This window comes from Pagrus pagrus (assembly GCF_965226575.1).
Source record: "Pagrus pagrus genome assembly, chromosome: 15".
In the NCBI taxonomy this organism is placed as follows: Eukaryota; Metazoa; Chordata; class Actinopteri; order Spariformes; family Sparidae; genus Pagrus; species Pagrus pagrus.
Window position 1 is genome coordinate 27,243,228 of NC_140199.1, and position 72,089 is coordinate 27,315,316.

A 72,089-nucleotide genomic window follows, 5' to 3' on the forward strand; every position below is an offset into this window, starting at 1 on the left:
TCATTTTTGGTGCAATTATAGGCATGCACGAGAGGTTTCACAAAGTCTTTCCAATGCAGTTTGTCGGGTTGACTTAGCATCCCAAGCATTTGGAGGAGAGTGCGATTGAACCTCTCAACCGGATTTTCTCGGGTATGGTATGGGGTAGTATGCACCTTCTTTACGCCAGCAAGCTCACAGAGTTCCCTTATGGTGTGCGATTCAAAGTCAGGGCCCTGATCGCTGAGTAGTCGCTCTGGGAAGCCATAGTGCACTATGAAACTATCCCAAAGGCATTTTACTACGGTACGGGCTCGCTGGTTTGGAGTTGGTATGGCTACCGCGTACTTCGTGAAGTGATCGGTAATGACCAACACATCCTTTGTGTTTGACCGATCTGGCTCCAAGGATAAAAAGTCTATACACACGAGCAACGGGTTACTGTCAGTAACCACAGTGAAGTCCGTGCCATATAAATAATCAGAAAATTTCTCTGTAACTGCCCATTTAAGGGCCAGAAATTCGAGTTTATGGGCAGGGCACTTCCTTTCGCTCTTTGAGAGCCCTCAGCTAGCGCACGCTATGACTCTTGGTTGGCCATCCTGAACCTGGTACAGCGCAGCCCCAACCCCAAGTGTGCTGGCATCTGTATGTAGAACATACGGAAGCTGGGGGTCTGCGAAACCCAAGACCGGGGCTGAAGTCAACTTTTGAATTATCAGGTCGAATGCCTTTGGGGTTGTGATACTCTCGGCTTGTGGCTTTATTAGATTTTTTGCTTCCCTTCCTAAGGGGTGGATACCCAGAGGTTAATTCAGTAAGGGGCTTGATGACATGAGAATACCCCTGAATGAACCTTCGGTAATATCTAGCGAAGCCTAAAAAGGACTGGAGTTCCTTTAGGTTTGTGGGGATAGGCCACGTTGTCAAGGATTTTACCTTCTCCGGGTCTGTTTCCACACCCTTTTCAGAAACCACATAACCCAGAAGATGAGAAGATGTCTGGCATGGAGTTCAACATGTTTGTCACCTGTTCTTTCCATTCAGGAAGTGAGGGTGAGTCTCCGAAATCGAAACTCAGTTTTGTCGTTTGAGAGGACTCCCTTTGCATGTCAGGGGGGTTTGTTTCCTTTATAGTTTTCTCTTTGTGTAGCACTTGCACGACAGTATTAACATCTGCCAATATTGTCTTGGACGGAATGATAATGTCATGTTCTGTTTCATTTTTCAACACAACAGGTAAATGACAAGGTTGTTTCCTTGGCAAGCTGACCAGGCTAGCTGAGACCAGGAGGCTGCTGGGTAAGAAGGAGGCTGATGGCTGTTCAATAATGACGTACTTCTCAGAATGAGCACTAGAGACATTAGCCATGCTTTCGAGGATGACTGTCTGTCCTGACGGAACAACCTCAGGTGTCTTTCCAACCATCTTTGCCCAGCCAAAGCTACGACTGGTGGAGCTTTTCTGACGCGTTTGGAGGATTTTGAGGACAGCCCTATAGCCATAAGACAATGGCTGGAAAGTGGAGTGATTCGGGTCATCTTGAAGGTCAGCATAAAGGGCATCAAGAGTATTGGTGCCAATAAGTACCTGTTCATGGACTGTGGAGCGGAGGTGGGGAATAACCAATGCCAAAGTGTGGACTAAAGCATAGGAGATAAGCTCCATGGTACAACCTCCAAACTCGAACCAAAATTCGAAAGGAAATGGCGTTCCACCAAACTGGAAGACGCCTGTTTAGTCTGGCTTAAGAAAGCCTTAAAACTTTTAAGAAAGCCCGCTGAAATGCCAGAGAAGCTTATTATACAGCATTGATTGAGCCAACCCCAAGTTTCTTTTCAGCACTGTAGCCTGGCTGAGTCATAGGTCTATTGCGCTTTGTATTCCAAGTGTATAACACTTGGCAGTAATGACTTCTTTAATGATAAAATTCTACTTATTTGAGATGAAATTCATCACCTTCTGACTTGAGATGGAACCAATTTAGCTACTAATACAGAACCCTTAGAAACAGCTGTAAAAGTAGATATACACTGTTAAAAAAAATTAAGGGAACACTTAATCTTCACAGTATAGCACCAGGTCAGATAAACTTCAGGGATATCAATCTGTCCATTTAGGAAGCACAAGTGACTGTGAATCAATTTCACCTGCTTTGGTGCAAATGAAAGTGAGAACAGGTGCAATGGAGAGGCAAAACCAAGACAACCCCCCGAAAAGAGAATGGTTTTGCCTGTGATGGCCACAGACAATTGCTTTCTCCTTATCTGACTCCTGACTGATTCTTCTCTAGTTAGTTAGAACTGAAGAAGCCTCTTGGATGAGAGGTGAAACGTCCTCAAGAAACTGAAAGTCCAGTTGCCTACGATACAGCACTCTGCTTTTGTGTTCTGCTAGTGTCCTTGTCACTTCTGGTAGCATGAGGTGGTACCTGCTGCCCCATCATATTGTATAGGAAGTCCAGCTTCTCCAGGATGGCACATCCATACATGTGGTTGCAAGGTTTCCTGTGTCTCCCAGCACAGTCTCAAGAGCATGGAAGAGATACCAGGAGACCAGCCATTACACGAGGATAGCTGGACAGGGCCGTAGAAGGGCATCAACCCAGCAGTAGGACCTGTATCTGCTCCTTTGTTAGAGAAGGAAAAGGAGGAGCACTGTCAGAGTCCTACAACATGACCTCCAGCAGGCTACTGGTGTGCATGTTTCTGACCAAACTGTCAAAAAACAGACCGCATGAGGGTGGCATGAGGGCCCAACGTCCCATAGTGGGACCTGTGCTCACAACCCATCAACATGCAGCTCGATTGGCTTTCGAGAGAACACCAGAATTGGCAGATCCGCAATTGGTGCCCTGTTCTCTTTACCATAAGAGCAGGTTCACACTGACCACACAGGTGTGAAAGAGTCTGGAGAGGCCTGTAACATTAGCCAGCATGACTGGTTTGGCAGTGGGTCAGTGATGGTCTGGGGAGGCATATCCTTGGAGGTTCGCACAGACCTCCATGTCATAGCCAACGGTACACTGACTGCTGTTAGGTACCGGGATGAAATCCTCACAGTGATTGTCAAACCTTACGCTGGTGCAGTGGGCCCTGGGCTTCTCCTGGTGCAGGTCAATGCCCGGCCTCATGTGGTAGGCGCAGTTCCTGGACGATGGAGGCACTGATGGCATTGACTGGCCCTCTTGTTCCCCTGACCTAAATCCAAGTACCGCCACAGATTGTCCAGGAGCTCACTGATGCCCTGATCGAGGTCTGAGAGGAGATCCCTCAGGACACCATCCACCGACTCATCAGGCATGCCTAGACATTGTCGGGAGTGCATACAGGCATGTGGGGGCCATACACACTACTGAGTCGCATTATGAGTTGCTGTGATAAAATTCACGCAAGCTGGATCGGCCTGTGACTTCAAATGTTTTACTTTGATTTTCGGTGTGATTTTGAATGCAGCCCTCTATGGGTTGATGATTTTGGTTTCCAATCACCATTGTTACGTCATTTTGTTCTCAACAAATTCTACAATGTACATCAGTTAAAAGTTTCAACTTGAATAATTTGTTCATCAAGATCTGATGCGTGATAAAGTGTTCCCTTCATTTTTTTGAGCAGTGTACATCTATTTTCCTTTCTACCATTGACTTTCACCAGCTTCATCAATTTCAGAAATTTCTTCATCTAAACCATCAACCCAACCCCATTCAATTGCTTGAACTTCTACCTTTACTTAGCATACCTCTACTCAACATGATCAATCTGTACCTATTAACAGGATACGTACCACAGTCTTTTAAAGTAGCTGTAATTAAACCTCTTCTTAAAAAGCCTACACTTGATCCAGAGGTTTAATTATAGACCCATATCTAACCTTTTCTCTCTAAGATCCTTGAGAAAACAGTTGCCAATCAGCTATATGACTTTCTACATAACAATAGTTTATATGAGGATTTCCAATCCGGTTTTAAAGTGCATCATTCAGTCATGGTCAAAAGTTTACACACACTTGTAAAGAACATGTATATCATGGCAGTCTTGAGTTTCAATGATTAGTACAACTCTCATTTTTCTGTGATGGAATGAGTGGAACACATACTACTTGGTCACATGAAACAAAAAAAATAGTTGTTGGACCACTGTGACAAGCAATGTTTGGAGGAGAGAAGGTGAGGAATTAACCCCAAGAACACCATGTTCTTTACAAGAGTGTGTAAACTTTTTGACCATGACTGTAGCACCGAAACAGCATTGGTTAAAGTTGCAAATGATCTCTTAATTTCATCTGACAAAAGTTTTGTCGCTGTACTAGTCTTGTTAGATCTTATTGCTGTGTTTGACACCATTAACCATCACATCCTATTACAAAGATTGGAACATTTAATTGGCATTAAAGGAACTGCATTGAGCTATTTATCAGATCAATCTCAGTTTGTACAAGTTAATAATAAATCCTCATTGTATACCAGAGTAAGTCACAGAGTTCCACAAAGGTCTGCACTCGGACCAATACTATTCACTTTATATATACCTTTTAGGGAATATCATTAGGAAACATACATTTTCATTGTTATACAGATGATATACAATTATACAATTAAGCCAGATGACACTAATCAGTTAGCTAAACTTCAGGAATGTCTTAAGGACAAAAAAAACCTGGATGACCTCCAATTTCCTGCTACTGAACTCAGACTAAACAGAAGTTATTGTGCTGGGCTCTAAACTTCTTGGAGACACATTATCTGAAAAGCTACTCTGGACAGTAGTACCCTGGCCTCCAGCACCACAGTAAGGAGTCTGGGAGTTATCTTTGATCAGGATTTCCCACATAAAACAAATTTCAAGGACTGACTTCTTCCACCTTTGGAGCATTGCAAAAATCCGAAATATCCTGTCTCATAAAGATGCAGAGAAATTATATATTTCATATTTCTCCCATATTAGCCCCTGCACTGGCTTTCTGTAAAACCCAGAATCGAATTTAAAATCCTCCTCCTCACATACAAAGCCCTTAACAACCAGGAACTGGCATATCATAAAGACCTAATAGTACCCTATTACCCCACTTGAACGCTGCACTCTCAGGATGCAGGGTTACTTGTGGTTCCTAGGGTCTCCAAAAGTAGAATGGGAGGCAGAGCCTTTAGCCATCAAGCTCCTCTCCTGTGGGACCATCTTCCAGTGTCTGTTCGGGAGGCAGACACCCTCTCTACTTTTAAAAGTAGACTTAAAAACTTTTTGATACAGCTTATAGTTTGGGCCTGCACAGGCTAGAAGCTCTGCTGCCATAGGTTTAGACTGCCGGGAGATTTCCCATAATGCACTGAGCTCCTCTCTCTTCCTCTCTATCTGTACAAATCATGTCTTATTAATACATATTACTGTCTCTGTGAGTCTCTGTGCTCTCTCGTCTTGCAGGTTCCCAAGGATGGTGGTTAATCCTGCTGCTGTGGTCCTGCTTGTCTCCTACTATCACCATCACCATCATCATCATCATCACTATTATTATTATTATTATTATTATTATTACGTTTATTGTGATTATACTTTTAGTTATATTTTATATTTATATTTCAATTATTAAGCTGTTATTGATGTGGCTTCTGTACCCCCGTCTCTCCCTCTCTGTCTTCCCCCTCCCTCTCATTTTGTGTAGTAGATTGACACAAGAACAGCGCCCAAACACCTATTCCAGACACACCTTCATAGCCTTCCACTGACTAGCTGGTGGACTGAACCACCATAATTAGCCATCAGTAGGAGAAATTACCAAATTCATATTTACACTTTCTATTCATATATAACCATTTTCTTGTTAAATAGCAGACTTATCACCCAAATCCCAAAAATAGTAAGGGAGACAATTTGGCCATAAAATCAGGGGAACAACTTAATGTGGAGGAAAATAAATCAACATAAACAACAGTAGAGGGATAACGCAACAGAAATACATTGACACTCAATTAAAAAATAAAGTAGGGATGATATGATATATAAACAAAGCTTTCTGAAGCACTAAATCTGTATGACGCAATAGTGTTAATAATGGTTCACTGTTTTGATACAGGAAAAAATGGTGACATCTGCTGTTCACATTCTTGGCATGGCATTTCTATGGATGGATCTGAGACCATGATAAAACAACTAGTTAGAGCACAAGTGGTCTTACTGTTCTTTTTGTTTTGTTTTTTAACAATTATAAAAAAATGTATTTTATTTGTCTCACGTTTACAACACTCACAGGTGGATGTGTAGATGTTAAAATGTGCTGATGTCTGCTGAGTTGCTACTCAGGTTCTGTGGGCCTCAGTTTAAGGTTCTCATCATCCCCTCGTGGCATTGGCGGCTAAATCTGGGAAAGTGAAGACATTAACAGACCATCTGGGGTAATATAAAGGCTGATGAGCTGCAACTACTACCGCTGTATGCTTGTCTACAAGGTTTTCATGATGGAGGCGCATCCATGATCCACGACCCGGGCGCGGCCAGGATCCATGAGAGCCTGTAGGACTAGAAAGCACAAGGACTCCGGGGAAGAAGTGAAGTCAGTGACATGCAGAGATGGGGCATGTATACAGGCATAATGTATACAGATGGAGAGGAGAAGAGGAGAGAGAAGCTCAGTGTGTCATTTGTCCCCCGGACTGGGCCTATAGCAGCATAACTAAGAGCTGGTCCAAGACAGTCCTGGGCCAGCCCTAACTATAAGCTATATCAAAAAGGAAGGTCTTAAGTCTACTCTTAAAGGTAGAGAGGGTGTCCGCCTCCCGGACCAAAACAGGAAGATGGTTCCACAGAAGAGGAGCTTGATAACTGAAGGCTCTGGCTCCCATTCTGCTTTTGGAGACTTTAGGAACTACAAGTAATCCTGCGTTCTGGGAGCGTAATGCTCTAGTTGGGTAATAGGGTAGTATGAGCTCCTGGAGATATGATGGTGCCTGACCATTAACAGCTTTGTAAGTGAGGAGAAGGATTTTAAACTCTATTCTTGATTTTACAGGGAGCCAGTGCAGAGAGGCCAATACAGGAGTAACATGATCTCTTTTCTTAGTTCCTGTCAGTACACGTGCTGCAGCATTCTGGACCAGCTGGAGACTCTTTAGAGACTTGTTAGGGCAGCCTGATAATAGAGAATTACAATAGTCCAGCCTGGAAGTAACAAATGCATGGACTAGCTTTTCTGCGTCTTTTTGAGACAGGATGGGCCTGATTTTTGCAATGTTACGTAGATGAAAAAATGCAGACCTTGAAATTTGTTTTATGTGGGAGTTGAAGGACATATCTTGATCAAAGATAACTCCCAGATTCCTGACGGTGGTGCTGGAGGCCAAGTTAATGCCATCCAAACTAGCTATATCATTAGATAATGCATCTCTAAGGTGTTTAGGACCAAGTACTATAACTTCGGTTTTATTTGAATTTAACAGCAGAAAATTGCAGGTCATCCAGGTCTTAATGTCCTTGAGACATGCATGGAGTTTAGTTAGCTGATTAGTTTCATCTGGCTTTATTGATAAGTATAACTGGGTATCATCTGCGTAACAATGAAAGTTTATGGAGTGTTTCCGAATTATATTTCCTAGAGGGAGCATATATAAGGTGAATAGTATGGGTCCAAGCACGGAGCCTTGAGGAACACCATGACTAACCTTGGTATACAGGGATGAGTCATCATTAACATGTACAAACTGAAATCGATCCGATAAATAGGACTTAAACCAGTGTAATGCGGGTCCTTTAAGTAAGTAAGTGTCTGGATTTGATAGAGGAAGAAAAACTTATATCTCCTTGGCAGGATGCTTTTGTACAAACTCATTCATTTAGTGAAATATTATTTGCTAATTTTTTTTCAATTTAGATGTGTTCTATCAGGGGTGACCAATGCATGAAATGATTGTTTCATCTCTGAGTAGCAACTACTTCAGTGTGTTTTAAGTTGTTTGTTCCTCTAAAATGTGTTTGAAAAAAGATGGTATTCACCCAAATAGTGAGGGAGTTAAAAAAACTCACTTCCAACCTCATCCATCATGTTGCTGCAGACTTTTTGCAGAGGTTTTGTTCCATATAGTAACCATGCCACATCTAATATCTACAACTTGTGTTCTGTTTCTCTGCGAGGCAAAAAGGAAGACGCCAGCTGGCCTCTGCTGCACCTATGATACTACCTCCGTAGGCGGATCAGAGTCAGAGCAAAACTGTCCCCCCTCTTTGTCACTTTCACACATACAGCGAAGGCGGGGTATCAGCGCATGATTCCCGCACTGAAAGGGCAGCGTTACTGGGGCTTTCAATGACATTTGTCAATTGAAAGGGTTAGAAGTTCGAAGAGTGGAGTGCAGGTGAAGAAAATCCAAACTTAGGGATCACCTCCTCTGTCTAAAAGAACTGCTTTCTCTGCTCAATCAAAACGTCAAAGTGGCGGGAATTACCTATTTCTCTAACTTAATCAATATCAATTAAAAAACCCAAGGTTTTTCCTTTTAACACCATTGAGATTTAAATTAATCCTTCCCAATCCTACTGCGTCTGCCTCCTCCTGCATAGATTGTGAAGGATTCTTGTCTTACTCTGTAAACAAAATCAACAATATTTATTACAATTTAAAAAATAATACAGTCCTCATCAGTCCATTATCATGCTCTTCTATCTGAAATTCTCCCCCATATCACTACATAACCTCAATGACATAATTTACAATACAAGTCCATCCTTCTGCCCCCTAGATGTAATCCCTCCCAAATTTTTAAAAGAAGTCCAACCCATTCTGGGATCTACTCTACTCTCCATTAGCAATCTTTCTCTCACCTCTGGCCGTGTACCTTACAGCTTTAAGATTGCTAACATCCAACTCATTCTAAAGAAACTCTACTATACTGGTTACTATAGAAACAAGTCTTGCTATTTTTTTTGTGTGAAACGGAAATTGGTGGAGTCTACATTTTTGGCTCTTATTGATTATGGAAATGTGTTGTATATGAATGCCTCTGCTCATTGTCTTCACATTGTCACGGTGCTACTGTGGCAGTCTGGTTGTTTTTCTGTGTTCTGTTCTCCCTATCTGCTTTCCCCCCCTCCTTTTCTCCCTCACCTGCTCCTTCTCCTGTGTGTGTGTCTGTGGGCGTGGCAGCAGCAGCAGCAGCAGCAGCAGCAGAGTGGCGCACCTGTATCTGATCAGCTCATCACCCTCCGGCTTTATCTACCTGGTCTCTCCACCACTTCGGTGCCAGATTATTGCATCCCATACAGTGACTTCAGAGTGTTTCGTGTTTTCGCCTTTGCGCTGATGCCCTTGTCTTTTGCTCTTGCTCTGTTTGGCTTCCTGCTTGCCTGCTCTCCTGTGTTCCTCAATGCTGGCTCCAGTCAACCCTGCCTGCCTGCCTGCCTGCAAGTCTGGTCTCCTCCTCCACATACCCTCCGGAAATCACAGTTTGTAAAATAAATCCTTTACTCACTGACTTCCTGTCTCCATTCACTGCATTTGGGTCCTAAAAATAACCACCCCCCGTAACAGAATAATCTAGCCATAAATATGGACCCAGCAGTTAACGGCCTGCAGATGATATACTGGTTTCAGGACATGTTGGCTAATCCCACTTGTGTGGATCGTCAGGTGCCTGCTGGCCAGCCCCCCTACTAGCCACCTGTCAGCTACAGGGGCCCCAGTCCGGCTCCCAGCCCAAGTCCACGCCGCGGCCCCAGCCCGGCTCCCAGCCTTAGTCCACGCCGCGGGCCCAGCCCCACTCCCAGCCCAAGTCCATGCTGCCGCCGGCCTCCAGAGGGTCTCCATATACATACTACCTCTAGGCAAGCTGACCAGTCACTTTAATTGTCTTTCCCACCACAGTTATGCAGATGACTTGCAGTTATATCTCTGTCAAACCGAACAATATAAGCAACATTGTCACCCTCCATCTTTTCACCTCCAGAGGGTCCCAGCCTTCGCCGCCAGCCTCCAGAGGGTCCCAGCCTTCGCCTTTGCCGCCAGCCTCTTGCTAGACCTCCCAGCCTTCGCCTTCACAGCGGCCTCCCGCTAGACCTCCAGAGGGCTTTCACCGTCGCCTACGGCCCCCAGAGGCTTTCCGCCTTCGCTGTAGGCCTCATGATCGGCCACTGCCCCTCACCCCAACCTCCTGGTTTTTTAACTGTCTCTCCCTGCATCAGCCTTGCCTTATGTCAAACCCTCCATAAGAAACCTTGGTATAATCTTTGAGAAAAACCTCAACCTTGATCGATGTAACACCAAACTTATACAGACCTGCTTCCTCCAACTCAGGAGCCTTGCTAAAATCAAACCCATGCTTTCCACTCAAGAACTTGAAGTCCTTATCCATCCACATTTGCAATTTTTCTTTTTTTTTTTTGTGTGCATTAGGTAAAGAATACTGCCTCAATCTGTTTCATATTAAAAGCCTTAAAGCAGTTTAGGCAGTACTCTCCTCCCTGTATGGCTTTTTAAACATTTGCAGGAAGCACTGAGTGTCATTAAGAGCAATTTAACAATGAGAGAGAACAAAGTAGAACAATCAGTCAATGATCAACAAATTAACCAGTGGAAAAATGTTTTCGTTAAAAAGATAGTCAGAGCCCTGGAGAGAAGGTGAGAAGGAATCTGTAGTGTGGAAAATGTACATAATATTGAAATAACCATGTTTTGTTTTTGAGACATTTATTGAATTGCATCTGCTAAATGAACAAAAGGTTCCAAGGTGAACAGAAATTAGCCTGCTAGTCTCTGTTAAGTGCCTTGTGGTTGAATACTGATGTTGTGTGGCTTAAATACGTTATCTTAAATGTCCCAGCAACATGGCTACTTACAGCAATGTTTGCTTTTCTCTAGTCTCGTAGTGGAAATCTGACTATGCTAAAATCAACAGTTCTCAAATAAATACAGCTTAACAAAGTCAATGTTTTTTTTCTCAAATAAATAAAAAAATAGTATAAAAAAAATGAAAACTGCATTGGCCAATGCAGAGCACACAATGTATATCTTGTAGTATTCATTACAGCTGTACACATTCTAAAAATAAATACAAATTAATTTAGGATTTTCCACCATGTAAGCACAAAATAAACTGAGATCAAGTTTCTTAATCTATATTTTGACACAAGGCCTCAGGATCAGAGTTCATGACCCTTATGATCAGTTGATAACATACCGTTTATATGTATTTCCACATCCGAAAACAGTTATGGTTGTCCAAATGACCACAAACCAATAGCCATACAATGAACCTGAGGCTTTTACAGGCCCCTTGGTTATTCAGTCTTATAAGCCTCTCTAAGCCATGTGTAGTCAGCCTATGAATGGATTTACACTTTTAACTGTATGGTAGTTGACAGTAAATGTTATTTTACAGACATGTAATTAGTTACATTTATAGCAACAAAATGTAACTTCCTAAAAAAAAAATGTGTTAAGTCTCATTCCCAGGTTGTTGCCAACTTAAAGCGAAATGGGGATGAGATTCAACAATCAAATGAAACTTAGTGCAAGTTCAATCAGGAAGGCTTTCTTTATGTTGCATTCAACTCGAAGAAGTAACACTTTTTATGAAGTGTTCATAATGCATTAAAATGCTTTATGAACATACTTATGTGTTAAAATGCACCAAATGTGCTGTATAATCATAATTATAACACTCGTGAATATTCAGAATCCTTTATAAAAAATATTCTTAACACACAGCATTTTGTAATGAGTTAGGTTAAGCATCGATACTCACTATTTTTGCAAGGACCATAGAGTATTAATATTCTCATAGTTATACAGTACAACCATTTTATAACATTATCACTATTATAATGCATTATTATGTAATTATAAGTCGCTTTAAAGTGGCCATTGGATGCTTTTAGTAAAGTCATGAAATCCCTGTGTTACAAGCAGATTTAAAACAATACAAGCTGGTTACATGTCACTATAAGTGGTCATTGTTTGCTTTAAGTAAAGCGAAAAAACATACGATTAAGACAATGCAAGAACTGCACGCCAAACTCTGACATGTATTTTTTTTAACAGGTACTACCATACAATGAATGGAAAACAGTTATCTGTTATACTAATGTTTATAATGCATTATAGACAATAGTTTATTAATGAGTTATGCTTATTGTTATAATCAGAACAGTAACAGAACAGTAATTGATTGTCATTATATTGATGGGTGCTCATAACTATGATTGTAGGGCACTATGCACATTATAACGCATTATAAGTATGTTGATACTGCGTGAAAATGCATCATAGACATAGGCTTCGTAGTTACGTGTGTTGAGTCCATTTGGGGGATCCTTAACCCCGCATGGCTTCATTTCCCCCTTAAAATAAGAGCTCCTCCTGATTGAACTTACTTTTTCCAGGAATTTGCCTAAAAGATGTTCATTTGGCAACAGTGATGACCTTAATGGTTAGAATAATGATGAATAATGGACCTTTGGTTTTGGTTCCGAAATGTACTCTTGGAATGTTAATAAGACAAATAAAATGTACAAATTCAGTATTATACATGACACATCATTTGGCAAAGGCATTTGTTTTTTCCTCATTACTGTCATTCTTTCACTGGCTCTGACCTGCTGATTGTAAGGCGTGCATTTTAGTGCAATGTCATTCAACTTTTCGCAAGACTGGGTAAGTATAGCATTATTTAACTGTGCCGTGTGCACCAAGAGGTCTTCATGGGTCCACTTCTTTACAGGTAGCGGGATCCAAATATGTTTGCCACAGGTCTTGGGTCTCAGGTGTGTCAATGTGTTTTTGTCTGTTCCAGTAGTATAGTATTTATACCGTTCTCCAACCACAGCATAGCTAACTTTGTAAGGGCAGATCAGTTCTAAATACCCTTTTGTGAATGTGGAATGAAAGAAGAAGCAGCCATTGAGCTGGTTAGATGAAGAGGTGCAAGAAACAGGCACATATTACAGTTTGGGCGAACATCAAATCTACAATAAATCATTGAAGTAAGAAACTCTAACCACTTCCTGTTTGCCCATCACTGGCTCTGATCAAAGTTCCTTGACGTATATAACAACTCAGGTGTCCCCTACTGTATGAGAATTTGGCATGAGTTCACTCTGTGTCACACCTAACTACTGCTATGCTACTTACAATGATGTGGAAAAAGAAACGAATGATCTTAAGAGCTCAGTGTAGAAGGCACTACACAGAAGCAGTGGCCAGCAGGCTTCAATCTTACACACTTCCTTTCACAAGTCCTGATGCCACTTAATAACATTGGTTATCTAGAGTTATTAAGTCTTATTCTCCATCGTTAGTTCTTGTAGGGTTTGTTGATGACCTTGTCAATCCATCGCAGGAACCTGCTAACACGCGTGTACACTCCAGGGAAAGAGGGGTTACCACAACCATGACCCCAGGAGATGACTCCTGTCAGCACCCAGCGGCCCCCCTCCCCCTGGCAAACCAGTGGCCCCCCACTGTCGCCCTGGCAACTGTCCACACGGTGGTGCTCTGACAGGCTCCCAGCACACAGCATGCGGCTGGTAAAACGATCACCGTATCTTTTCTTACACTTCCAGGCTGGAAGCAGGGGGACCCAGGCCTGGAGTAGAGTCCGGGAGTACTCTGAATCTGACAGCAGAAAGGAGACAGGACAAAGAAACAGTGAGTACAGTAATGTGAAAGCATTAAGTAGAAGATGTCCAATAGCAATACAAACAATGAAATGTTTAAAAAAAAAAGTTGCAGCCTCCACGCACCAACAAAACCTGCGGACAAAGAGTGCGGTCACACCCCAGCAATCCAGTAACTGGGATTACTGATGTTTTTGTGGCTCAGGCTTTTAGGACAGGTTAAAAGAATGTGAAATAAGTCAGAGAGACATATTAGATCACTCCACTGTCCACTTAAAATTAAATTTAGATAGCAGACATAAAACGACACCGTGGAGATTAAATATTAGTGCTAATTAACCCTGGGTTCAAGGATAAAATAAAGAATGAGCTAAAAGGAGGATAATGATGATGGGAATGTAAACCCAGTGATACTATGGGACGCAGCCAAGGCAGTTCTGAGGGGAAAAATTATATTTAAAACTGCTAGAAAGGTAAAAACCCAAAGACCTGCATAAACAACATTTAGATCTTGAACAACAAGTAGTAAAGATAGTAAAAATAAGGATCAACAATTACTCCAGCAAATGAGACCAATTAAACAAGAAATTGATAACATTTTATGTGATGAAGTGGAGAAAAAGCTTAGATTTACAAAACAGAGCTATTATGAGGCAGGCTCTAAAGCCTCTAAGAGAGGCCACCATCTCGGTACCAAGGGTAAGGACTTAAAAGAATGTGGGGCATACAGACTAATCAGTGTCCTGAATCAGGATTATAAAATATATGCAGCAATTTTAACGAAAAGAAAGGAGGGAAATTATGCCCTTTTTGATCGATGGGGACCAATAAGGATTGATTCAATGTAGTCAGACTATATAAGGAGGACCCTACAAACCACTGAATATATAAAAATGGAAAAACTTGGGTATTTGGTATGGATGCAGAAAAAGCGTTCAACTCAGTGGGGTGGGAGTTCCTCTATAAAGTATTGGCAAAAAAATGTGGTTTCCATATGAAGTTCATTCAGAGCATTAAAACATTATATACACTGATCAGCCACAACTTTAAAACCACTGACAGGTGACATGAAGAACATTGATCATCTAAACACAATGTGATGTTCTGCTGGGAAACCTTGGGTGCTGGCATTCATGTGAATGCCACTTGACAGTGGCCCCCCAGCAGGACAATGTGCCCTGACACACCGCAAACACCCAAGGTGTTGACCGGGCCTCCAAATTCCCCAGATCCCAATCTGATCGAGCATCTGTAAGACGTGCTGTAGCAGGTCTGATCCATGGAGGCCCCACCCCCCAACATACAGGACCCAGAGGATCCACTATAAAACGCCCTGGTGCCAGACACCACAGTAAAATATGATCCCATAGATGTATCCTGAGACCAGCACATGGTGCCCCTCCTTGTCAGAAGTTGTTCTTTCTGAAGTAAAGGGAAGGCTACGGTGGAAGAGAATTGCTACTCCCCTACTATACTATATAAAAAACTTGCTCCAGCCAATTCCTTCTTAATTTAATGTTTTCCAAGTCAGATAAGTGGGTTTCCTGTAAAAAAAAAAAAAAAAGAAAAATAGAAAAACAATTGGGCATTTCTCTTTCTTTAGGAATGTAAGAATCTTTTGGCGCTTGATTATGTTATTAATGCCCTTAAAATGTAATGATGTTAGTTGTAGATCTGCTAGAAAGCTGGGTAAAGAGAGGTGATTTTACAGAAGAAAAAAACAAATAAATAAACAAATCAAATCAAATCAAACTGAACAGAGATGTGCGAAAGTAGTAAGTCTTATGTATAAGACTTTGTTTTAAATAAAATAATTTTAAAAAAATGTAATAAAAATAAATAAATAAAAACATACATATATATATATATCAAAAAGGAAACCTTATGAAATGATACAGCATAATGCTCTACAGCCTGCTATTTCAAACCCAAAGAGCAGTTTTTTGATGAGAATACAATCCCGAAAACAGACGCAAAACACGTTGGGTGAGCGAAAGAGAAATCACCCCGCCAAAACAGGGGAAAAAAATCTAGATCCCGTACCTGAAACCTATGAGAACTAGATCAAACTCCCTGCAATATCCCTGCTCCCGCAACCAACCAACAAAACAGGCAACTCAAAATTTGTTAGCGTTCCAAGAGGAAAATAAGAATAAAGATGTAAAGTGTGTAAACATATCCCTACCCTGTACACATTAATATCTATAACTTTTAATATAGGAGAAAACATGAACTCATAAACTCATAAACTCATAAACTCATAAACTACAGAACAAGATACTCAATAATGTATAGCATAACTGGTCAAATTAAACTGGATTATACCAGCTGGACATCCCATGAGAAAAGGATGAATAAATAATAAAGATACTTATAATAACAGAAATAATAAAAAAAAGAGAGCAGAGTAGGCATACTGAGAAATTGTAACATAAAAATGTGAGCCATAAGGATGATTACTGGCTAAGTGCACACATCCACTCCTTAAAGTTCAAGTGCATGGGTTTAGTATAAATGTTTACATTACATACCACCAACCCAGCAGAGCCTGCACAAGGTGACTCCTATTTCCCAAAGTCCCAATCTAACTGAAAAAGGTGTCAGGGAAAAATTAGAAACAAAAAAATGTGTGTGCCTATCCCTTGTGAGTGGTATGAAGATTGCCCAAATCGGAGTCAAAGACAGTTCACAAATTGGCCTGTCAAAAGTGTAGAGAGGTCTGGTTAATACTGATTCGGTTGCCAGGTACACAAGTATCCCCTTTTCTTTAGCCCTGCAATGATCCTCTGCTTGTCACAGAAATAATGTAGCTTGATAATGACTGGTCTTGATAGTTTTTCTTCAGGGGGCCCAAGGATCCGTTTTTTAAAATCCCTTTTGTGGTATGCAAATCCAGCATCTTAGGGAGCGAGGACAAGGCCTCTGTACATGGGTCGCACACACTACCAACTGAGCTACTGGGGTGCCCCACCCAAACACTTAATTTCAATAGGCAATTTTTATGAACCTTTCTGTTATATATTTACCAGCTGCCCACTGCTTCAAGAGGTAGACACTTCCCTCTAATGGTCACTTATTGTCATTAGAAACATTCACAGCTCAAAAATAGCTGCTATATTTTAAAATGCAGTCCTTATTATACTTGAAATGACAAAAGAACATTTGTTTATTATTATCGTACTTATTTATAATCCTCCCAGTCCAATGTAAAAACTGACAATATTGTTGAAATATTATAGAATTGTACTTAATTTAATATGACAGTCAGTTGTTGACCATATACAAACATCGATACAACTACTAGGCTTCGTCAATATACTATGTATGGGAGTGAATCACAAGTTAGACATTATGATGTTCTGTTCCTTTGCTTGAGGACATTTTCTTGAACTGGACCTTACTGAACTTTAATTGAATACTGCTTGATATGTACATCACTGGGACAAAAGGACACAGTGATTTTTAGACAAAAAAGAACTTCATGTTTAACATTTGCCGAACTTTCAAGAAGGCCCTAACTCAACAACTCACAAAACTGAGCAGTTTCTGGGGAGTCTGGGGACATTCTCAATGGGAAACAAAGAAGTAGCCTATTTTATTGATGGTAAAGTAAACTATTTAACATATTTACCATCAATACAATGCTGTCTTCATCAATGCTGTTTGAACACAAACAGCTGCTAAATGTTGTTTAGACCCAGAAGCAGACAGGCTGGTACAGCATCACCATTACAAAACTGAGACTTTTAACAAGGAAAGGAACAACTTCATGTATTGTCTTTAATGCAGAATTTACAGGAGGGCACTAATGATTTAGAATTTGCTGGGGATATTGAGGTTACTAATTCAGAGGTTAAATCAGTTGAAACAGACAGTGTGTTCAGATACATCACACATCATATGTATTGGCGTCTTGTTGTTTCGCAAATGAAGTCAGTTGGCGTCCTGTTACCATGCAACCTTGTCAGGGACGCATCAGGATGCATTAGCGTTTACACTACAGAATACATGTGGTCAAATGCGACCAAGAGCTGTCCACTTGCGCGTGTATCCCCCAAGATAGATGTTAATGGCAGGTATAAACCACCTCTCAGTGTCTTGTGGACATGTGGACAGGAGAAGGTGGTGATCGCACTGCCAACCCTGTGATCAGTGGATGACTAGCTCTACCTTCTGAACCACAGCTGCCCATAGCACACATTGGACATGCTGCATAATAGGACACAAAGAATACCACAGGTATATGTATTCTACTAGAGGTATATGTATGCTGATACTCAAACCCTTATTAAAGGGACAGTTCTAAAAAAACAGAGTATGTGTACACTTACTTGGCCAATAAAGCCAAATCTGATTTTAACATTTAGAAATACTGAACCAATGAGAAATAGTTTGGGGAAATATGGTGGTTGGTTAAATATTGAAAATGTAATGTTTCTGTCTGTGGTTAAAATCAGTGACTGACTTTTAAATGTTTTTTTTTCTGTATCTCTTTACTGGACATACAATAATGAAGCTGTTATCTGTTCATCTGACTCTGGGTTGAAAGCAAACTGGCATTTGAGCAGTGAGGTTACCTGTGATGCCCCAGCCAGTGATCACACAGGCAGCAGGCCTCTTCTCCCACTTGTTACCTGGCTCCGGCAGACACACTGCACCAGTGTGAGGATTAAATGCCACACAGTTACCCTCAGTGCCTTTGAGCCGCAGCAGGGCGATGTCGTACTCCCAGCCTTGATTGTGATACTTTCTGTGGATAATGATGCGTTCAGGGGACATGGTCCGTTCAAAATCATCCTGCTCCTCAGTGTGGTAGTCCCCCAGGCGCAACACATAGCGGGACGGGTCTCTGCCAAATCTGAAAGAGCAAAGGAAATGAGAGTCTTAAAGGCATATTATGCAGGATTTGTCAGTTTCTGTGTGCAAACACATCATTTAAAGCTGCAGTAAGCAATTCTGGAGAAAGATAGTTGATTGTTGAGTCCCAGTTCGCCAAATGTCAACACTTGGGTTGGTGGCTCGGCAATGCCAAGTGTTAGTATTTAACGTCCTGTACACGGCTAAATAATTAGAAAACAGAGGCAGAGGGCAGGGTCTATGCAGACACCACCGTACACTTCTAGTGGCTCATTAGTGATGGTCGAGAGGGATTCTTTTTGTCTGAATCTATACATTTTTAGGACAATCCTGCATAGTATATGGTATGCCCAACGTTTTATGTAAAATATATTATTACATACAGTAGATGGCATCATTCAGCGATTTTAGGCTTTTTTTTAGGGGTGCTGAAGTGCACTTATAATTAATGTCAGCACCCATTGAAAAATGATGATTATTATACATTTTTATTTACTGTAATCGCCACCGTCCTGATAGAAACAAAAAATATGTATTTGTTATTAACCTCATTAACGAGAACTCATTTCAACACAGTATGAGAGGCTTTACTGTGTTTTGCTGTTATTTACTGTGGCACTGTCTCTCCTCTTTCTGCTATTTACTGCAGGTGTACAGCTGACACATTGTGGAGGTGGGTCTGGCTATGTGAGACTCCCGTGGGCCGGCTCCTCACACAAACAGCGGACTGGACCAGGGGAGAGACGGGTCAAGTTAAGATGACTCAAGTTGATGACAACTAACTATGTTACGTCTTGTTACGTCTCATTACATGTCTCTGTTTCGTTCTGTTTAAGATCCAAAATGAATTTGAGGCAGTAAAGACCTTGGCTATGCTAAAGCTATTTCAATTTCATATAGTCCCCTCCAAAACTATTGGAACAGCGAGGTCAATTCCTTTTTTTTGGCTGTACACTGAAAACATTTGGGTTTGACATCAAAATATGAGTCTGAGACAAAAGATCAGCATTTCAGCTTTCATTTCCAGGTATTTACATCTAGATCTGTTAAAAAACTTGGAAGATAGCATCATTTGTTATGGAACAACACATTTCTAGATGAGAAAAAGTATAGGAACAGGTAGACTTAAAATAGACTAGAGTGAATAATACTTAATATCTTGCTTGCAATAACTGCATCAAGCCTGCGACCCACTGACTTCACCAAACCTTTGCATTCTTCTTTTGTGATGCTTTTCCAGGCTTTCACCACAGCCTCTTTCAGTTGTTGTTTGTTTTGGGGGGTTTCTCCCTTCAGTCTCCTCTTTAGCAGGTAAAATGCATGCTCGGTAGGGTTTAAGTCCTTCCACTTCTTTCCCCTGATGAACTCCTTGGATGTTTTGGTAGTGTGTTCTGGGTCGTTGTCTTGCTGCATTGTGAAGGATCTCCTGATCAGTTTGGTTCTATCTCTCTTTAAATTGGCAGACAAAATGTTTCTGTAGACTTCTGAGTTTATTTGCTGCTGCCATCATGTGTTACATCATCAGTGAAGATCAATGAGCCCTTCCCAGAAGAAGCCATGCAGGCCCAAGCCATGATATTGCCTCCACCTTGTTTCACAGATGAGCTTATGTGTTTGGGATCATGAGCAGATCCTTTCTTTTTCCACACATTAGTCTTTATTTTGTAAAGGTTCATCTTTGTCTCATCAGTCCATAAAACTTTGTCCCAGAACTTATGAACTTTGCCTCTGTACTTTTTGGCAGATTCCAAACTGGCCTTCCTATTCTTATTGCTAATGAGTGGTTTGCATCTTCTGGTGTGGCCTCTGTACTTTTGTTCCTGAAGTCTTCTGCAGATGGTGGATCGTGATACCTTCACTCCTGCCCTCTGGAGGTTGTTGGTGATGTCACTGACAGTTATTTTAGGGTTTTTCTTTACAGCTCTCACAATGTTTTGTTATCAACTGCTGATGTTTTCTACCAGTTCAACATCTGCTGCTGAGTACACCAGTGGTTTCTTTCTTCTTCAGGACATTCCAAATGGTTGTACTGGCTATGGCCAATGATTGAGTTTCCATCTTCTCTCAGCTTCAAAATGAGAGAAGACAGCTCTCTGGTCTTCATGTTGGTTACACCTTGCAAAAGCAAAACTCAAAGTTGAAACTGAGAATAGACATTCAGCGCTATTTATTGTTTGAATAATCAATGTAATAGAACACACCTCAAATAAATTTTTTTTTAACAGATGTAGATGTAAATACCTGGAAATGATGCTGACATACTGAGCTCTTGTCTCATATTCTTCTTTTGATGTCAAACCCAAATGTTTTCAGTGTACAGCCAAAATAAAGGAATTGGCCTCGCTGTTCCAATAGTTTTGGAGGGGACTGTATATGACTCCAAAGAAATGTCTGTTTTTTCATAGATGGCTATAGGTTACAATTTTTTTTCCTCTGTAAAACAGCCAAGCTCAGGTGAGAGTAAGAATTTGATGTTACCAGACTACATTGCCCAGGAAGAGAGAGAGGGAAAGAGGGGGAGAGAGAGAAGGAGAGAGCAAGAACCAGGTGAGAAAGTGGACAGATAATGAAGATTGTTATAGAGGGGGAAAAAACAATCAGTTAATAAAATGATAAATGTGTGAGCACCCCTATAGGTCTTATTCTAGAATCACCCATTGATGTCATGCATAACCCACAAAGCAGTGTCACTGACAACTCTGGAGGGATTTAGTTTTGATAAACACAAAGTACACAGTACTGGCCACACATGGTAAAGACACTGAATGTAACGTAAATAAAGTGAGTACATTTGATTTCTAATTACTTATACATTTGAGTGATTCTTATACTTGACTTTTATATTTGGTTGTGTGAGAGAAATTTACCAGGAAAACTGTGAAGTTTCATAATAACATTTACATTTAAAGTTTTCACCAGTTTGCAGATTGACCAGATTCACAAATCCTGCAAAAGGTTTGATTATATTTTGAAAACATTGTGTGATTGTGTGATTTTAGTTTTACATTATTTATAAATCATAGCTGGTAAAGGACAATGTGACATGAAAGTGACAGACACCTCCTATTTTTAAGCTGTGAATGTTTCTAATGACAATAAGTGACCATTAGAGGGAAGTGTCTCCTACCTCTTGAAGCAGTGTGCAGCAGTCACAATCCAGCAGGGGTTGATGATTGATCCTCCACACAGAGGATGATTTCCTTTAGACTGAGACCTGAGCCACACAGACACCTGCCAGGGCCATTCACCCCTGAAATCACATCCACACAAACCAGAGTAAAGTCAGACAGTGAATCAAACTCTGCTCTTTGTAAGTGAGGAGCCAGAGTGTTGTGTGTGTATGCTGACCTCAGTGACTTATCTCCTCCTATAATCCTGCGTCGACGACGCTGGTTATTGAGTCTCAGGCCACAGGTTTGCATTGCCATGGCACCGTCTCCCACAGGATCCAGGGTGTAATCACAGATGACGCCTGCATCCTCACTGTGGCGACAGTCATGGCCATCTTGACCCACGGCTGGGCACTGGCCTAAGGATGTCTCGGTGCCCGAGCATCGAATGTTGTCCAGATGGATGGGACCTTGACCCTCCCCAAAGTATGCCATGGATCGAGCTTTAGCCACACCGCTGGGAGGACAGCACACAAACACACACAGTAACATTATTATTTGATCCTTTTTGTTCTATAAATGTACATATACATTTAAACTTTTTTTTTTCAAATTCAAAATACGTGTATAGCCAATTTTGTCTGCTGTCACTGTTAAAAACTGGCCATCACAAAATGTTCTTCAGTTAAACCCAGTTTATTGTAGAAGCTATTATCATGGGTCCAGACTCATTTGAACACATTTCCCCCTATACAGTAGGTTCTCTGTCCTACTGCATTAACTCCTACTGTAGAAATCTAGGTGTTATCTTTGACAACAAGCTTGTAATTTTGACCAGCATGAGATATCTGTTGTCCAATCTTGCAAATAACCAAAATTATAGCATCTATTCATTGGTTACCTGTACATCTTAGAAATGATTAAGATGCTAATGATCCCTTTTGAGGCATGTATGTGTTTGGCACCTGTCTGTATCTCTGACCTGCTAACCCCATAAGGACCTGAGTACAGCCTGAGACCTAGTTCCTAGGTAAAGTTTTTCATTCCCCATTTTAGATTAGCATGTTTGCATGCTAACATTTGCTAATTATCAATTAATACAACATACAGATGATTGCCAATAGTTTGTCAGGTGCTTTAGTCATAATAAACCAAAGTTTTAGACAAATCAAAAATTTCACCACATGATGTCATTGATCATCAGTAGTGAGGTATTGATGGCAAGCCATCTAATAGCTCAATCCAGACAAAAAATATTAACCTGCAGTGGGAGCAGGAAGTCATTAGGGCAGATCATCTGGGAACCAAGAATGTTTGCACCAAATTTGAATTTCATTTAATTTCACGCAATTCCAAAAATGTCAACCTGCTGGTGGCACTAGATGAAAAGTAAGAGGTCATTGGGATCCATCCTCTGGGGATGATAATTGTCCGTACACAATTTCTTGGAAATCGATACAGTAGTTGTCAAGATATTTCAGTCAGGCAACCAATCAACTGTCCTGAGGCTGAGCTCTAATCGACAGATTTCCAGGAAATGTTATTAACGCATTTGTTGAGGATGAACCCTGTCCATTTTGGACACTCGATAGGCTTTAGTGTCACTCTCTGAGGCAAAAATATCTAAGAAGGTGTAATTATACTAACGTGAATCCCAGCTGTCTGCAAACTACAGCTGCACTGACATCATTCCAGTCATCATCACACACACTTCCCCACTGGCCATTGAGGAAGACCTCCACTCTACCCTCCTTCCTGCTCTCTCCAGCAACCAAACGCACCAGAGGGCCTGCAAATAAACATGTCAGGAAAAAATGTGTCATTATTGAGTTGTTGGTGAGTTATGGCATAAGATTCTCAGATGCTAGCAAGTATTGACATATACCGAGGTATGCTGGCCTTTACAAAGAAAACAAACAGAAATGTCATAAACTGGAAGAGTAACTATTTGCTTGGTTTCCTCAATAGCCACTAACATGAGTGCTTACCAGGTGGAGGCGACGGGCCTTGTATGTCATTGGCAAAACCTCCCCTCTCACAGCGGACACCTATATCTTCACTGTGGGAGCAGTCATGCTGGCCCCACTCAGAGTGGGTGCAGGCCAGTAGAGTGGCTTCTGTTCCCTGACACTGCACCTCATCCAGTAGGATTGGCCCACAACCTTCTTCATACACCATGTCAGCAGCCACCTCTGCTCGGCCCCTGCAAACAAGGCATCAACATCTACTTTATGGACATTTGTTTTAATGACTTCAAGAGCAACATCACCAACAAAACTAAATCTGAGAAACACCTCTGTGCAAATACCCATGTTTGCTAAATATGTATTTAGGATGCCAAATGACTGATCTATAATTAGAAGAATAATATAGCTTGAAGTTTAGTTTTGAACCCATCTCTGAGTAGAGAACACCTTGGCATTCCCCAGACTAAGTTGAAGAATGGGGCTGGGGAGAAGGGCATCTGAAATACCTTGCTAACCTGCCACCACGGCCGGAACCCATATACAGACAGAACAACAGAAGGGTTGATATTCATAATTCTTAATGCCAGTACGGTGTTCAATCGTTTTGGGGTTTAAAAAGGACTTCTTTTCTTTTTGCTTCATCAGGGAAAAGAAATTGTTATTGCTTGGTAAGAATGATCATTTGCAGACATGATGGCACATGGTTGTTGTAAAATTGATAGAAAATCACAGGGTACTACTTAAGCTCCTAAGGCACAGAGGTATTCTATAGTGACTCAGATTTAGTGAAGCACTGACCTGAAGCCCAGCTGTCTACACACCACCTGGGCGTTGAGCTCCGTCCAGTTGTCATCACACACAGTGCCCCATTCTCCCTGGTGGTAAATCTCCACACGGCCCTCCCAGTGACTATCTGCTCCCACCAGACGCACTGCACCATCTACAGACACACAGGAAAACATGAATACAGTATCAGATCATATACCCAGGGTATTGCATGGTGTTTGCGCTGTTTTTTAGCTCAGTATAGATCCCAATAATATGTATGGCAGGATTCTCAGTCATCCAAGTCATAGGATAACTAGAAGTTCTAAGTCAAAGGCAACCAAACTTGATGTCTAATCTTGAAGACTTTTCCCCCTCTCAAAAAGCCTCTTTACTTCTGATTGACTGGTGGGGATACCCAGGCATTAACCTCTGGAGGGCTGTTAACAGACAGCAGAATGCACAAACCTGCACACTAGGGTAAGGTGACTAGATTTCTAAATAAAAACTGGGGACATTTCCAGTTCGACGGTCAATATATAATTAAATACTCAATGTTATTATCTATGAAATGTAAAACGGGAATGGTATTTTGACCATGTTAACTGCTGTAATAAAACTATGGTGATTTAGTACGCTACTTAAAGTATGACAAGTAAAAGTATTGATGTTGCAGTTAACTGTTCCCTGTCATGGTTTTATTATTATATCTGATGTTTTTTGGATTAATATAACTGCTTCTTTAATGTGTATGTATCATTTTACTGTTGCAAAAGTTTAAAGTTGAAGTACAAGTCAAAGTACAATATCTACCTCTGAGATGTAGTAGAAGTAGAAGTAGAAAGCTTCACAAAATGGAAATAACTGGAAAGTAACAAAAATGTATACTTAAGTATAGGACTTGAATAAATATACTTACAAATGTAAAATTCCACCAATGACACGCTGTGACAGAAAACAACTATATTACACAAACACTACGTTCAGACAGACCTGTCCAATTTGACATTCTTTGAAGTCTTCATTTTTCCTTCTCACTCTCCACCCCTTCTTCTCCAGTCTTCAACAATAAAAGGTACACTAGATATAGCCTGGTACTTTAGATAAATACTATGGCTAACAGATATCCATGCTTGACTCAGTTTTGTATTTTATCTCATTTATCAACACTGTTTGGAATAATTCATTTGCAGGCTCTGTAATCATATCTTTACCTTCTCCCCTCTACTTCTTTCACTCTTCTTCCTATACTGTCTTCCTTCCTTTTCCTCAGCTCCAGCTGACTTGAAAATAATTTTGTGGTGATGTTGTGGATGCATTTCTGGCGAGTTTTCCCATAAAAATGATTTTTTTTTTGTTTCATGAAATAGTGCGAGCAAGTAGTAGAAGAATCAATGAGAGTGATAAAATGCTACTGTAGAGAGCAGCCCCTCCTGTTGGCCTAAACAAGTACAATGTGATTGTATGTCAAAAAACCGAACAGTTAGAAGAGCCTACCGGTTAACGTCTCAAAGTATTATTTCACTTCATGGTCTGTTTTTAATGCAAAGTAAAAACATGGACATTTTGTGGGATAAGCTCCAGCCGGAGACAGGCCACCAGAAACAGGGACTGTCCCTGGAAAATGGGGAGGTCTGGTCACCGTACAACAGAGCCGAAAATATCCACTGAACAACAGGGGCGCCAACCGCTGGCTCAAGACACAGTAGTCTCCCTACATATAAAGGACATCTTTGAATATATATGAATATATATTATATTGTATAATATAATATATATTGTATAATAATATATATACTGCCCAGCCCTATTTGACACTAAACAGGTCTGCAAGCTTAAGGCTCGTGAGAGGCAGTTGGCAGTGCAGTTCTGACATCTCTTCAAAGGCAGTGACTCTTACATGACAGCCATGTTGTCTAACGACCTACATGTGACCTCACCAACTCTCAATGTGTAATTAACCCACAGAGGTCAAGGGACTGGGGATCATTGCCAGTCAGTCAGAACAGAAAAGGATTTTTGGATGGTAGGTCAAATGTTTTCAAGTATCTACAACAAGATCAATCACTTTTGATGTTGTACTTCTTGTCACTATGATATCTGTTACTAGAGGATTCCTGCTCGCATATCATATTCATATAACCAAAGGTAAGTTGCTTCCAACAGGAATGATAACTGTGTTGTTTAATATGAACGTGTGAGTTAGTGTTAGCGTTTCTCCCTCCTTGGCTCTGACCTGTGTAGGGGTTGCAGGACACGCCTGCATCTTCCATGTGGTCACAATTGTGCTGCTTCCAGATGTTACGAGGACACTCCTCCAGAGAGAGCTCATTGCCTGTACACTGAACTCCATCCAGCCAGATGGGACCAACACCCTGGCCAAAGTGGGCCCAGGTCCACGCCTTGGCCACTCCCCTGTTGGTCAGAACAAACAAACACCACCTTGTATTTTAGCACAAGGTCAAATACACCTAAGAAATGTCCATGTCAGATTTCTGTTAATGCTCCTTACACACTGGTCTATGTCATACTGAACAAGAGTGATTATTGCCAACCTCTTCAGAACTCCAAAAGCCTCAACCTTTACTAATGTAATAGCTTTATTGATATGGTCATTTTGGTTGTACTATATAATATAATTATCCATCAGAGTTCCAAATTGAATTGATCTACAAATGTATGGAATTCATTCTATTCATCTATAGTGCTCTCAGAGTAGTTTTGTTACAATATATTGATATTGATATTGATATATAAAGTTAATGATGTGTCTTGTGTCTGTAGGCAGGTAGACTGTCTACATGCCTCCATACTTCTGTAATCATTTAGACTTTTAAACTGAGAGGGTTTTAGATCAGAAGATATGCCAATAAGGTGCCACAGCTGAGAGATGATCCTAATACTCTTTGTGAAGCAGTAGCACAGCAGTTGTTTCTTACCCCAGGTTCAACTGTCGGCACACCACCTCAGCATCAGCGTCATCCCACTGGTCATCACAAATGGTTCCCCACCTGCCATCATGGTACACCTCGACACGGCCCTCAAACTCCTCCAGGCCTCCGACTAACCTCAGAGGGATGCCAATGCCTGAGAAACAAAAGGTAAAGCAACAAGTGAGCCAATAATAAACACATGGTCTTCTGGAGTGGTGGCCGTGTGCTCTTGGCCCTGTGTTTCCCTCAACCATTTATTTTAGTCAGCTGTATGTCAGAACAAAGACACTAACTGTGACTAGAGAAGGCCAGTTCTGAAGAACTTGCGGTTGTGAATGTTGGCTGTTAAAAAGCTGACACCAAAGGTGCATTGCTGGCTATAAAAACTTTGAATAATGCCAAGAAAATGTGAAATATACTTATCGGTTGCCATGGTGATGGTAACTATGTTGGTTGAAGTAACAGACAGAGGCTGTGTCCGAAATCACTCACTTATTCCCTACTCCCTACTCACTATATAGGGGGTCCAACATAGTGGACTATATAGTGAGCTCATCGGCAGAAAGAAAAAAGCACTTTCGGACACTACTTACGTCACTTCTGTCGCACAGTTGAAATATGCAGCGAAATGCCCGAAGAAATTTTCTGGCAATGCATGATGGGATATCTTGATCACTATACATTCGGACACCACTACAAAATGGCGTAGTCACTATATAGTGCACTATATAGTGATTAGGGGGTGATTTCGGACACAGCCAGAGAGTTGATTTAATAGTGATTTTAGCTGAGGTTCGCCTCACATTATAACTCCCTCAAAAACAGTAGCTGCTATCACTACAATGATGATATGGTTGAAACTATTCTACAACAGGCTACTGAGCACAGTAGTTATTTTTTATTTATTTATTTAACCTTTATTTAACCAGGTTTGTCCCATTGAGATCAAAGATCTCTTTTACAAGAGAGACCTGGCCAAGATCGGCAGCACATATAGGGAAAACAAAAAAAACAACAAATATAACAATAACAATATCTGCACATAGACAAGGACATACATTTTTTTTTAAAAAACAGAAAAAAAACAACAAACAATTGAATTTACAGATATAGATCAAGTAAAACAAGTCCGCTCAATTAAAACATTTGCACTCTTGAAGCCTTGCTAAAACAGGATTAATCATGATCTTGAATACTGTGAGAGATACCAGATTCTGCAGTTTGAGCTCTGACTGTGATTGTTCCATGTAGATGAAGCAGAAAACCTAAAAGCCTTTTTTCCCATTTCTGTTCTAACCTTTAGGACAGTGAAATATAAAAAGTCCTAGGAACGAAACCTGTAGGCTCTATTATTCTGACCAAAAGAGATGATAAATAAGATGGAATCAATCTCAAGGATAGCCTTGTAGATCAACACATACCAATGGCTGAGGCGGCGCGCATATAAAGATGGCCAATTTACTTTAGAGTACAAGATACAGTGATGAGTTAGAGCTCCACAGTTTATAATAAACCTCAAAGCACCGTGATACACACTATCCAACACATAGAGGCATTGAGTGGAGGCATTCATATATAACACATCACCATAATCAATAATCGGAAGAAAGATCTGCTCTACCAGTTTCCATTTCTCCCCCAAAGGAAAAACAAGACTTATTTTGAAAATAAAATCCAAGTAAAAGCTTCAGCTTCTTAACAGTATACAAAAAAGACAAGTTGTCATCAATCCAGAACTCATCCAGTTAGATTAGTTAAGAGAAGTGGATGTGTTTGCTTGACTCTACTGATGCAGCAGTTGGTAAGCACTCCTGTAATTAAAGGCCCACCGAACCAAAAGTTTGGGTCTGATTGCTTCTGGAGGCACATTGTTGCGACTAGCACAGTTTTTTCTACAAGCTGATGTTTAAATGACATAGGTGAAGTGGGCATGAGAGCGAGTTGAAGATGATGTTGAACAAGGTTTTTTTTTTTTTTTTTTACAGCTCCTCCCCACTCTATCAGTTGAGTCCTCCACCCTGGCTGTCAACATTCATCCCCATACATACCAATGTAAAATTCTGAAAATGCCTGGAAAATTATGAATATTTGAACTGTGACTGTGCAAAAAGTATAAATGTTATAAAAAAGTTGAATTGATGTGAGAAAGTACTAATCTTTGTGAACATTTCAAAGTTTGAATGGAGTTCTATGTGAATGCATGAAGGACTAGCTCGAGTTTGAAAATGAGTGAGTTTTAAGTGATTTCTTATTGACTTCCATTATAACTAAGATACGACTATGCTTCAAAGAAAGTTGATAAGTTGATTCAAATAATATGTTGAAAATGTGGTACAAGTTACACGGCAATAAAAACATGCAGAAGAATGATAAAGAATTCCGTCCTGAGAAAAACATATGTTGTGAATGCCTCCAGCATTAACAACCAATAATCGTCACTATTGTGTACTTGTGGATATAATCTGTACTAAGTTCTGAGGGGATGCAGATGTGTGTGGCAGTTGGGATCTTTCCACTCTCCTGAAATAATCAACCCATGCAAATAAGACAAGATGTGTAACATTTATCCAGTGTTTTTGTGTGACTATCATTTATCCACAATAACAATACTACTATTCATTAGTGTTGTATTTTGTTATATTATATGAGGTGGCACTCCGGCCTCACCTTCAGGTTCAGCACAAACCACTCCTGCTTCGTTGCCATGGTTGCAGTCACCGTTGACAAACTTCCTGCTCCGGCACTCTAGTAGGGATTTCTCATTACCACGGCAACCCAGACGCTCATAGTGGAAGACAGAACCTGGGCCGAAGTAGGAATGCTGCAGAGCTGTACCAATCTCACTGCATGGAGAGCAGATACACAGTGAGGCTCTCTTCTTTTGAAGCACACATGCAGGCTCCTGTCCTCAAGGCAAAGATCATACAATATGTGACATTAAAAGAGAAATGTAACTGAGTGGTCTGGAGTAAAACAATGTTATTTAGGACAGGACATATAGGAGGACGAGTAGGCAATTATTTTGCCAGTAGCTAAGATCCCAACCTGTGGTGAAATATTAGTTGGCCTGAGTTAAGCCTATACAGAACACTGTGTGTGTATGCTAGATAAAGGTACCTTACAACAATGTGTAGCTTTTCTAGCTAGTGCTAGCTGGTTAATGCTAGTTAGCTACAATGTGCTCAGAAGCTAACAGGGGCACTTCAGAATTTAGTTGGGGCCAATGCCCGTGATCTGCTCATGCTGCTAAACTAAACTAAAACGGCAACAAAATTGAAGAAAGTCAGCTTTTTTTGTAGCTTTGTGTGCAGTGAATTCATCCTTTTTCACAACTATTGTTTCGACTAATCCTCTCCACATGTGTATTGTTGGCATTATGTAGTCTGTTAGTCTGTCCTCACCCAAGTCCGAGCTGTCTGCATATGACGCTGGCATCACGGTTGGTCCAATGTGTCTCACATACTGCCCCCCATTGGCCGTTCAGGTAGACCTCCAGACGCCCACTGTTGCCTGATGACCCTCCCACCAGTCTGGCAGCACCTGCAAATGACATAGAGGCATTCCCACAGGTTAACTTGTTGCAATCCATGGCAACATGAGTTAAGATACTTTTTTAATTCGGCACCTTTTGAGAATGGTTGGTCATTGGTGCACTGGCTGGAATGCATAGGTGCCATTTTTACTTGGGATGCTGGGGACATATCCCAAACCACCCTTTAAAGTGGCTTGATGAGTTTTTCTCCATCACTTTTCCAAAGCAGAATTTGTTAAAAATGTTGTGGAAATAGCTTGCACCAAGAAATGTCAACTAACAACTTTATATCTGTACTCTCTATCAGTACCTGCAATTGAAAGGGGCTGCTGCTGGTTCTGGGGCGAAATCAGGAAAATATTTGAACCCAGGACCTAGTATGTATGCTACACTAAACACTAATGCTAAGCAACAGCCTACAGCATGTACAGGAAAAGGGTTGTTCATTAGGTAATAAATGTGATCAGCATATACTATAAAATAAGTATAGTACAGTGCTGCTTGAGTGAAATTAGTAAAATAAAATAAAAAAATTAAATCAATTATTTGAGCTTGTTTTAATATTAAAGTTGCTTTAAGTGTTCCTGTCTCCATGTCACCACGTGAACATGCAGTGGTAATTGCTATATATAGGAGCAAACAGGAGGATCCTGTCCTCTGTGCGTTCACGAGCAGACAGGACTGCTTCTTAATGGAGTTCTCTGTACTGATTGGATGAAGTGGGCAGGAGTACCAGAAAATGTCTTTTCTCTTGAGCAGATGGGAGACATGCGTAACTGACCAAACACACCAAACAGTGATTATTGTTGGAATATAGAGCTATTCAGTGCTTATTCTCATGAAAAATATTACCTACAGCAGCTTTAATATAGATAATTAAAGAGAATCCCTGCACCAAAATAATAGATTTTCATATATACAGTAGGTATTTAAACCTTATGTGTAAAATTAGTCATGATTGGGTGAACTTCACTCATGAATTCATGTGACTTGTTAAAAAAGGATGCATTATCCAAGCAACAAGCCACTTTAACTTGACATCTAAAGGTAAGGATGGTTTATTATCTTAAGTCAACATTATTAAGTTATTTCTTCAATTGTTGTATTTTTGTCATATTTTAGGGCAGTGATATTGGATCTTGTTATCACTGACATTTACAGGTGTTTTCTACAATGGATTTGATATTGGCATTGTTTTATTAACAAGGTGTTGCAGCTGTGGATGTGATGCATAATATGGACGACTTGTGCTGTCAGTGTTGTTGTATGTTTTAAACTGAGTATTTTCGTACTGTTGACTCAGTAGTGTTGGGACCCACTGATGAAGTCGTTCACTGTGGGTTTCAAAGTGGGCTCTGAACTGAACTCAGTTTCCCAGAATTCCCCAGTCTTCACACCTAGGTGCAAATTCAGCTTTGAGCTACTATTGGTCAGGGTGACAGACCCCCCTCTGACCAGATAGTCAAAACTCCAGCTCCTTCCTTTGTTCCCTCTCTTCTCTCTTCACTCTTTTCCAAGTGCTTCTCCACTTCTCTCCCCACGGGGCTGCCTGCCCTCAAGTTCTCTTCTCCTGGATTCTTCTGGGCCTAACAGCTGCTGAGAGCTGCAAGCTACATTCCCAGCAGGCTCAAAGAACTTCTCCTCACTGCAGCAACAGGAGGTCCTGGTAGTATTTCAGATCAGTTAGCACCAGCAGCTGTCGACGCAAAGCTCTCCAGCTAACTCCACAATCTGAGGAACACCAAGCCAGTTAGCACCGAGCTGCTATCCCTACAAAGGAAAGGAGCGACCAGGTTCCTCCATCTGCTGTCTTTCGTCAGACCTGGCATCACGTCACACACACACACTCCTTCAGCCTGGAGCATATCACACCCACATGTGATATCAGTGAGCACATGATGGGAGAACCACCATTGTGTCTTTGTTCTGCCACACACACACACACACACACACACACACACACACACCTGTATATAGTACATGTTAGTTAGTTAGTGTGTTTTCATCTTTGTGTTAAATAAAAGACTTTTGAACCTACATGCTGTCCTCTACTCAAAAATCACAAATCACAAAATCCTTCGACCATTACAGCTGTTATGGTTATTTTGGTTGTAGTTATAAGCTGATTATGCCTTTTGATGTGCCATTATGCATTTCTATCCCATTGTGAATATCTACTCTGACCTCATAAGAACCCCCATTACATTGCCTGAAATTGCATATTTTGAAGATCATTTAATTTTGTCTTTTTAAATTTTTTTAAATGTTATCGGAGCCCTTCAGTCCTCACCACATTTCGACACAAAGTAATATCCTTGCTGGAGTGGCAGTGGATTTTATCTGGCAAGTTATAAAAGTGGCAAGTTATAAAAATATGGCTGAGCTTCTCTGTTCTTTCTTTTGGATAGCCGGTCTGGCCGTGCATGCATGTTGATGCATGTGAGCCCCCTCCCTTCAGAACAATTGGTCTGCCATTTACAGACACAGCAAGCAGGGTTGTATGTGTTCTCACTTATGCCATATACTTCTGGCGACAAACACCAGCGTCACAACATGAAAATGCATGACAGTAGGACTACCTTACCTTCAACACTTCATGAGTAGCCCAATTTCGGAGGAAAAAAAGAGGACTGTGAATTTTATCACTCATTTTATTTACATTAGAGCCGTAATCTCCCGAGGTAATGATCTTTTCATTTGATTCTGAATTGTGAAGCACTTTCTAGAGTCTGTTTAAATAGGAGCTCTGAGATTAATCGTTGATCACCCTTCTCACATTTAAAAATGATGACTAGGATATACCATGATGGTTTACAGCACTGGTTCTCCAACACAAGGTTGACCCCCGGATAACCGGGATAAAAATACAAGTAAAATAAAGTTAAATGAAAACAATTTATGTCAGGAAAATAAACAACTTTCAACTTTCAACTTGGATCAGATTTTAATAGTTGCTTTCCTAAAAACCAAATAACAATGTGGTGTGGGTGACATGATCGAAAAAGTTTGAGAACCTCTGGTATTCAGCTATATTTGATGAATAAGTGGTAGGCTAAAAACACTTTTTTTGCACTTTTCTGTTCTTCTCATTGACAGGGTCTAATGAGTGGTGGGTAATTATAGGAGTGGAAATGAAACTCAAGTGTGTGCGCCCAGTTCCACATTGCTTGAGTTTTATAAAGCAGAATCAGCCATACACACAGCTTTATAAATCTAATTAATAAAATAATGCATATGCATATTTTACGCACAGTTTTAGTTATCAACCTACACACAGTTTAATGTATCTGGCCCCTGTTGCCCTCCCTTAGCTCACCCTGACGGCAGTCGCAGTACGCCCAGCCGATGGCACCGGAGCTCTGCCGGAAGAAGCACCAGGGGTTGGCCTCTTGGTCTGGGTTTCGGCAGAAGCTGTGGTCCCCCAGGCCTCGGCCTGGGTACTGCTGCATGTAGTCTGGGAAGTCTGTCCACTTGAGGCAGGGGGAGCCTGAGTCCGTGTGGGAAACTGAGCCATTATAGTAGCCCAGGTCTGTGAAGCCTTCAGAACAGGAGGGCAGAGCTGCAGACACAGACCATCACTCAGTCAGTTTTACAGTCTTTCTTTCCTAAATGACATTACATGAAGAGCAACAAAACTGAGTTTTTAGATATAAGTAAGAAAAATTAAAAACACAGACAAGACCAAATCTAGTAAGATGCATGTCTGCTGTATGTTTGTTATTAATTTAGTCAGTTATGTAACACACATTTTATAATCTAAATGTCACTCAATGAATAATTGAGTGGAGCCGATCCATATCATAAATACATTTTTAATATCTCACATTATTTTATCTTTGTAATAAATATCCTTAAAAGACCCAATGGCCACTATACAGTACATTAAAGGTAATAAATATTGTTAAATTTGTTACAGTAGTAAGTACAATTATGAGGTATACTTATAATTGAGTATTTTCTTTTTATACTACTTTTCACCTTTACTCCAGTACATCTATTTCTAAGCTGTTGTTACTAGACATTTTACTGATTACAATTTCACATATTGTATATTAAGCTTTTGTGCAATATGTCCCTGTTGTTTCATTCTGCCTCATCTACTCTCTGCTACCTTCTGGCAGAGGTTCCTTTCCCCTGCCTGCTCCAGGTATCAGATCTACTCTCAGCTTCTGTAACACTTCTTACTGATTCATGGATTCCGTATTTCTTCAGGAGCTGCTGCTCTGCTGCCCAATCTCTGTTTGCCACATCTTTTTAAAAGCCTGTTGTGTATTCTGTTTCCAACTCTTCATTCTCTTTGCCTGTGTAGTAGAGTCAGTTATTTCTTTTAGCAGGTTGACTCTAGAAAAAAGATCAGTGTGCTCGCAGTTATTAAGAAAATGAGCAGGTAAAAGTGGGGTACCCCTTTCCGCTGATCGTAAGTTCTGTTCCTGTTAAACACTAGAGACACATTTAAAACACACGTTTTGAATTCCGTAAGTAAGCCAAGAGTTTACATGATCCAATAAACAAAATGTTGAGCTGCTCAAGTGATCACTGCTTTGTTCCCACTTATGATCTTTATTTTGTTTGACACGAGGAGCTGACTGATAGTTTTCACACTTCATCAGTGGGTCAGAAGGAGCTTCACAACTCTTCCTATGGTTATGGGATCATTTAGTGACTGGTAAAAACAAGTTCTATGAAGCCTGAGTACATTCATCTGGTGGGCAGATGGTGGTTTAACAAGACAGTGCTGTGGCACGCACAGACACACACACACACACACACACACACACACACACACACACACACACACACACACACCCTTGGTTTCACCTTATTGGCCCATCTACAGAAATGTTGATTAGTGTGTGTTGTCTTTATGAATGAATAAATGAAAAGAAGCAAGAACAACCCTGATCTCCTCATAACCCTGCAGTCAGCTACTCAACAGTGGCACATGTAGGTTCTTGCCAACACAGCTGCCAAACATAAAATACTCAATACTCATCTATTTTCCAGTGGGAGTATCTGACAGGTCTGAAGTCAGACCTTTGTTTCCAGACCAGTGAATATTCACTGCCATAGGGCATGAAGCATACAAATTAGGAAATCTACACAGATTGTACTGCTTTAACTGTGACTGTGAGGCACAGGATGAACCCACACTGGTTTACTGTATATATAGACATGCTGTGACTGGAGGGGAGAGAGGAGAGAGAGGAGTTGACGAGACAGGGAGGGCTGGAAAGAACAACAGGCGAGCATAAAGGCCATACTGTAGACTGCAAACTAGATTAGAGTATCCGCTAAGGGTAAAGGATATTAGTTATTATGACATGACCGGTGGGAGGAAGGATATGAACAGAAACAGTCTGACCTTAAGAGACATGGTACACGGTAAAATGATTCACCCTAGCCTTGGACTTTCTGAAGATTACATTTTTCACAGCATTCAATAACCGTAGATGTTGTTATTGGACGCTGATTCACAGAACAAAAATGATGTGGGTTTCTCCCTGTTGGACAGTTAAGATAACATTGCATCAGAGCACGACAAATAGTTGTGTGTAAATAATTTGATATTGTGGTTGTTGTCGTCTTGTTACCACAGGTTAGCCAGGTTAGCTTTCTTGCTAATGCAAACTGCAAAGGAACTAACGTACCAATGTACTGTCTGGCTGGCTTTTTGTTTAATAATTACTTTGTCAGCTAACGTTACTAAGCAGTAAACGCCAGAGCAGCGTAGCTATGTTACCACTGAAATGTCTTAATTACAGCAATTGATAGCTAAGCTAGCTACTCCTATTGGTGGTGGATGAGCATGTGCATCACACAGCATTATTGTTTTGACTACAAATGCCATTTTATTTTAAGGGTATGTGGTGAGGGGTGCTTCACTATGTCACAGGCGTGCATGAATGGGCCCTTGACAGATGTCAACATCCACCTCTGGATGTGGCAAGTTACAAGAAAGACTACATGATATCTGGTTCTGCAGCACACGAGGCACTCACAGATTATTCTCAACAGACTCTTTCTGAAGGATGTTGAGAAGTTTCTGACCTTTTAGTAAGACTAAACACTGTTATCTTGTCTACTAAAGTATGTGTCATTTTTAGTATTTACGATAGGTGAATGTGGAAATAGCCACTGGCCAGTGCATGTCAACCAGAAAGGTGAAGTTTTGTAAGTGTTACATGTGAAAACATATTTTATTGTTTGTTTGCCTGAGGAATAATAAGGGGGGTTCAACAAGTTCACTAGAGAATGATGCCACCACTGATGTGGAAATACTCCAGAATCTCTCTCTACATGAATTAAAAAACACACAGTAAATTGTCAACCACCTGCCGACAGTCCTATCTGGTCTAGCACAAGGAGCCACAGTGTTTGATACATGCAGCAATATAGAATTCTCCTTTTCTGTGGGTTATATGCCACTGATTTCTTTTTTCTGCCAGTATATGACACACATGCTTATACTTCATGGATTTCTGTGTACGTATAGTCATGTAATGAATTTACCTACTGGTTCACTTGCTATTTGAGTAGGTTCTAATTTTTGCTCTCTCTCTCTCTCTCTCTCTCTCTCTCTCTCTCTCTGTTATCTATATTTTTTATAAATATTTACATTTTAGAGTGAATATTTTTGAGACTGTTTTCCCATTTGGCTATTGGTCCCTGATTCCAGGGTGGTGACCCATAATTATTCATTTATATTAATCATTTTTATTATCATTATAATGATTACTATTAGTACTCATTTTAGTAAGGTTCATGTAGCGTTACAATTTCCCCCAAAACAGACACACATGAATAAAGACTTTAAGATAAGCCTTACCTGCACTCTGCACAATATTCACTAAGTATCCACCTTCATTGACCTGTGGAAGATAAGCAACATCATGGAACAAATACAGAGGTCAAAGTCAGTTATCAAACAACAAACACATACAGTATATACTGTGTACAATGTTTTTAGACTAATATGATAAGAATTTCCTTGTCGTTAAATGTGTTGTAGAGCTAATTATTCCAGCTTGTCCTAGTATGTTCATCGTGAACCAGGTAAGTTAGAAGTGTATTAGGTCTAAGAACCAATGAAGCCTGGATGCGAGGTAGTGACACAAATAGGATTACATTAAAGGAAGGGGAGAGAGAGAGAGAGAGAGAGAGAAAGAGAGAGAAAACACAATAATACTAACAATTCTATTAGAACATTATTAAAATAAAAAAATTGATACAATAATTACAATGATATTGAGGATAGTTAATGTGATGCAACAACAATAACATAGTAAAGTAAAAATAATATGATAACACTATCAATTGTGTGTAATGCAACAGATATGAGATACTAAGCTACCAGAGGGGCGAGCAAAAATATATGGTGCATGTTCATTGTAGATGGTGGACAGCCAAAAAGAGGTAATCACCAATGAAAGTTGTTGAGGAAACTAAAAAAGTAGATCGTTGATTATGTCAAGAATATTTTTGTGTGTGTGGGGATAGTGGGATGTGGCAGCCTAGGAGAAGATAGAGGTTCTCAGTGACAGAATAGTTCCATTGGTGTGCAGTTGCATGTAGCATGCATGTACAGTGCCTAAAAATAGTATTCACCCCCTTAATTGTTTTCCCATTTTATTGCTTTTATAAATGGAATCATGGTCAACATACAAAAAATATACAAAACAAAAAATTTCCAAAAATATCTTCAATGTCAAAGTGAAAAAAGATTTCTCCAAAATAATTAATAATATATAATGTAAAATAGGTGATTGCATAAGTATTCACCCCCTTTAAATTAACTAACCTTATTCAACAGAGGTCCAGCCAATTGGTGATAGCAGTCTCACAATTAGTGAAATGGAGATGACCTGAGTGCAGTGAATGTGTCTCAAGTGATTATAGTATAAAAACACCTGTGTCTGAAGGTCCAGTCACTGTTAATCAGTATTCCTGGCTACAATTACACCATGAAGACAAAACAACACTCCAAGCAACTCTGTGAAAAGGTTATTGAAAAGTATAAGTCAGGGGATGGATACAAAAACATTTCCAAGTCACTAAACAAAATCCATCATTTAGAAATGGATGGAATATGGAACATGTGTAAATCTGCCTAGAGCAGGCCGTCCTCACAAATTGAGTGACTGTGCAAGAGGGAGACTAGTGAGGGAGGCCACCAAGACACCTATGACTACTCTGAAGGAGTTAAAAGCTTCAGCAGCTGAGATTGGAGAGACTCTGCATACAACAACCTTTGCCTGGGTTCTTCACCGGTCAAAGCTTTATGGGAGAGAGTCGAAGAGAAAGCCACTGTTGAAGAAAGCTAATTAAATCTCAACTAGAGTTCACCCAAAGGCATGTTGGAGACTCCAAGGTCAACTGGAAGATGGTTCTTTGGTCTGATGAGACCAAAATGGAGCTTTTTGGCCATCAGACTAGATGCCATGTTTGGCGGACACCAAACACTGCACATCACTACAAACACACCATCCCCACCGTGAAGCATGGTTGTGGCAGCATCATGGTGTGGGGATGCTTCTCAGCAGCAGGCCCTGGAAGGCTTGTAAAGGTAGAGGGTAAAATGAATGCAGCATAATGTAGGGAAATCCTGGAGGACAACCTGATTAAGTCTGCAAGAGAACTAGGACTTGGGAGAAGATTTATTTTCCAGTAAGACAATGACCCGAAGCGTACAGCGAAAGCTACACAGAAATGGTTTAAAGACAATAACTTGAATGTTCTTGAGTGGCAGAGTCAAAGCTCAGACCTCAATCCAATAGAGAATTTGTGGCTGGACTTGAAAAGGGCTGATTATGTCCGATCCCCGTGCAACCTGACAGAGCTTGAGCAGTTTTGCAAAGAAGAATGGAGTAAAATTGCAGTGTCCAGATGTGCAAGCCTGATTGAGACCTATACACAAAGACTTTGATTGAGGCCAAGGGTGCATCTACTAAATACTGACTTGAAAGGGTTGAATACTTATACAATTACTTATTCTAAATAATACATTTTTAATTAATTGACATTGCTTTATAGAGATCTGTTTTTACTTTCTCATTGAGGATGTTTTTGTGTTAATTTTCTGTTTATTTAATATCTTTTGTATGTTGACCATGATTCCATTTATAAAAGCAATAAAACTGGGAAACAATTAAGGGGGTGAATAGTTTTTATAGGCACTGTAGCTGTGATGTTTTGTGTGCAGTGTGAGTAGATTTCTAAATGTATACAAACCCATTTGAAATATCCTTTTCCCAGTGTAGTGTACTCCGTGAATAATCTTGTATTGTATCACTTGAATGCTAGTATTGGTGTATACGGAGAAGATGTTTTTGCAGATTTGGATCCAGAAGTCGGCATCTGGGTGATGTGTAGATCTTGTTACCATTTTTATTGAAGGGAAGATTTGGGATAGATTTTTTAGATTTAATTTTTACTTGTGATGTTGATTAAGTCTTAAATCAGTGGTTAAGTGATTTAACATTGAGTTTGGTCTGAATAGAGGATTTTACTTGGAGAAATTCTAAAAACTGATTCTCCCTGATGTCGTACTTCTGGACCAAATTGGGGAATGAGATTGGAGTGTTGTTATGGAAGACATGCCTAAGGTGTGTGATACCTTTATTAATCCATGATGTGAATGTAACTGGATCAACCTGTGTGTTGAATCAAATGTGTATATAATTACACATTATCACTACTGAGGCACTGGGTAACATAATTACTGATTTGGCAAAACAGATTGTTAATAGTATCACAGCGAATCTCAGCACCATGCACCAACCCTGCTGCAGCCAGCCACAGTCTCCTGACAGCCAGCCTTCCCCTCGCCACGATCAGTCACAGCTGAAAGTTGTTGTTCAGTCAGACACCAAAGCGCCGCCATACTTTAAAGGTGACCACACGGATGCATTCTCCATTCATGAATGGGAGAATATGATGAGGTGTTACCTATCTAGAATGGACTGTAAAACACTTGCAGAAATGTTTGACCTGATAATGTCCAGGTTGACTGGCATTGACTGCTGCTGATGAGTGTCTTCGCAGATGGGGCAAACTGGTGGAAGACCCCAGTGCAGAAGTTGTCATGATGTTTATTAATCACTATCCTGATCCGAGTCTCGCCTTGTCATTTCAACTGAAGGCTCCTGAGAAGTGGACTGCAACTGAGGTCCAGGACCGGCTGGATAGTCATGTGAGGAAAACAAGAATAAATGTAGTTCACTCGCAAAATGCAAGATGTGTTTCTGCCCCAGGTCAGGGTCCTGTTGATGTCACCTGCCACACAGCTGATCCAGTGCCTGTCCCAGTGACATGTGAGACAGCATCTCACCCTATGCCCTCCCTCTCATCCACTGCAGCCATTGGCCAGCCTCAGTCACCTGATGGAGCTGTGAATTTGCGACTGCCTTCCATTTCATGCCCCTTGCCTCCTATGCATGCTGCCCCCCCATCTCCCAGCGCTTCCGGACCCCCAGCAGCTGATCCCTGCACTCAACAGTTGGTGGCTATGTTTGACAAAGTTCTGTCCTTGTACACTGCTTCCCTTTCTACTGGTCAAAGGCGCACCCACCAGCCTAGCCCTTCCCGTGGCCAGCAGAGTGCTCAACACACGTCATGCAAAGTTTGTGGCTCAGGAGAACACACAACCCATGCACACTGTAGACTGTACAGGCTGTGTCTCAACTGTTACAGCCCTGGCCATATGAGGCGTGAGTGCTCAAAGACTTCAAGAAATCCAGCCATGCCAATGCCCCCTTCCTCCGCGGCCCCTTTAAACTAGCCAACCCATGTGACGCGAGGGGCAGCATGGGCAGTGTTCAAGACACCCTCACCAGTGCGCCAGATCTTCAGTCTGTGTACATGAACTGTTGCAATATATACCCTCCTGACAAGACAGTGATCCTTGTGGGGTCACAAAGAGTTGAAGGAGCAAGTGAGTTGTTTTATGCTCCAGTTTCAATCAGTGGCCAGTCTAATCTGAGAGGGATGCTTGATTCAGGGAGCATGTCATGCACACTTGGTGAGGAAGCGGAGTCTAAGCTTAGAGCTGCTGGTGTTGTCTTGACTCCTCGGCCTGTACCAGGGAATGTGGTGCTCATCGGATGTGGGGGCCTTCTCACACACCCTAAATGTATCTATGATTTGGACATTGAGATTTATGGATCCAGGTTTGTTGTACTAACATTGTAGTACCAGGGTAGAGACAAACTCATCATCGGGAGCAATGTACTCCGGCCCACTGACCAGGAATGTAAACAGTTTCTCCAGCTGCTGACCTGTATCTCCTGTTGGTCAGGCCCCGAGATGCCAGACAAGGTTGGCACAGTAAAGTTGCAACAAGCTGTCACCTTGCTGCCACAGAAAGAATATGTGGTGTGGGGGAAACTGCCACCATCTGCTCCAATGTCACCAGGGAGCACTGACATGGTCGAGCCTTCATCCGCCCGTTCCACTCCTAAGAACATCATGGTGGGGCGAGTCATAACACCCATGTGGGAGGATCGCTGGGTCCCAATGAAGGTCCTCAACCCCACACTGTGCCCAGTGACACTGCAGCACAATGCCAAGATTGCTGATGTATTCACCTGTGTTGCTGTTGAGGATGTTCCCATTGTTCAAGGGCTGTGCAAATCTCAGAATGACCAACTGACCGGACCTGCTCCATCATTGGGTACGGCACCTGACCTGTTGCAGCTGCTTAAAGACTGTGGGGTAACTGACGTAGACATCAGTGGCTGTGAGGTGTCAGATGAGTGGAAGACAAGGTTGGCTGAGCTGGTGTTGACTTATCAGGATGTCTTCTCTAAAGACAAGCTGGACTGTGGTGAAGCCAAGGAGTTTGTCCACTGTATTCACCTCACTGATGACCGCCCCTTTCAACTACCCTTTCGACGAGTTCCCCCAGCACACTATCCAAAGCTGAGAGCGGTGTTGTCAGAGATGGAGATGAAGGACATCATCAGCAAGTCCATCAGTGACTATGCCTCACCATTGGTGATGGTTTGGAAAAAATCAGGGGGCTTGAGGATCTGCACTGGCTTCTGCTGGCTTAATGCCAAGACTGTAAATGATGCCCACCCTTTACCCCATCAGTCCGACTGTCTTGCTGCCCTTGGTGGAAATGGCCTCTTCAGTACCATGGATCTCACATCAGGATTTTATAACATCCCCCTTCATGAGTCTGACAGGCACTACACAGCCTTCACTACACCGCTTGGCCTTTATGAGTACAACAGACTTCCTCAGGGGCTATGCAACAGTCCAGCGTCCTTCATGAGAATGATCCTCAGCATCTTCGGTGACTTTTCCAGTCTCCTTTGCTATCTTGATGACTTGCTGGTGTTCGCACCTTCAGAAGAGGAGGCCCTAAAATGTCCTGAAGTCGTTTTCTCTTGTCTGAGGGCCAGCAATCTGAAGCTTGCACAGAAAAAGTGTTACCTTCTCAGACGGTCTGTAAGGTTCCTGGGTCATGTGATGGATGCCAATGGAGTTCCAGTTGACCAGGAAAAAGTGAGGGTCATAACCGGCTTCCAAAAGGGAGATCTCATGGATGCCGATGGACTTACCCCATCCCCAAAGAAAGTGAGGTCATTCGTTGGCATGGTGATGTTTTACCAACATTTAATCCCAGGATGCTCTCGGATTGCTAAGCCACTCTACGCTTTGACTGCAGGCCAGAAGAGGAGAATTAAAGGCCTCCATGGTCGTGGGAGAGCTGGTACTTTCCGAGAGTTGACTCCTCATGATTGGACTCCAGCTTGTGAAAAAGCGTTTGAGGGACTCAAAAGTGCTCTTCTTAACTGTGTGGTGCTGTGTGGTACTGGCTTTGCTCAGCGTGTACACTCAGACCAGGGAGCGAACTTTGAGAGCGAGTTGATTGCTGAGCTCCTGGAGTTGTGTGATGTTGGTAAATCTCGGACGTCACTCTACCATCCTATGGGGAACGGGACGACAGAGAGATTTAACCGCACCCTTGGCAACATGTTAAGATCTCTCCCCCCAAGAGCAATGCATAAATGGCCACAGATGATCCAGTCCATGACTTTTATGTACAATTGCACTGCCCATGAAACCACAGGATTTGCACCATTCTATTTGATGTTCGGGCAGGTTACCAGACTGCCCGTTGACCTCATGTTCCGGAATGTCCTTCATGACGACACCGTTTGTGAGTATAACACCTATGAGAAGACACTTGTGGATGACAGTGAAGTGGAGCAGAAACACCAGACTGACCAGTACAACAAAAGGACTAAAGGTGTGCCTCTTGCACTGGGTGACCAGGTGCTGGTGGCAAACAAGGGAATCCGCGGCAAGCGGAAGCTTTCTGACAAATGGGAGCCTGTCGTCTATACAGTTGTGGACTCTAAACCTGCTCTTCATATCTACCGGATCAGGGATCAGGATGGGCATGAGCGTGTGGTGCACTGCAACTTGCTCCTTCAAGTGAACTTTTTGCCCTTGGATGTGTGTTTGGATGACAACCACTTATGTACATGAACCTGACATGTCAGCTGTGGACACTGGAGCTGCAACAGTTGTGACCTCTCTTGCTGATCCCCTGTCCTGTTTAAGTGAGTGTGATGAGGACCGTACAACATCATGGGTCGAATAGTCCACCATCGACACAGACCTTATCACAGATCTTCCACCTCTACCTGAGACATCCTCTTCTGCCCTTGGTGGGTTGGGTGGTGAGGGTGCCTCCCCTTACTCTTCCATTCAGTCACAGCCTCCGCCTGTTGACCCTACTGGCCTCGGGGAATCTGATATTGGTCATAGACTTATTTCACATTTTGGTAGAGTCATTAGGCCAGTATGTCGTTTAATTGAGTTGATGACTCAAGTTGAAACACTTCTTGGTGTTGAACAAGTTCAGTCCTCTGTCATACATGTGTGATTCTGGATACTGTATTCAACTGTTTCTATGAGAGTTCCTATGCGATGTATATTGAGCCTACATTGTAATTTTTTTTTTTATGGAAATGTTTATTTTGCGATGATGTATGGCCTATTTGTGTGGTGTAAAAGGCAGGTCTCTGGTCTCTTAACCCTTTTTTTAGGGTGGCTGATATTGCTGGCTAGTTTGCCTTGGGCCGTGTTTATTTGTGGTTTTGGGCAGGTTTTGTTTTACTTTTGTTTTGGAATTTTGTGTAATTCTGGAGGGGTGAATGTAACAGGGTCAACCTGTGTGTTGAATCAAATGTGTATATAATTACAAAAAATCTGTTACTGCCTGACAAGAAAATGCCTCCAAATCTAATATGTGTAGACTGTGTGTGTAGCTCGGAGCTCCTCCTCTTTAATTTCTTCTTCGGTGGTCCCTACTATAAATGCTTTCTGGGTTCCCCACCTCTGCCCTTTTGTACAATTCTCCTGTGGGAGAGGTGGGTGTCATTGTTTCATTCAGTTGATAATCATAAACCATCCTAATGTTTCTCTTTGTTTATTATACTCTCAACGTTATTATTATGTCTGTTCCTGCCTAACAATGTGTACATGCCAACAGAGTAGCATTTAAAAATAGCAGTTTTAACAGTTGAAAGCCGCTAGCTTGAAGTTAAGACAAACCGAACTAACTTCCGGTTTGTCGATATCTTTATCTTTATTTTATTTGTATAGGACCTGGAGTGGACAGTATTATTTACATGGATGGAGGTTCTGCTTGTTACTCATTCTGTCAGGCATGTTTTGCTGAATATGTAGTTTATTCACTGTAAAATGTTTTACTACGTACTGCCCTTTTGTACAATTCTCCTGTGGGAGAGGAGCTGGAGTGGACAGTATTATTTATATGGAGATTCTGCTTGTTACTCGTTCTGTCAAAATAAACGGAGATCATCTCCAAAGAGGTCACGGTGTCACAGCATCATTCAAACCAACACAACGCAGAAGCACACCAGTCACATGAAGTTTAGTGTTTTTTTAATCCAATGAGAAGCCAGATTGGAATATGTTTGGGGGTGGGAGTGTGGTGTTTCTACCAGGCTGTAAGAGTTGTAGCTATGGTAGGGTTTTTGAAACAAGGGTGTTGTGTGATTGAGCGGCTTCTGAATGGCATGGAAGAAATATGTATTTCGTTGCATAATGTTTTTCTATGTCTATCCAGAAGGACTCCAGAAGATGGTAATAAAGGTGAAGGATTTTGCAGGTAAAGTAGAATGTCATCAGCATAAAGGCTAATCTTATGGTGTATGTTTTTTGTTCGGATTCCCGTGCTGTTTATTTCTTGTCGGATGGCTGCTGCAAGCGGTTCAATAAAGATGGCGAATAATTGATTTTTTTTTCTGCTATTAATCTATTGTGTCCACAGGAGACAGTGTATTCCTAAAAGTCTTTGTCGAACTCAGCAGGGAAGCCATCAGGCCCTGGTGATTTTTTGTTGGGCATGAGTTTGAGTGCATTGAGAGTTCTGTTATTGTAAGTGGTTTCTCAAGTGCATTTCCAATTCTAGTCAGAAAGATTAGAGAAAGAGTTGAAAAAGGTGTGAAAAAGGATTAATTATCGTTATTTGGACCATAGAGACATGCAATGGGTTTGGGTTGTTGTGAATCGTGATATTTATTATGATAAATTGTCCGTCAGGCTCTGTAATGGTTTTTTTTTTCAGATAAATAAGATGCTTTCATGTATTGAAACTGCTACACCTCTTTGCCTTGAATTAAAGTGGGCGGAAAACATTTTATTTGATCTGACATACATCTGCTTGAAGTTGGTTTATGTGGTTGATGACCTTAAGTCTGAAGTCTTAAAGAGTGCGTTATGGGGTGATTAGAATAGCCAGGGGGTTAAGATTTTGCCATCAATGTACAACTTGTCAGCTGAGAGGTTTTTTTCCCTTCCAGTATGTGTTGTTTCTGATTTGGGGTAGTGTTTTGCGTCTGTCCAGTATTTCACGGGGCAACGGATCATTAAGTCCATTAACCATACCTTTCAGATGTCTGCCATAACACTGTGACGTGGACATTTGTTCACAGTGTTTTTGAGTCTGATGTGGTGAACTATGTCCTGAGATTTTTTGAGATGAGCAGTCATGAAATCCTTAATCAGCTGCTCTGGGTTATCATCGTGCATTTGCTCTTGGATAATGGTAAAATCAAGAGTTTCTCTCATGCTGCATGATTATAGATCTTGAATGGTTTCTTTCATGTCCTTGTTCTCTTTCGTAATGGACGCAAGCTGGGTCATGAGTGAGGTGATGGACTGTTGCAGAGATTTGTTTTTCTTTGTTTAGTGTGGAGGGTTTTTCCTGGCTTAACTCAAGGCTTTTGCTTAGCTGGAGGAATTCCTTGTGAAGTACATCGACAAGAGCTGTCATGGCATCTAAAGCAGAGAAGTTGTTGTTGATGATATCAAATTATCACTGACCTCAGAGCATCTTGATTTGTCTGGGGAGATATGGAAGGAGTCTGATAGTCAAGATTGCTTTAAGGTTAGTGTCGAAGTGGATCAGTCCCCGTCATGGTCTTTATTCGTGTCATTCATGGTGCAGAATCGGTGATAGCATTCATCGATGTAGTCCATGGGGTCGTACAGATCAGAAAGTTATTCTTTCATATGGATATGGTAGAAAACATGGGGTTAAGGAAAAATGAGGAGTAGCTGTGTTTTTCCACGTTTGTTTCTGAACTTTCAGTGACTATGCCTGGGCATGTGATAAAGATAAAACACATATGCATGGGCATGAATGTGTGTTTTATTTTAATTCACAAAAGTAGTATGGCACAGAGTATGACATACTGCACAGGTGTCATCAGATTTAAGGCAGGTTAATAGCATGAATGTGTTAAACACACAATATGTAATTTCTGCCGCTAGCAAAAGACTTTTGCTTGTGTGGGGAGGACTGGGCAAAGTGGGAGGCAGAGCTGCTGCTCAGCTGCTCAGAGGCATTCAGCTTTGGAGGAGAGAGTCGGATGCAGTGCCAGACCTTCTGGAGAAATAAACATCGGAGTCTGCTCTGTTCCGGAGCCATTTGCGGATGGAAGGAGAGCTCAGAGATTACTTTTAAACTGATTTATCTTCATTCTTACTTATCAACCCTGCAGCAGCAATTTGCAGAGGTGACCTCCAGTGTCAGGTGATTATGTACTGTAATGCTGTCTTCCAACTGGAGCTGGAGGGAAAATGTATTTTATTTCATGAACGTAACATTACACAGAGGAGAGGGGAAAAAGAAGAGAGAACTAGAGTCTCTGGTGAGGGCTGAGTTCAGTGAGAGTTGACATGAACTCAAACACTGTGTACAGTAGTAGTCTGGCTCTCTCAAAAAAAGTTAACACTTGTGCAAGTAACGCAGTCGAAAATTTGGCTCACTGGTAGTGAACAGAACATTAAACAACCACCATTGCTGATGAAAATCTATCTATGTGACTCAGGCAGAAATGTTCCCAGACATGGTTACGTCTTAATTTTTATTCAGGTTATGTTTAGTCTTGTTTTTCAACTTCCTACATCACTCTCTGACTCTCTCAGAGTGACATGGGACCAAATGACACAAACCATTGTCTTGAGTAAACTTGTTGATTTCTCCGGGTTTGAACATTGTTGGAACATTTTGGGATAATGCAAGTACACAACTCAACAAAATATATAGCAGAGGTCTAGTTAATGCAGAAATGTTACATATTATATCTTATATTATATCATATTATAACATATATTCTCCCTGCAGAGGCGTTCTGCCTTTCACATGCTTATAGTAGCTAATAGTAGCACAAATGCGCCAGAAACAGGAAACAACACCAGTAAAAGTAAACACAAGCAAGCAGTAGGCAGCATGGAGGCCACTGACCAGGGGTAGACAATAAGGGAAATTTGAAATTTTTGAAGATCACTGGCCCCACCATTGTAACCACTGGCCCAGGAATCGATCCCCATAATAACGAAAAAGAACAATTTGATTTAATAACATTTATTTTAATACTGCAGTACTGAGGTCAAAAAGTGGAAATACATAAATCAAGTGCAAACAGTGCTGCATTACTCAAGCACAATCAGTTCTTCCTCCATCCCCTCCTCAGTTGGTTGATTTTTGCGCCCCCCTCCATGTTACAGGGCGTTTTACTTGACACGTGCTAAAAAAATAAGATAAGATTTACAGCCTCACCCCACACCATGTTCTCTAGTGCAGACATCAAGTTTAAATATTTGACCAACAGTGTTTTACAGGAGGATGATCTGAACAGCTGTTCTATTCACACTTAAAATGTTTTTTGTCTTTTCAATGTAATTTTCAATCTATGAAATCAATCTGTCCCTTTTTTATGCCAAGCTTCTCTCAAGTTTTACTCTTTCAAATAATCAACCATCTACAGAACTTTTCAGTACGCTATTTTTCTACTTCTTCTTCTCATCATCATTATCATTAATTATTATTATTAATAATATTGTTTAAAGTGAGCCTCTTATCGTTTAACAGAAAAATACATCATACAGACAGCAACTTTTGCAGCCTTGTCAGTCAGCATTTCAGCATTGAGCTACAATCAGGCAACATTCATGACTCTGTACTGTCAAACTAACCAAAAGCTTCTTATTGATCATCATTATAATGTTTCAGGGCGTTCCTGTAACCATGGTAACTCACGGTGCCAGAGGGGAGGGAGAGGCGCTGAATGAAGCCGTTTACACAGATACACTGCAGACAAAGTCCAGACTATAGTTGTTATTTCACACATGTAGCACACAACAGGAGACTCTCCGTGTCAGATGAGTTCTCACGTGCTGACTAAACTCAACTGATAACGTAGCAGCGCAACGAGTCCTTGCTAGCTAAGCAGCTAAACTTTAGCGCCGCTCTGTGTTGAGATCCCGCCCTGTGTGGGTCACTACACTGTCATTGGTCAGGCGAGCACACGCTGTTAACGATACCATTGGCTGTAGAGTGTGACAATCTGTCAATAAACATCAGCCAACTGTTCTCCTCCGATCTACATTGATCTCACAAGTCGCCTCTGTTACATTTGAATGACAGAAATCCGTCGTAGCGACGGAGAACCTTAATCCATGCTGGCCCCACCGGGCCAGTGCTTGGAGCGTTCTGGTGGCCCTGACGGTTTTAAAAGTACGTCCGGGCCACCGGGCCATTTATATTGTAGACCCCTGCTGACAATGTTATGTTGGTCACTGGTGTGTACATTTAACTACAGTATCTGATTTACGCGCCACCACCGGATGTTGTTAACGCGTCATCACTTTCCGCGGCATGAAATATGTCAGAATTTAGTGTGTTCGCCTGGGTCTTACTTTTAATTCAAAGCCAAGGCGAGCCAAGGTTGTAAAACCCTGTGTCGACTGCAGAGTAAATTGGCCCGGGTGTAAATGCCAAGTGTACACATTCCCAATACACACAAATCCAGATATTAGCGGGTTTAAGTGGGATTTTTGACCAGTGGAAAACGGGTATAAGACAGTGCTTAGGGCCACCAGAGAACAGCCTAATTTAAGTCTTATGTCCATTTGTTGCCTCACAGCAAGAAGGTCCTGGGTTCGAGACGTGGCTGTGGCAGAGCCTCTCTGCGCTGAGTTTGCATGTTGTCTATGTGGGGTCTCTCTAGGTACTCCAGCTTCCTCCCACAATCCAAAGACAAGTTAGGTTAATTGGTTGCCCTAGAATTCCACTGGTTGCATGCCTGTTGCGAAACGGCTCCGCTACAGTTATGCTCTACGCTCCCTTGTCCGTCAACACCCACGGCTCCATTTTGAGTGCAGCAGTTGCACTGCCGGACAGCGGAGTGGCAAGACTGAGGAGTTCCTGCGGTAATTACAGAATCACACGCAATCGCAATTATACATGTATGTGTTATGCACACAATAACTAACAGACGAAAGGTTAGTGTTCCCAACCGAAGGATTAGAAGAAGGGTTGACTTGCTTGGATTCGTCTCTTTTTTGAGATTTTTGTGCTGGCGTCAACACGGAGTGTTTTATTATAAAAATGATCTGGTGTCTGACTTCCTGTCTGCTCTGTGCTGAATTCGGCTGAATTGATGAGCCGTGCTCCGGCATCTTGCGTATCTGCTATGGACCACCACAGCTGCAACGGAGTACCTGTCAGCTCCACTGATGGATGAAATTTTGTATTCTTTGAGATTTGTGGTGGTCAGGAATTGTTTTAGTTAACCATGTTAATGTAGTTTATTTTACATTTTTGTATTTTAACACAGTTTGTGGGTTCTGAAATCAGTTCAAGTCCCTCTGAAGCACTTGAACCAGCCTTACGTGACAGAGCTATTAAACTCTGGTGTTTCCCTTCTCACTTATCTGCAGGGATGTGATATGAATAAAAGAAAGTATAGACTTTGACCTGCTGATAACATGAAGTAGTCAGACCAGCTGCCAATGGAAGAATGACTGGACAGGTTGTGACATTTGGACATTTTTGTCCTGTTTTCTCTGCAGTCCAGCACATTGGATCTGAACCAAGACAATGAGCATGAAGTGCTAAATCTCAGCTTTAGTCTGAGGCTGTTTAAATGGTTATTGGGTAAAATAATATGCCCTGACATTGTCCACAAAACAGTAGATGTTTTGTGGACAATGACAACCCTCAGACAACACAGACACAGACACAGAAAACATTTGTAGCCTAATTTATTAATTAATGTTGTGTCTTTACACACAAAAGACTGAACATACTTATCAATCAGGAGACAGCTGAGAATGTTCGGTCATCTGAAGCAAGAGGACTTAGTCAAATATCTACTTGTGAGCTTTTTCATGTCATGTGTCATGTCATGTGTGTGTTTTCATGTATGTATGCATATGGTTGTCTGGCAGTCAGATCTGTATGACTTGTAGTATAATCAACAGCTGCTAGAGCTTTAAAAAACAAAACTATAATTTAAAAATTCTATTTGGAAGAATTTGGAATTCTATTTTGGATCACATCACCAGATAATGATAAGCTTATTATCATTTGTGGTAAAAACGTTGTTACCTGAGCCTGGCTCAAGACAAGAAAGTGCTGCCTCAACTTTCGGCTAAATACCCAGTGGAGGAAGCAGCAGGCTACAGATTCGCAGAATAACGTGATATATTTCTGTGGAATTAAATCAGATGGTCGCACATGTCCTCCCTTATATAAAACGTGTCAAATCCCGCTCCAGGCTAAGTGACACATCGTAAACATCAGCTCTATATAGGCTGAGGGCGGCTGGCAGCAGCCTGCTTACCTCTGCAGAGACGCACAGGGCCAGTAACAGACAGCAGGGGACGAACCCGGGCACGACTTTCCTCCGGTCCATCCTGCTGAAGGAACCATCTCCTCCACACCTTCCACACACACCTTCAGCAGCTCACCCCGCCTTCTGATAATCCTTCTCCGACCGATAAGAAATGGACGGGAAAACACAGTCAGACACACCGACTGTGGTCCGCACTCAACTCAACTCCAGACGTCCAACCCGATCCAGACCGAGCTATAAATGACGCGCTGTTGGTGAGGGGAGCGCATACCAAAATGTCGCTCTCTCTCTCTCTCTCTCTCTCTCTCTCTCTCTCTCTCTCTGTCACACACACACACACACACACACACACACACACACACACACACACACAACAAAGTGCAGCGGTAAGGCATCGCGTCTTGGTTTCCCCTTTCAAATCAAAGGTTTTATAGGCTTTATAGGCTATCTAACATGAACGCTCTGTGAATAATTGATTTGCAGACTTTAAGATAGTCTTACAATAGTGATATTGCAACAGTGTATCTTATCTTATATAATATAGCTGGAATATGAATCAGCCGGCGCGCTAGAGTACAGAAAAGCAGAGCTGTCAACAGCAGACAAAACCAATGATACTTACTTGCTGAGCATGGTGTGTGTGTGTGTGTGTGTGTGTGTGTCTATTTATATATATTTACATTAGGTTCAAAATGTCAAAGACCACTGGTTAAACTACTATTTTTTGAGTGAAATGTTGAATCTTTTGTCCGTGAATTTCAGAATATTTTAGTATTTGGTTCGTCACTCTTTTGCTTTCATGAAGGCATGCACTTGAGCTGGCATGGATTCCACAAACCTGCTGACTCATGTTATCCCAGCATGATTTAACAGTGTTCCAGAAAGCTTCTTGTGATGTCATAGGATACTTGGCTTTCTCAGTCTTCAAGTTTCCCCATAAATGTTCAAAGGGGTTGAGGTCAGATGACTGTAGACAAAAGTCGATGACAGTCAGGACTCCTCCAAGCAGTTCTGTAAATATATATGAACATATATATACATACACACACACACACACACACACACACACACACACACACACACACACACACACATCTGCACAGAACTGACTCCACCCTGACCAAGAAGTACCACTCTCTTCTTCAGAGACATGTTGCACCCTCTGGTTTGCATCTTTGTTTTTCAGTTTTGCAGTTACCTATCCTCTTCCTCCTCTCTACATCACCACATGATACCTAATAAATCGCCAGACGACAACAAACAGGAGGATCCTCTTCTCTGTGTGTTCCCTGAGCAGACAGGACCGTCTCTGTATGGAGTTCTCTGTCTCTGATTGAATGAAGTGGGGCAGGGATACCACAAAATGTTTTTCCTCTTTTACATCATGGGCAGGGGGAGGAGAGAGATGGGTTACTGACCAAACACTCTAAAACAGTGATTACTTTTGGAATATAGAGCTATTTAACACCTATTTTGCTTACAGCAGTATTTAATGAATTCTCACTGCTGCCAAGGGACATGCTGGCCTTTGAAAATATGATAGGTATCTTATTAAGAAGGGTGTGTTGTTTGGAGCATTCCAGTGAAGTTACAATGGAGGCTCTGAAAACAACAACAGTGGAAGTCAACAACAAGTCACTATAACACTGACCACAGATCAAGCAGAGATAGCAGGGCAAGGCCAAATAAAAGAGCCTGATAGGCTGGATTTCAATTGTTGACTTTTGAGGCACAGATTGTTTATCCTGGCAACCTCTCACAAACACAGCTGATTATAAAGCTTGATCTTGTTCATATCATCAGAACAGGGTTCCTCTTGGAGCAGAGGCCTCAGATGCTTTTTGACTCCGGAGATGGTTGTCGAAGATAGCAACATTTTCACAGATCCCACTGAACAACGCTGTTGAGGAATTTCTATGACTGCATCCCAACAAGGCATCAACAGGGGGCCCAACAATAACAAAAAACACCTTAAGGCTCTAAGATGGCTTTCAGTGACAGTCACGGAATAGCTCTGTGTCTTGTTAACTGATCGGTTTGGAGGGTCTGTATCAAGATAAATTAAATTGTACTGAACAACAACTTTATGAAGCACAGAACTTATCTGATGCCATGTTTCCACTACATGTTAACCTCAGCTTAACTCAACTCTATTTGTTCCTTTTTGGTTTTCCATTGCCAGCAGTTGTGGATAATTCCTGGTACTTTCTTTGGTTTAACCTTGGTCGAGGTTCCAAGCAACTTATTCCAGATTTTAAAAATGGCAGCCCGTAAAACAACGCTATTGTCAGCTGATAAAAGTGCAGATGTTCAAACATATTTGAAACCCAGGCTGTGTCAGTAGGTATGGATGTGGCAAAAAAAAACCCAATTCTAGGCATGTGGAGTGAGACTGTACTCCAACATAAGAAATGTTGATTAAAGAGTTGGTGAATGTGCTGCATTAAGAACGTTTGAGATTCTCTCATAGGAACAATATCCAGGTATTTGACAAAATTCGGTGCACAATATTGGAGCGCTTTAAAAAATGGGGGTCAGTAGGGGAGTGGTTACGTGGCTGTCTGTATGTATTACATATTGCTAATGGTGATCATTAGTTTCATATTCTTCTTACTATCTGAATATGTGCATTCGAGGCAGAGCCGTTCAAATTATGTACTGAGTGTTTGTATACTGTATTTAAAATGCTTTAAATAAAGTTTAAAAAAAGTGCAGATGTTACTTCGGCTGCCAATGAAAGGATGTCAGAACGAAAGGACAGGTGACATCACAACAGTTTCCCCCTAGTGTCACTAAATCGTCTAAATACAAAAAGCACATTTAGTTAAGTTGAGCCAAGTTGTACAGTACAGTGGAAACACAGTGTTAATGCAATATCAATACTGAACTGTGGCTACAGTGTGTCTACAGACTGACAATGTTTATTACACCATACAATACTAAATTGTTGACAGATTCGTTTTGTATTCCTTAGATTTGTATATGTATTTGTCCTGATTAGTTGTGACTAATAAATGGACTTTGGCCTAAATGGGTGAAGTGGTAGAATTAGACATAAAGAGATATTATCTGTTTTATAAATTAGATGATGTAGAAGAAGTATTAGAAGATGTAATATGTAACACTTTTGCATTAAAATGTCTACAAACAACTACACCTTAGGGAACATTTAGGCTAATTGGGCCAGTAGCTCATAAGATACCTGCAACAGTGTTGCAACAGCATTCTCCGAAACAACTGAAGTAGAAGGGGACTTGTTTTAAAACATTAAAAATACAACTGAAAGAAAACATCAAATGGCTCCATACAGCTTGATGGCATAATCCAAGCCTCCGGAACCCTTGAGATCCCAAAATGATTTGAAATAGTGTTATATTCACCCTTTTTTAAGCCAAAATGTTCAAGTGTCGCTTCTGATACCCCTAGACTACATTTGGACATAACATCTGGGCATCTGTTTAATTGTCTACCCTTGGGTTAGATAGGTAATTGTTTGTATAACTAAGGAGGTATCAAAACTATTCTAGTTGGTATCAGCCTGAAGACATGAGTATGTAACAGTTGTGTGAGTGATTGCTGCTGGCTGTGGAGGAGGTTCCTCTGTAGTCGACATGTTTGGGAGGAAGTGATAAGCAGGGTGGGGAAATGGTTCTGTATAATGACGGGCAGATAAACAGGGACACTGCGAAAATACCACATCCTGACAATGGTTGGTGCAGACATAGCACAAAATCCTTCCTGTCCTGCAGACAAAACATGAAACCAAAGCCACACTCGGAGCATCATTAACAGAATGTCAATATTTCTGCAAGAAATAAACTAACTGCAAGAAAACATGGGGTGAAACCAGGAAGTCTAGGAAATAAAATGGAGCTAGCAATCAAAAAAAGGAGACATCAAAGGAAAAATTCAACTTAAACATGCTTGTTTTACTAGTCTGATGAGGAGAGTGATATGAACTTTAGGTATGCTGTTTTCATCAGGTAAATATAGTAGACTATTTCAAAAATTAAACTTACAAAAACTCTATGGATTTCAATCTAGTTGGATGTTGTATTTTGTCACCTTATGATGAAGCATATGAAAACTCTTTGATTGCATTTTCCAATATCCACGGATACAAGTTTGTCATAAATCATGTTTTGAAATATATATATTTTTGGGGCATGAAAAAAATATGATTGATCATATATGGGAGTAGACCATAGACTGGCATGTGCGTGGCAAAGGAAAGCGGGCTCAGTCAGGTCGACAGATTTACTGTCACAGTGCCAGTGCTGGAAGAAGTATTCAGGTATTTTACCTTAGCACTGATCCAGCCTAATCAGTATACATACATTAAATATCTCTTAACCAAAGTACTATTCAGTTAGAAGGTCTAACCCTGAAGGCAACCTATGCTGCCCGGCCAAAAAAAGAGTCACACATTCTAATGTTTCATTTTAATATGCTTATGCAATGTCAAAACATTTATTCCTGTCCAGACTTGCATTTATTTTTTTCGCCAAGATCTTGTATTGACGATGGGAGAGTCTGGCTGCTGCCTCTTCTCCAGCACATCCCAAAGAGTCTCATTGGGGTTCAGGTCTGGACTCTGTGGTGGCCAATTCATGTGTTAAAATGATGTCTCATGCTCCCTGAACCACTCTTTCACAATTTGAGCCCGTTGAATTGTGGCACTGTCATCTTGGAGTATGCCCATGCCATCAGGGAAGAAAAAATCCATTGATGGAAAAAACCTAGTCATTCAGTATATTCAGGTAGTCAGCTGAACTCATTTTTAAAGTTGCTGAACCTAGACCTGACCAACTGAATCAACCCCAGATCATAACACTGCCCCCACAGGCTTGTACGGTAGGCTCTAGGCATGATGGCTGCATCACTTCATCCGCTTCTCTTCTTACCCTGATAAACCCATCACTCTGGAACAGAGTAAATCTGGACTCATCAGACCACATGACCCTTTTCCATTGCTCCAGAGTCTTATCTTTATGCTTCCTGGCAAATTGAAGCCTTATTTCCCGATTAGCCTCACTGATAAGTGGTTTTCTTCAGGCTACACAGCTGTTTAGTCCCAGTCCCTTGAGTTCTCTTCACATTGTGGCTATTAAACATAGCCGTGAGTTCTACTGTTGATTTTTTTACCATTTGATTTCACCAAACTTTTAAGTGATCTCTGATCACGATCATTCAAGATTTTTTTCCAATCACATTTGGTCAGAAGATGATGGTTCACCACTATCCCTCCAGGTTTTAATAATGCGTTGGGCAGTTTTTAACCCAATTTTAGTAGTTTCAGTAAACTCCCTAGCTGTTTTCTTTGCTTGATGTAGGCCAGTAGTTTGACCCTACTGAAACAGAGCTGACCAATCAGACCAGAGTGAGCTTTTGTGAAGGGAGTCTTACAGAGACAGAAGCTAAAATGGAGCATTCAGAAAGAGGGTGAATAGAGGTGCTGCATCAATGGATATGAGATATGAGTATGAGAAAAATGTGTTTTTTAAACATTGAAGTACAATAATATTCGTCACTTTAAAGTGTACAGACTCAAAATCTGCCTGAATTAGTGTGTAGAGTGTAGACTGAGACATATAGAAACTGATGAACAAAAAACAGTTTGAACCCATTTCAACCACACTGAGCTTTGCTTACTGGTAACTGGTAACGCTATCTGTCAGATAGGCTTATTTCATTAACATCAATTTGAGCTTCCACAGAAATGACCAAGCATCCAAGTGTTCAGTGATAATGGTAAGCTTCCGGCCAGGAGCCATGAAACCCGAGAAGAAGAATTCCATCGTGTCCACTAATAACATCTCTGCACTGAATGAGACCACTCTGCTAAATTGGATTGAGACAAAATGGCAGCATTTTTTTTTATCAGGGCCAATTCAGGACACAGTGTGTTGTGAATACAAAGGCTGTACTATAACAGCAGCAATATGAAATGATTGAATGACCTTCGGCAACCTGATGGTACAAACTGAAGTGTTAGTGTAGTGTGTTTGCGTTGAAATCACCCTTTTCAGTGTTCTGCTCATTGCTTCATTTATTTAGGAAAAGTATATGGTATCATGCTGTTCATACAATCGGAATCATACATTTATTGATAACTCTTGTCAACAGCTCAACATAAATAAACACAGCTCCAACAGTCAGTCCAGTGGCCTCTTATTAGTCTGCACATTTCCAGTCTGCATAACTTATTCATTAAAATGTTGGTTGTTTAGATCTCAGTGCGCAGGTTGGGGAATCTCTTCAGCAGCGTTGTGGCTTGTTTTGGGTGCAGACGTCCTCCCTGCATCTTGGTTTGTTCCGACTTATTCTTCATAGCAGCCTGTGGAAGAGGACAATGATTTGTTACCAGCACCAGTGTTCAACATAGTTGAAGTTATCAAACACATTACTAAGAAAAGCAATATCACTAAAATAACTGAAACTGGTCTGTAGTGTTTATGCAAAGTTTCATTTTACTTTTAGATCAGTCTGATGCAAGTTACAACATTTCGAAATATTCAAAGAATGACTTATTTTAAGCCTTTGTAGTTTGCTACCCTACCCCCTCGCCATGTTTCTATGTATGGGTGTGAATCTTTGGCAATCTCACGAATCGATTAGATTTTGATTTTTGGGTGTCCGATTGATTCAATAATGAATGATCAATCATCAATTTCTGAATAAAAAGCACTTATGTTTACATTTCACTGATTTTGATTAATCGTTTTTATATTCAATGATTTAGATTCATTTCAGTACTAATAATGACAATCAGAGAGACAGTAAATGAACAAAGTCTGCAGATCTATTCGGGGGTCCTTGACATTAAAAGTTTGAGAACCACTGCTTTCAACATGCTGACAGTAGACAGTGACATGTAGCAACATTTTAAATATGCTGACACCTATGTCTGTTACTGCATCAAGTGTATGTATTTTTTATATGGCAGCCTTTATGTCCACTAAATTTCCCTAGGGACAAATAAAGCAAGCTTGAATTTTTAATCAGTCTGTTGTGTTTAGTATTAATTATACCGGTACTCTTTATCCCATATTCCCAGAGGAAATGGAAATCCCTTCACTTGTTTAACCGGTCAAAATGTCTCAAGCAATTAGTCCTTATATGATATTGATCAAAGAAGATATGAAGAGCTGACTTGCATAATATATTGTGCATATTTATAAGAAGCCTCCTGCAAGTTTACTTCTTTTTTTTCTTCTTTTTTTTAACCATGAAATACAATAAAAATAAGTCGTAGAGCATATTACTTCACTGCTAAAAGACAAGAAAGCAGACTCACTGCCAGTTGCAGTGTCTTATTTTGATTTGCAGACTTTATTAATTTTTTGTCTCAATGATTGTCATTATTATTTCTTAAATAAATATACGCTAAATCATTGAATATAAAAACGACTTATCAAAATCTGTTAAATGTAAAGGTAAGTGCTTTTTATTCAGAAACCCAGTTTTCATGCCTCCTAGTATTTGTTTACAGGGCAGACCTGCCACATCCAATGGCGGATGCGCTAACGTCTCGCAGCAACGGGCCAAAACAGTCAATGCGGCATCTACGTACACTGTGTGCACAATTATTAGGCAAGTTGTATTTTTGAGGATTCATTTTATAATTGAACAACTACAGTGCTCTTGGCCAATCCAAAATGTTAATAAACCTCAAACCTGAATATTTAAGAAAGTAAAAGTGAGGTTTTGGCTTTCTTAGGGAATATCTGTGTACACAATTATTGGGCAACTGTTAGTGTGCAGAATTATTATGCAACTAAATGAAAAACGAAAAGTTTCCCATCTCACTTGTTTATTTTCATCTGTTGAAGTGAGAACAAAAAACATTTCTGACATTAAAAAAAAAAAAATCAGTGACCAACATAGCCACTCTTCTTTTCAATAACAGTCATAAGCCTTCCGTTCTGTCAGTTTCTTGATCTGTTGACGATCAACTTTTTGTGCAGCAGCAACCACAGCCTCCCAGACACTGTTCAGAGAGGTGTACTGTTTTCCTTCACCATAAATTGACCGTTTAAGAAGGGACCACAAGTTCTCAATAGGGTTTAGGTTAGGTGAGGAAGGGGGCCATGTCATTATTCTTTCATCTTTAAGGCCTTTACTGGCTAGCCACGCAGTGGAGTACTTTGATGCATGCGATGGAGCATTGTCCTGCATAAAAATCATGGTCTTCTTGAAAGATGCAGACTTTTTCCAGTACCACTGCTTTAAGAAAGTGTCCTCTAAAAACTGGCAGTAGGTTTGGGAGTTGAGTTTAAGTCCATCTTCAACACAAAAAGGTCCAACTAGCTCATCATTAATAATACCAGCACATACCAGTACCCCATCTCCACCTTGCTGGAGTCTGAGTCGAAGTGGAGCTCTGTGCCCATTACTGATCCAGCCACGGGCCCATCCATCCGGTTCGTCAAGAGTCACTCTCATCTCATCAGTCCATAAAATCTTTGAAAAATCTGTCTTCAGATATTTCTTGGCCTAGTCTTGATGTTTCAACTTATGTGTCTTGTTCAGTGGTGGTCGGGTTTCAGCCTTCCTTACCATGGCCCTGTCTCTCAGCACTGAACACCTTGTACTTCTGGGCACTCCAGGTAGGTTGCAGTTCTGGAATATGACAGCACTGGAGGATAATGGGTTCCTGGTAGCTTTACGTTTGATTCTTCTCAAATCTTTGGCAGTTAATTTGCGTCTTTTTTTCTCAACACGTTTCTTTCGACCCTGTTGACTATTTGCAACAAAACGTTTGATGGTTCTGTGATCACGCCCCAATATCTTAGTAATTTCAAGAGTGCTGCATCCCTCTGAAAGACTTTTTACAATTTTTGACTTTTCAGAGTCAGTTAAATCTCTTTTTTGGCCCATTTTGCCTGAGGAAAAGAAGCTGCCAAGGAGCAGGAGTTATTTTATTCTTTCCAATATCTCTTTATTATTGTCTCTATTTTTTGAGACTTACTCTTGTGCTGCTACTTATTTCCCTCTGTACTGCTGTGTTACCTGCACATTTCTCCTAAGGGGGATCAATAAAGGAACATCTTTATCTTTATCTTATGCTTGTCTGCTAACTCACTCTACAGTCATGTTCATCCAAGAGCAGAAAGAACTGTCTTGGACAATAGTGTTTTATTTTAATACTCGGTTTCATTTCATTGAGCCTGTTCAAAGATATCTATGTATCAATACATCCATGTATGTAATGCTTATAAGTTGCCACTCATAACATTTCATACTGAATTAATAATTTTTATCATACATTTTCTTTAAAGAAAGGCTGAACTCTCTTCACATAGAGAATACATAGAATAGCAAGAAGATAACCTAGAGCTAGAGTCTACTGGAGTCTTCACCGCTTGACACCCACGAGCGGGGCCACCAGCCCCCCGCCCGGACTTCAGCTACATGCTGGCAATAAGAGCATGCGCTGGACTTCCAGGCCAGAGGCCTGCTGAACTTTTCTGTTCGGACTCCACAAGGTCGAGAATGAAGAAACTAAAACTGCCTGCACAAATCTCCAAAGAGTACATGAAATGGAAAGAGAGAGATGCAGGGCCCCAAGCCAGCAAAGGCCAACTGGAGGATCGCTACAACGCCTCCTTCCTCTTAATTCTCATCAAACATAACCTAACAAACTTTCCAATGGTTGTATAATATGGTTGATGGTTTACAGGTTCAACAAGTGTAGGCTAGGATAAGAAAACATGAAGTCAAAACTTAGATTTCCTGGGTTTTGTTCCAGTTACTCAGTAATCTCAGCTTTGAAGGATGCAAGCACACTCAGTTTTAACGTTCCTCCATTCACGTTCTATTGTGTTGCTGAACACGGCTCCATTTACACCTGGTCCAACCCCCGAACCTCTTTGTCTTCCTGTAACGTCTTGTCACCATAGTCTAGTTCATGTTTTGTTGCTGTCATGTCTTTGTCTTTAGATAAGCAAATAAATGTTTGATTATAATGTTGTTGTTTATGGTTTCTGTACATTTTACAGTTCGGTCACTGAATATGCTTTACTTAAATTACAATTATTATTTCCACTGAATTAATGTGTGTGTTAATAGACCCACTCTTACCTGATCAGCAAGAGGTTTCACTGTTACCGTACTGACTATGATGTCATATCACTGGTCAGGAGATTAACAACAGTCTGCATAATAACCTCTATTAACGGCATATTAATACTAATATTTTGAGCAATAGTTATATGTAATGTATAATTATTTCATCCATATCACAAAGACCTAGAACGTACAAAATTATTTTGTGTATTTTATGTAAATGTAATATATATCTCAGTGTGCATTTTAAATTGAACATACATGTCGTTTTAAAGCAGAAAGCAGTTCAGTTGTTGGTTGTATTGCTGTGTGTGTGGACATACCTGAGCCTTCTCAACACATATGTAGAAAGTGTTCACTTCATTAGAGCACAGACCATCCACAAAGTTGTTCTGCTTCCAACAGGCCATCAGGACTGACATCTCTGTGATACAGGTGGCCTCTGTGGAGAAAAATGTTCATGTTTACCATTTGTGATGATGACACCCGCTGTTGTTACGCAGCAGTGTCTTTGAATCACAATTGCACTTCACTGTTGGGCAGGATGTTGATTAGAGCCCCATGGTGACACCTGGGCCTGGTGTTCCCAGCCTATAAAGCCTGGTCCTTAGGCCATGTCTCTGTCTGCCGGTTCGCTTTTCCCACCCCTTCTGCATTCCTCCGCTATCTGCACTAGATTCAACTTCTCTGCTCTTTAATTCTCAGACTCATTTCTATCCCATTGCACTCCTCAAATTTTTAAGACTTTGCCCTGAATGAGGCTCATGCAGTCATAATGTGCAGCAGAAAGGACAATTAAACCTCACTGTAAATAAAAGTTCCATTTAGTTAGACCCAACATGCAATTACTGGTCAAGCCACATCATGTTTGATTGTCATCTAGCCCAGACTGACACAGAGGGTTGTTCACTTTCAACTTCTTTTGCAGCCCATACAGGAGGTCCCACAGTCCCCTCACTTATGCTCATGTGTCAGCCACCAATACACACCGAACCACCTTCTCATGTATATCAAATACACTGACCCCCCCGATGTACATCCAATGATAATCACAAGAGTAAACTTTCAAAAAGAAAAACCGGTGATGTTTTTCTGCTATCTGTTTGGTAATTAAATAAGAAAATATAAAGAGCATTGACCTTTTCACATGCTGCTTTACTATCAGCGAAATCATCCTCACAATACTGAAATCTCTTTCCTTGTTGTTTCTTTGAACTACTGTGACTTCCCAATATGTACATGTTGATCTAAGGCTTTCAGAACATGACCAGGGCACTGGACAAAGCTATATGAACGCCAGCTCTTCAAACTAGTTTTTGTGAGGACACCCTAAGATTTGACAGACTGACATCAAAGCCAATCAAGGCGTATTATGATGACAAATTAAATCCCGTTCCTCATGTTCCTCTATCTATGCTATATATCTACATCACATATAGATGTAAAACATGACTCATAGACCACTATTTGATATTGATATGTACAACGACATGATACATTTATGAAAATATCAAATGTAAAATGATCAAATTGATTATCACTTAAATGAACAACTCAGCTTGTCAGTTCTCCATTTCTGAATGAGTCCTTCTCTTCAGTATAGCACATGTTGGTAAAAAGCTAACAAAATAACATCTTATCATTCTCTACAGTACAACAGAAACTTGATAAACACTATTGAGTTAAAAAAATTGGTTGACAATATGATTTTTAGTGCAGAGCCAACACCACCTTGCTTCATGGAAACATTGGATTTACAGGATTTGTGATTTGTTTGGTTTGGATCAAACCAATACACCACCATATTCTATTTATGAAAAAAAGATATAAAGTTATTTATACCTTGTAAAATTGCATCCATATTGCTCACCCTTGAGCGCCATTAGGTACAATGCCATATCCCATATTTGTTTAACTCATTTAATGTATAGTGTGTTCACTACGCATCGCGAAATGTCTCCAGCTGCACGTTATGTTGTTGACGAGTTAATGTTTCGTGTGTCTACTGCTGACCTTATGGGAGTCATTCTTCATAAAATGCTTCAGTCTAAATGAATAGCTACAGTTAGCAAAGCTCGCTGAGACCAAACGGCAGCACAGTTTCTATTCATACCTCCTTTCTTCAGTTTGCGGTTAGCTACAGCATCTCTCAGAGCCAGAGTCCTGTTGGGTTTGAGCACTGGTTTCCCGTTCTGTCTGCTGAGCAGTCTGCTGACCTTCTCCTGGAACTGGATGCCTCCCTGTGCCGCCATTTCACTTCATAAAGTCTCCTCTGCGCCTCGCTAACTGTGCCCGAGCCTCGCGGAGAGCTGACCCTACACAGCTCTAAAATATGAAATCACTATGAACGAACTGAGAGTAAAAATAGCAAACAGTTCTTCAGTTCAATTCCTTATTCCCTCACCGTGCTGAACAGTGTAGCGCCATGTTTTGCCGTAAGAAGCCACTAACTGTCGTAAAATGCACGTAAAGCCGTTTGTTCCACAGGCGTACCAGCCACTGCCACATTCAGGTGAATACCGACGTTAAAATGGACTCCATAACAATATACTGCCATTTTGCTTCAAGCATGTATTACAAAATATGATTTAACATTTTGATAATGCTTTGGTGATGTATATTACTGAAATATATTGCTTAAAAGATATTTTGCATTTAGATATTGTTTTTGTTTTGTTTTACAATGCATGAAAATGGAAATAATTGGTATATTTGTCAAATTTCCAGACCAGATATCATTTGATATATTTAATAATACATTGCATTACATTAATAAATATATTTTTTAATACATATGAAGATGACACTAATTTTAACATCAAGCCTGTGTCAACTCTTCATATGAGTGTAACATGTAGCCTAATTACAAGGTGAAAATATTCTCAAAGTACTGTTTAATTGACACAAATAATGAAAAAAATACAATATTATATTTGATATACATATATGTAAAATGTATTTATGTTGCAAAAGGGACTAATAATCATAATAACAACACAAGTCATTCATAAACCACTACTGTGACGGGCTAGCAATTGGCTAGTGCTGGCCTTGCCTCCTGCTGACATATCAAAGACACATATTTGACTCAGAGCCACAGTTGAATGTAAATCTACAATTGGATATGAAAATGTTTTATTTTTGTCTGCTTTAGACATGTTATGACAGTTCAGTAGGCCTATGACTCGTTACAATTGAGTGAGATAACCTTTGGTGACTCCTTTTGTCCCAGCAATATTAATTCACCCCAAGACAAAACTCTTGTTTTCCTTAATTTCTCCACTTTAATGAATTATAATAATACATTAATAGATTGATACATTTACAAGTAGAAGAGTGAAATCAGCCAAATCAGAGAAAAAATGTATGGGAATTTGTCATTTAAGGATCTAAATTATACAGAATATATGAGCCAACTGATATATTTGGCTGGGCAGAATTATATTTGTGTATGTTATGTGTTTATGTTTAAAAAAAATAATGGAAGACAACATATTGAGATTTATTTTTTAACTCTTAAAGGTCCTATTTGTAATAATAGTTGATATTTGGGGTGGTGACTGCCCCGACCTACCATTTCAAAGCGTAAGTATGATGAGTTGGGAAACCCAAAGTGTCAGTATTTGAGGAGTTGGGTATCAAAAATCAACTTTTCTTACTAATAGGACCTTTAAATGTTGATACTAGTATCAGCCTTAAAAATCCCATTAAGTCCTTATTAAATATTAAGTTGGATTAACATCATAATGCACACATTTTCTCTCGAACACCATATGACAAGAACAGCATAATGAAGAAATGTAACCACATTTATCAATGTGACCTTAAAGTGATTAGGTCAGTTTGGGTCTTTTGATGTGGGGATGAGGTGCTTATCCCTAATCAGTGTGTTAGGCTACCTGCAGTAGGTGACCGTCATCTCACTGCCGGAGTGGAGAAGCACCGCACAGCGTTGGCAGGATGCAGGGCTTTGTACTGCTGAAACCGTACCAGCAGCAAGACGTATTTTTGCCACCTAATATAAATCCTACCTAAAATACATATATGTAGGGCCTATAAAATACATACATTGTTATGTTACTGCGTTATCTACTGAGAAAAGTAACGCATTAGAGTTCTTTAGAGTTACCAAAAATTATGGTAAAACCCCTTTACGACTCGTTGCGCATGTCGGTTATATTGTCTAGACATCTTGTAGCCAATGGTACATGAACATATACCTTTGAATATTTCACTCTACCGTCATTTTGTAGCCTTCTTTACGACCCACAATCGGTAACTCTGCAGCCTGTTAATAGGAATGACAGACGCAATATAACATTTACAGCTCTTTATTTTGCTCACAATCTGATGGCGATCTGGGCAGAGGCTTACAGTATTAGGCACAGCTGTTTCAATGAAAACAATACAACACAGGCTCTTATAGTCTAGGATATGATGTTTAAAAATGCAACTAATCCCAAAACCCGTAAACGTAAACTTGCATTTGACCGTGGTGTTGTCCTTGTCCTTTTCCCCCTTAAATTCAAAATAATGGGAATAATTCCACAAAGTTAATGTTGCCCTCTCTGCCATCTCGCTACATTGAATTAGCTATCTACGCATGCACATTGACACAACTGTAGGTTTATCTTCCGTTGGCAGGAGAGAAACAGAAACAGTGGAAATGCTTCAGGGATTTTCTTTTATTTTTGTGAAAGAAAGCATTTTTTTCTAGTAACGGATTGTTTTTATGAGAAACTAACTAAATAACTGACTACTTGAATTGCAGAACTAATTCATTACATTAATCGTGATAGCAAAAAAGTAATCCGAGTACTCTAACAGATTACTTTGTAACAAGTTACCCACAACGCTGGAGATAGACAGTGATAAAGAAAGGTTAGTTTCCAGTGTGAAATGGCCTCTGTACTGTGTTCTTCTGGCACTTGGCCTATGGCTACATGACATTCAGGGAGAATGCAGGGCAAGTCTTAACATCAGTCTCTTTCTGAGGGCATGTTCAGTGCGGATGCAGCGTAAGCATGTATTAGAGTTGGTATCATGTCAAATGAGATCAGGTTCAGCTTTATAAAATCCGCCTTCAGAGGAGACACCAAACCCACACACTGACACTGTTGCTCACATTTCAAACTTTACCAGTTGAAACAGATATGTAAAGTAACAAAACTCACTTCATGTTAGGACACACCTGGAATAATTAACTGTAAAGGTCACAGTCAGCTTAGCTGTTGGATTGACTGTACAGAAATAATCAAAAAGGCCTCTCTGTGTCACTGCTGTAGATCAATGGCTTCCAAATTGTTGCCCACAAAAAAACACTGCTACAGATGAGGTGCAGTTCAACGAAGACACTAAACATTAAACATACTAAATTGATATTTGCTGTACCTCTGTTTCGCCAGTTTTCACTGTTTTACTTAACTGTGTCCAGTGGCGTTAAACATAGTGTGTGACAAGTTCCACGTACTTTTTAAAATGACTAGTTTTGACTTTTCCCACTTTATCCATGCCAATATCCATACTGCTATCTTGCACTGAAGCAGATTGACACAGAGCGCACACACGTATGACACATAACTGCAATGCAAACATTAACTAGTCATGAAGGGCCGGTGCCAGGCAACTGAGTGAACAGAGTTGATGTCGTACTGTACACAAGTGACCTACGCTGCAGTGAGCATTTATACATGTGCGCTGGTGTATCTGTGGTGCTGGCGGTGGTTTGCCACTGGGCTGCTGGTTGAGGGGCAGCCTGTTTTTCAGAAATCCAGCCTGTCCACTCTCTCTCCCCTACAGACACTACGGTGGCAGATAGCGGGTCCAGGAGAGATGTGTAACCCAAGAAGAGCAGCCAATTGGGTTGGTGTGTTTATGGGGGAAAGACTACAGGTCACAATCCCTGGTATTAGCACCACTGCTAAGCATCAGAGGAGTAGCTGATTAGATTAGTAGATTATAGCAAGTCCACCAATCACAACGCAAGGCAATTCAACATTGAATGGACAGAGAAATATGTGTTTATTGCTGTTGGTACGAAGCCTGTGTGCTTAATCTGCAACAAGTGTCTCTCGGTGTGTGCAGAGTATAATTTGACAAGGCATTTCAAGACAACCCATGCTAAATCTTGTTATGAGCAAAGACGCACCCTTTTTTCGGGCCTGTATGGAGCAAGAGAGAGCAACATCAGCATTGTTACGAGTGGCATGGATATTGGGCAAAAAGAAAAAGGTCTTTACAGACTCTGTTGAGTGTATGTTGGCATCAATCGAGGAGGTAGTTTCAGATGAGAAGACCCGGAACAGGGGCTGGCCGGTAGGATGGCGGCTGTGGCTCCACAGCTGAGATCCGTGTATTGCCTTATCCACCAAAGCCTCTTGTGTGCCAAGCTAAGTGGTGAGCTAAAACAGACCATGGACTCAGTGTCTTTTGTACACAAAAGAGTCCAACATCATCAATATCTTCCAGTAGAGTCTAAAAAAATAAACATGAAACTATTTAGAGAGCTCTGTAAAGGACAGATACAGATTCAGCTTACTTAACACTAAGACTGACCCATTTCACATTGTCATCTGATAACTTGGTATCATGAAAATATCAATTCTAGCCACTTTAAACGCAGAATATGTCATTTCTGACCCTAGGAGTCTCTCTATCCAGGTCTTGACACAGCAACAAAACATCTTCAATGTTGTGTGGGGGGAACCTGGCAGAACGGGGGGCAGAGCCGCTGCTCAGAGCTGCTCAGAGCTGACGTCAGTCATTATGAGTCCTCCTCAACTGATGCCAACAGGTACCGCTGGTAGAGGTAGGAGAAGCTGGTTTGTCTCAGCCAGCTGCAAAGTTTACAAGTGTTTGACAAATTTTGAGATACTGGTACGTGACAAACTAAGCTAAACAGTTACTACATACAGACAGCTTTCGTTTAAGCATACCACTACATTGATACATTTCACTCTCAGCCGAGCTATCACACTGTGCTGCAGACAGAGCAGGTTAAAATATCGCTCTCTTCATGATTACATATCTATGCTCCGTGTGTGGAGGATCTCAGCAGAGGAGAGGTGACAACAGAGTGACCCCAAATTGCACCAAAATGTTAAAAAGTACTGATAAAAGAAGTGTCAACGTCTGAGTTTTTTCACTTCTACTGTATTTCATAATTTAGCCCGTTTAAAACCGCAAGCATGTTGTGCAAAAGGAATAATCCTTGCCAACTACACTGTGCTGTATAGTTAACCTGGATTAAACAAAGCTGAATGAAGAGGCTTTTTAATTATCAAATGATTCGAGTTACTCGAGTAATAACTGGCATAACTTAATCATGTTATATTTAGTCCTGTCTCACTTTCTGACTCTCTCCCAGAAGTTATGGCGACAGGCAAACAAATGAAACGCAACTATACCTTGAAACATTTGTGGATTACATTTTTGGAAACATTTTGGTTTCAGTTCAACAGTTCAAATGTTCTCTGAAAAAACCTTTTTTCCATATATAATTTATTTTCTTTTTTAACTAAACACACACACACACACACACACACACACACACACACACACACACACACACACACACACACTTACTTTATGTCTTCAAGTTTCCAGAGGTGAACACATTGGCACATTCCTGCCAATGTCTCCGTGGAAGGTGTGGTATTTTCTGTGTCTCTGCATGTTCTTCATCTGGAGGAAATTTGCTGCACAACAGCTGTGTCTGCACTGGGAGAAATATGGGCTTGATTCTGTGCCAGTATCAGTTCATCCACAGTGAGCTAACACTTCAATCTCAATCCTCACACCCAGGGGGGAAGACAGCACTCACAACAAATTAAGCTAATTTCTTTTTGTCACTACAAGTTGTATGAGCATGTGCAGATATTCCATGTATACCAAAGCTTTTATTTTGATAACGTCAACAACACTGGAAAACAGAGGACAACAGAAGCCTGAGTTGAACCTTTAACCTTCCAGACCCCTGAAACACACACACACACACACACACACACACACACACACACACACACACACACACACACAATAGAAGTAGTCTTAAAGAATCTTTTGTGAGAATTCAAGTGGACTGATAAATCACGCTGACAGTTTTTGAACATTCTTTTGGATGTGCTGATGAAGCAGTTGAACCTTTATGGTTAACCCTCCTGCAGACAAATACACACAGTCACACATCACTGCACTAAAAATGCACACAAACACAGCATTACCAAAAACTGAAACACATACTGAAAATAACCACAGATGGGTTTTTTTCCTGGTGAGAGAGAAGAGTCACACAAATGACTTTCAACTTTCATTAACATCTGAGTACAGTTTCTTTTCTTAGTTTAACATTCAAAAGTGAATTCTATTTTAATCTCAGTATATTCTATCACAGTTATAAACTTATCCACAAAACTAGTTTCGGATGAGTCAGGTTCAAACACATTCAAGATATGTCTGTATAATTATGGCATAGTTTTGATAATCTTCAGGTAAACAGGGAAAATGATTGTGCCTATGTGTCTGACTGTCACTGCAGAACTATTTTTCTCCTCTCACCACAGAGCACAAAATACAAGCAGACACAGCTCCAAGCTTGTTGCACAGTGATAAGGGGGATGGCAAATCATTTTTGGCTGGCTGGAGTATAGAAATCACAAATAGACAGTGAGTTGGGAGAGTAATCATTTTAATCAGCACATTAACACTTAACCTCAGTCCTATGGAGTTCCACAGGTGACAAACTACTGTAATGGGCTTTCTGACTCCAATGTAGAGTTGCATGCACACACAAAAAAAATACATAGCTTGAAGAGGTATTCAGATACTTGTATGTGTTGATTCTTGTGACCCATGTGGATAAAAGAGGTATGAGCACCACCACCTCCTGTCATAAAGATCTTAGGTACGTCTCGTTTCTCTTAATTGTTGTTTCCTTGCTCCTCGCTCATTCCTGTCTGCCATCTTGCAGGCTGTCCCAATGCTCTTATTTGTGCTCCGAGGAGCGAGGAGGGATCTCTGAGGAGCAATGAGCCTTCATGGAAGTCTTTTAGTGGCAGACACTTAGTTATTGATTGGACACTGCAGCGGATCAGACTGATCTGATTTATTACAACATCACTGGAGTTTCATATCGGAGTGGAGACAGATAACGGATTAAACTCAAGTGTGTCACCATCAACTTTTATATTTTGATTGTTTTCTGATTCACCACCAAGTTGAAATGTGTCAGCCTGACTGTAGGAGAACAGAAGGACCCCAAACAACTTTCTTCATTTGTGGGAAAAATGTTCTTTTCATGGTTTTAAACACGTCACTCTGATCATTCCTGAGCATTGGGTTTCATATGTTACATCATTTCAATTTTCCCTGAAACATTTAGCCTAAAGATAGCTTCCAGTGTTCAAAGCATACCATAGTCACATTCTGGGTTATTAAATGATGATTTCAGAAGATCATCAGAATATTACTCACTACAGAGGCAGATAATGAATAAATACATAAAAGCATTCTGTGAGTTGAAATGGTTCCTGTGCCTCTGCGCAGACACAGTACACAGTATAAATACACAGTACACAGTATAAATAATACACAGTACACAGTATAAATACACAGTACACAGTATAATACACAGCACACAGTATAACACACAGCACACAGTATAAATACACAGTACACAGTATAATACAGAGCACACAGTATAATACACAGCACACAGTATAACACACAGTACACAGTATAAATACACAGTACACAGTATAATACAGAGCACACAGTATAATACACAGCACACAGTATAATACACAGCACACAGTATAAATACACAGTACACAGTATAATACACAGTATATTACACAGTACACAGTATAAATACACAGTACACAGTATAATACACAGCACACAGTATAACACACAGTACACAGTATAAATACACAGTACACAGTATAATACAGAGCACACAGTATAATACACAGCACACAGTATAATACACAGCACACAGTATAAATACACAGTACACAGTATAATACACAGTATATTACACAGTACACAGTATATTACACAGTACACAGTATAATACACAGTACACAGTATAAATACACAGT

General features: G+C 40.7%; 2 protein-coding genes across 2 annotated transcripts; both read right to left on the minus strand.

Annotated features, from left to right (window-relative positions):
* Window positions 1-9,966: 9,966 nt before the first annotated feature.
* On the minus strand, window positions 9,967-52,144 carry LOC311270875 (neurotrypsin). The gene is made up of 14 exons (XM_084376094.1): window positions 51,910-52,144; window positions 37,563-37,605; window positions 34,053-34,295; window positions 30,606-30,744; window positions 29,872-30,047; window positions 27,211-27,358; window positions 26,508-26,686; window positions 24,305-24,446; window positions 23,528-23,742; window positions 23,187-23,328; window positions 21,778-22,056; window positions 21,557-21,679; window positions 18,150-18,430; window positions 9,967-13,570 (listed from the first exon to the last, which is right to left on the minus strand). Exons 1-14 carry the CDS (start codon window positions 51,979-51,981, stop codon window positions 13,251-13,253), a joined length of 2,502 nt encoding a protein of 833 aa, XP_084232220.1. The 5' UTR covers window positions 51,982-52,144; the 3' UTR covers window positions 9,967-13,250.
* A 5,808-nt stretch (window positions 52,145-57,952) lies between these two features.
* chchd1 (coiled-coil-helix-coiled-coil-helix domain containing 1) lies at window positions 57,953-64,447 on the minus strand. Its single transcript, XM_084374749.1, has 3 exons — window positions 64,103-64,447; window positions 62,313-62,431; window positions 57,953-58,258 (listed from the first exon to the last, which is right to left on the minus strand). The coding sequence occupies exons 1-3, from the start codon at window positions 64,239-64,241 to the stop codon at window positions 58,148-58,150; spliced, it is 369 nt and encodes a 122-aa protein (XP_084230875.1). The 5' UTR covers window positions 64,242-64,447; the 3' UTR covers window positions 57,953-58,147.
* Window positions 64,448-72,089: the final 7,642 nt, after the last annotated feature.

Coding starts and splice junctions, on each gene's coding strand:
- LOC311270875 (XM_084376094.1), bottom strand. CDS start 51,981: ATGGACCGGAGGAAAGTCGTGCCCGGGTTCGTCCCCTGCTGTCTGTTA. Junction 26,687..27,210: donor TGCCGACAGTTGAACCTGGG/GTAAGAAACAAC, acceptor TCTGACCAACAG/GGGAGTGGCCAAGGCGTGGA. Junction 18,431..21,556: donor GCTGCACACTGCTTCAAGAG/GTAGGAGACACT, acceptor TTGCTCTTTCAG/ATTTGGCAGAGACCCGTCCC.
- chchd1 (XM_084374749.1), bottom strand. CDS start 64,241: ATGGCGGCACAGGGAGGCATCCAGTTCCAGGAGAAGGTCAGCAGACTG. Junction 62,432..64,102: donor CCGCAAACTGAAGAAAGGAG/GTATGAATAGAA, acceptor TTTTCTCCACAG/AGGCCACCTGTATCACAGAG. Junction 58,259..62,312: donor TATGTGTTGAGAAGGCTCAG/GTATGTCCACAC, acceptor CCTCTTCCACAG/GCTGCTATGAAGAATAAGTC.